Raw genomic sequence first — 72,089 nt, forward strand, 5'->3', positions numbered from 1 at the left:
ACAGCTTTATAGTTTGCAATGTCTGCAAACCATTGTACTTCTTGAATGACAAAGAGTTGCTCATCCGGGAAGGTTTCAAAGATCTCAGTAGGAGGGAAGGACGCTCCTGCTAGTGGTTCTATCCGGGACAGGTGATCTGCTACTTGGTTCTCTGTCCCTTTTCTGTCTCTTATTTCTATATCAAACTCTTACAGAAGCTACACCCATCTTATGAGTCTGGGTTCTGAATCCTGCTTTGTGAGGAGATATTTTAGAGCAGCATGGTCAGTGTACACAATCACTTTTGATCCCACTAAATAAGATCTAAACTTGTCAATGGCATAAACCACTACAAGCAACTCCTTTTCTGTGGTTGTGTAATTCTTCTGTGCATCATTCAAAATACGGCTAGCATAATAAATGACTTACAGAAGCTTGTCATGCCTCTGTCCCAATACTGCACCAATGGCATAGTGGTGGACGAAATTGTGATCAATAATAATTCCAGGCACTGTTAGAGAAGCTTTTTTCTTTTCACAACTCCGTTCAACTAACCAGCAAGTGTACTGGGTCGTCCAAGTAATAAACCTTACGTGAGTAAGGGTCGATCCCACAGAGATTGTTGGTATGAAGCAAGCTATGGTCACCTTGCAAATCTCAGTCAGGCAGATTAAAATGGTTTATGGTTTTCGAAAATAGAAATAATAAAATAGAATATAATAAAAAGGGATATAAGACTTATGCAGATTCATTGGTGGGAATTTCAGATAAGCGAATGGAGATGCTGCATGGCTCAAGGACGCCTGCTCTCCTACTGCTTCTACTCAATCCTTCTTACTCCTTTCCATGGCAAGCTTTGTATAGGGGTTCACCATCAGCTGTGGCTACTTTCATCCTCTCGGGAAAATGATCCTATGCGGTTGTCAATCGCACGGCTAATCGTCTGGAGGCATCACCCATGGTTGATGGCTACATCCCATCCTCGCAGTGAAAACTAATGCTCACGCACTCTGTCACAGTACGGCTAATCACCGGTTGGTTCCCGCTCCTACTGGAATAGAATCCCTTGATTCTTTTGCGTCTATCACTAACGCCCAGCAGGTTACAAGTTTGAAGCACGTCACAGTCATTCATTACCGGAATCCTACTCGGAATACCACAGACAAGGTTAGACTTTCCGAATTCCCAGGATCCTACTCGGAATACCACAGACAAGGTGAGACTTTCTGGATCCTCATAAATGCCGCCATCTATCTAGCTTATACCACGAAGATTCTGTTGGGGAATCTAAGAGATACGCATTCAATCTCTGTTTCATGTAGAACGGAAGTGGTTGTCAATCACGCGCGTTCATAAGTGAGAATGATAATGAGGGTAATCTAACTCATTACATTCATCATGTTCTTGGGTACGAATGAATATCTTGGAATAAGAATAAGAGAGATTTGAATAAAAGATAATAGAATTTCATTAATACTTGAGGTACAGCAGAGCTCCACACCCTTAATCTATGGTGTGCAGAAACTCACCGTTGAAAATACATAAGTAAAAGAGGTTCAGGCATGGCCGAATGGCCAGCCCCCCTAACGTGATCAATGATCCCTTAGGATGAAGAATAAAACAAAACTGAGACCGAAGATGAGATCAAAGATGTCTAATACAATAGATAAATGTCCTATATATACTAGACTAGCTCCTAGGGTTTACATGAGTAAGTAATTGATGCATAAATTCACTTCCGGGGCCCACTTGGTGTATGCTTGGGCTGAGCTTGATTAATCCACGAGCTGAGGTATCTCTTGGAGTTGAACTCTGAGTTATGACGTGTTTTGGGCGTTCAACTCCGGATCATGACGTTTTTCTGGCGTTTAACTCCAGACAGCAGCATGTACTTGGCGTTCAACGCCAAGTTACGTCGTCATTCTTCGAATAAAGTATGGACTATTATATATTGCTGGAAAGCCCTGGATGTCTACTTTCCAACGCCGTTGAGATCGCGCCAATTGGAGTTCTGTAGCTCCAGAAAATCCATTTCGAGTGCAGGGAGGTCAGATTCCAACAGCATCAGCAGTCCTTTTGTCAGCCTTCTTCAGAGTTTTGCTCAAATCCCTCAATTTCAGTCAGAATTTACCTGAAATCACAGAAAAACACACAAACTCATAGTAAAGTCCAGAAATGTGAATTTAACATAAAAACTAATGAAAACATCCCTAAAAGTAGCTCAAACTTACTAAAAACTATATAAAAACAATGCCAAAAAGCGTATAAATTATCCGCTCATCACAACACCAAACTTAAATTGTTGCTTGTCCCCAAGCAACTAAAAATCAAATAGGATAAAAGAAGAGAATATACTATAAATTTCAGAATATCAATGAATATTAATTTAATTACATGAGCGGGACTTGTAGCTTTTTGCTTCTGAACAGTTTTGGCATCTCACTTTTTCCTTTGAAGTTTAGAGTGATTGGCTTCTCTAGGAACTTAGAATTTCGGATAGTGTTATTGACTTTCCTAGTTAAGCATGTTGATTCTTGAACACAGCTACTTATGAGTCTTGGCCTTGGCCCTAAGCACTTTGTTTTTCCAGTATTACCACCGGATACACAAATGCCACAGACACATAACTGGGTGAACCTTTTCAGATTGTGACTCAGCTTTGCTAGAGTCCCCAGTTAGTGGTGTCCAGAGCTCTTAAGCACACTCTTTTGCCTTGGATCACGACTTTAACCACTTAGTCTCAAGCTTTTCACTTGGACCTTCATGACACAAGCACATGGTTAGGGACAGCTTGATTAGCCGCTTAGGCCTGGATTTAATTGATTTTGGCCCTCCTATCCATTGATGCTCAAAGCCTTGGATCCTTTTTACCCTTGCCTTTTGGTTTTAAGGGCTATTGGCTTTTTCTACTGCTCCTTCTTTTTCTTTCTATATTTTTTTTTTCCGCAAGCTTCCTTTTTTACTGCTTTTTCTTACTTCAAGAATCAATTTCATGATTTTTCAGATCATCAATAACATTTCTCTTTGTTCATCATTCTTTCAAGAGCCAACAATTTTAACACTTATAAACAACAAGATCAAAAATATGCACTGTTCAATCATTCATTCAGAAAACAAAAAGTATTGTCACCACATCAATATAATTAAATTAAATTCAATAATAATTTCGAAAATTATGTACTTCTTGTTCTTTTGAATTAAAACATTTTTCTTTTAAGAGAGGTGAAGGACTAATGGATTTTATTCATAATCTTTAAGGCATGGTTACACACTAATGATCATGAAGTAGAGACACAAAACATAGATAAACACAACCTTTAAAAACCGAAAACAGAAAGAAATAAAGAACAAGGAATGAATCCACCTGAGTGAGGGTGGCGCCTTCTTGAAGGTCCAATGGTGCTTTTTTTTTTTGAGCTCCTCTATGTCTCTTCCTTGCTTCTGTTGAATGATTCCTAGTGATTTTGGTATTTTTAACATTATTTGCTCCCAATAGTTGTGTGGAGGATAATTTATCCCCTGAGGTATCTCAGGGATCTCTTGATTTGCAGCCACATGTTCTACCACTGAGCTATGACGGCTTATATTAGTCTTTCCATCTCCCATGACTCAGAGGTGGAAGCTTTTGTCTTCCCTTTGAGGTTTCTCTGTCCTTAGGTGCCATTAATAGTAATGGAAAAGCAAAAAAAGCTATGCTTTTACCACACCAAACTTAAAATATTGCTCGCCCTCGAGCAAGAAAGAAAAGAAGAGAAGAAGAAGAAGAAGAAGAGAATGGAGTTGAGTGAGGGGAGATAGATTCGGCTATATGTGTGGGATTGGGTGGGAAAGAGAAGTTGAATTTTATGGAGGTAGGTGGGGTTTATGGGGAAGAGTGGATAGATGTAGGTGGTGAATGAAAAATAGAAGGGATGACCATGAATGGAAAGAGAGAGGGCGAGGTAGGTGGGGATCCTGTGGGGTCCACAGATCCTGAGGTGAAAAGAAATACCATTCCTTCACCATATAGGCATGTAAAATGCCTTCGTGCATCATTCTGGCGTTTAAACGCCCATTGGTGCATGTTCTGGGTGTTAAACGCCCATGTAATGCATGTTTCTGGCGTTGAACGCCAGTTTCATGCTTGTTTCTGGCGTTCAGCGCCAGATTGTCCTCTGTGTGCACGTCCTGGCGTTAAACGCCAGGTTGTTGCTTGTTTTGGGCGTTCAGCGCCAGAAAGATGCTCTGTTCTGGCGTTGAACGCCAGCCAGATGCATCTTACTGGCGTTGAACGCCAGTCTGCGCTACCTCCAGGGTGAAAAATTTTTTCTTCTGTTTTTGACTCTGTTTTTAATTTCTTTGATTTTTTCGTGACTCCTCATGATCATGTACCTAATTCAACACAAAAATAACACTAAAACAAAATAAAATAAAATTAGATAAATAAAATTAGGTTGCCTCCCAACAAGCGCTTCTTTAATGTCAATAGCTTGACAGTGGCTCTCATGGAGCCACAAGATGATCAGATCAATTTAGTGTGTTGTCTCCACACCAAACTTAGAGTTTGGATATGGAATTTGAACACCAAACTTGGAGTTTGGTTGTGGCCTCACAACACCAAACTTAGAGTTTGACTGTGTGGGCTCTTCTTGACCTTGAATTGAGAGAAGCTCTTCATGCTTACTCTCTTCTGTCACAGAGGGATGGCCATGTGCATTAAACACAAGGTAGTCCCCATTCAATTGAAGGACTAACTCTCCTCTGTTGACATCTATCACAGCTTCTGCTGTGGCTAGGAAAGGTCTTCCTAGGATGATGGATTCATCATCTTCCTTCCTAGTGTCTAGGATTATGAAATCAGCAGGGATGTAAAGGCCTTCAACCTTTACTAGCACGTCCTCTACTATTCCATAAGCTTGTCTCACTGACTTGTCTGCCAATTGTAATGAGAACAAGGCAGGTTGTACCTCAATGATCCCTAACTTCTCCATTACAGAGAGTGGCATAAGATTTATCCCTGACCCTAGATCACATAGAGCTTTTTCAAAGATCATGGTGCCTGTGGTACAAGGTATTAAGAACTTGCCAGGATCTTGTTTCTTTTGAGGTAGAGTTTTCTGAATCCAAGTATCTAGTTCACTAATGAGCAAGGGAGGTTCACTTTCCCAAGTCTCATTACCAAGCAACTTGGCATTCAGCTTCATGATAGCTCCTAAGTATTGAGCAACTTGCTCTCCAGTCACATCTTCATTCTCTTCAGAGGATGAATATTCTTCAGAGCTCATGAATGGCAGAAGGAGATTTAGTGGGGTCTCTATGGTCTCTAGATGAGCCTCAGATTCCTCTGGATCCTTAATAGGAAACTCCTTCTTGCTTGAAGGACATCCCAGGAGGTCTTCCTCACTAGGATTTTCGTCCTCCTCCTCCCCTATGCATTCGGCCACTTTGATCAAATCAATGGCCTTGCACTCTCCTTTTGGATTCTCTTCTGTATTGCTTGGGAGAGTACTGGGAGGAGTGTCAATGACTTTCTTACTCAGCTGGCCCACCTGTGCCTCCAAATTTCTAATGGAAGATCTTGTTTCATTCATGAAACTGAAAGTGGCTTTTGACAGATCAGAGACTATATTGGCTAAATTAGAATTGTTTTGTTCAGAGTTCTCTGTCTGTTGCTGAGAAGATGATGGATATGGCTTACTATTACTCAGCCTATTGCGTCCACCATTGTTAAAGCCTTGTTGAGGCTTTTGTTGATCCTTCCAGGAGAAATTTGGATGATTTCTCCATGATGGGTTATAGGTGTTTCCATAAGGTTTACCCATGTAATTAACCTCTGCCATGGCAGGGTTTTCAGGATCATAAGCTTCTTCAGAAGCTGCCTCTCTAGTACTGTTGGATGCATGTTGCAATCCATTCAGATTTTGAGAGATCATGTTGACCTGTTGAGTCAACACTTTGTTCTGAGCCAATATGGCATTCAGAGCATCAATTTCAAGAACTCCTTTCTTCTGAGGTATCCCATTATTCACGGAATTCCTCTCAGAGGTATACATGAACTGGTTGTTTGCAACCATGTCAATGAGTTCTTGAGCCTCTTCAGGCGTTTTCTTCAGGTGAATAGATCCACCTGCAGAATGGTCCAATGACATTTTCGAAAATTCAGAGAGACCATAATAGAATATATCTAATAGGGTCCATTCTGAAAACATGTCAGATGGACATCTTTTGGTCAGCTGCTTGTATCTTTCCCAAGATTCATAGAGGGGTTCACCATCTTTTTGTTTGAAGGTTTGAACATCCACTCTCAGCTTGCTCAGCTTTTGAGGAGGAAAGAATTTATCCAAGAAGGCTGTGACCAGCTTATCCCAGGAGTCCAGGCTATCCTTAGGTTGTGAATCCAACCATATTCTAGCTCTGTCTCTTACAGCAAAAGGGAAAAGCATGAGTCTGTAGACTTCAGGATTAACTCCATTCGTCTTTACAGTCTCACAGATCTGCAAGAACTCAGTTAAAAACTGATAAGGATCTTCAGATGGAAGTCCATAAAACTTGCAGTTTTGTTGCATCAAAGCAACCAGCTGAGGCTTAAGCTCAAAGTTATTGGCTCCAATGGCAGGAATGGAGATGCTTCTTCCATCAAACTTGGACGTTGGCTTTGTGAAGTCACCAAGCATTCTCCTTGCATTATTATTATTATTATTTTCGGCTGCCATCTCCTTCTCTTGTTCGAAAATTTCTGAAAGGTTATTTCTGGGTTGTTGTAATTTAGCTTCTCTCAATTTTCTCTTCAGCGTCCTTTCAGGTTCTGGATCAACTTCAACAAGAGTGCCTTTTTCCCTGTTCCTGCTCATATGAAAGAGAAGAAAACAAGAAAAGAAAGAGGAATCCTCTATGTCACAGTATAGAGATTCCTTTATGTTAGTAGAAGAAGATAGGGGTATAAGGAAGAAGAGGGAAGGATTCGGATTTTTGGATGAAGAAAGGTGAAGAGAAGTGTTAGTAATTAAATAATTAAATAGAAGAAGAAGAGAGAAGAGAAATTTTCGAAAATAATTTTGAAAAAGGGGTTAGTAATTTTCGAAAATTAAAGATAAGATATAATTAAAATTTAAAACAAAAAGAATTTTTGAAAAAGAGAGGGAGAATTTTCGAAAATTAGAGAGGGAAAAGTAGTTAGGTGGTTTTGAAAAAGATAAGAAACAAACAAAAAGTTAGTTAGTTGATTGAAAAAGATTTGAAATCAAATTTTGAAAAAGATAAGAGGATAAGAAGTTAGATAAGATATTTTGAAATCAAATTTTGAAAAAGATAAGATAAAAGATAAAAAGATATATTTGAAAAAGATATTTTGAAAAAGATTTAGTTTTAAAATTGACTTAACTAACAAGAAACTACAAGATAAGATTCTAGAACTTAAAGATTGAACCTTTCTTAACAAGAAAGTAACAAACTTCAAATTTTTGAACCAATCACATTAATTGTTAGCTAATTTTCGAAAATTTGATATAAAGATAAGAAAAAGATTTTGAAAATATTTTGAAAAAGATTTTTTTGAGATTTTCGAAAATTATAAAAAAAATGAAAAAGATATGATTTTTGAAAAAGATTTTGAAAAGATAAGATTTTTAAAATTGAAATTTTGACTTGACTTGTAAGAAACAACTAATTTTGAAAATTTTTGACCAAGTCAACCCAAAATTTTCGAAATTTTGGAGGGAAATAAGGAAAAGATATTTTTTGATTTTTAATTTTTTTAAAGAAAAACACAACAATGACCCAAAACATGAAAATTTTGGATCAAGACACAAGATGCATGCAAGAATGCTATGAATGTCAAGATGAACACCAAGAACACTTTGAAGATCATGATGAACATCAAGAACATAATTTTGAAAAATTTTTGATGCAAAGAAAACATGCAAGACACCAAACTTAGAAATCTTTAATGCATGGAAAATATGAATGCAAAAATGCACATGAAAAACAACAAACAACACTAAACAAGAATTCATCAAGATCAAACAAGAAGACTTGTCAAGAACAACTTGAAGATCATGAAGAACACTATGAATGCATGGGATTTTCGAAAAAAATGCAAGAAAAATTTTAAAAGCATGCAATTGACACCAAACTTAAAAATTAACACAAGACTCAAACAAGAACACAAAATATTTTTGATTTTTATGATTTTCTAATTTTTTTTTGTATTTTTATTAATTTTTTTTCGAAAATATAGTTTGGAAAAACGAAAAATAAAAAGAAAAATTTTTGAAAAAGATTTTTGAAAAGAAAATTACCTAATCTGAGCAACAAGATGAACCGTCAGTTGTCCATACTCGAACAATCCCCGGCAACGGCGCCAAAAACTTGGTGGACGAAATTGTGATCAATAATAATTCCAGGCACTGTTAGAGAAGCTTTTTTCTTTTCACAACTCCGTTCAACTAACCAGCAAGTGTACTGGGTCGTCCAAGTAATAAACCTTACGTGAGTAAGGGTCGATCCCACAGAGATTGTTGGTATGAAGCAAGCTATGGTCACCTTGCAAATCTCAGTCAGGCAGATTAAAATGGTTTATGGTTTTCGAAAATAGAAATAATAAAATAGAATATAATAAAAAGGGATAGAAGACTTATGCAGATTCATTGGTGGGAATTTCAGATAAGCGAATGGAGATGCTGCATGGCTCAAGGACGCCTGCTCTCCTACTGCTTCTACTCAATCCTTCTTACTCCTTTCCATGGCAAGCTTTGTATAGGGGTTCACCATCAGCTGTGGCTACTTTCATCCTCTCGGGAAAATGATCCTATGCGGTTGTCAATCGCACGGCTAATCGTCTGGAGGCATCACCCATGGTTGATGGCTACATCCCATCCTCGCAGTGAAAACTAATGCTCACGCACTCTGTCACAGTACGGCTAATCACCGGTTGGTTCCCGCTCCTACTGGAATAGAATCCCTTGATTCTTTTGCGTCTGTCACTAACGCCCAGCAGGTTACAAGTTTGAAGCACGTCACAGTCATTCATTACCGGAATCCTACTCGGAATACCACAGACAAGGTTAGACTTTCCGAATTCCCAGGATCCTACTCGGAATATCACAGACAAGGTGAGACTTTCCGGATCCTCATAAATGCCGCCATCTATCTAGCTTATACCACGAAGATTCTGTTGGGGAATCTAAGAGATACGCATTCAATCTCTGTTTCATGTAGAACGGAAGTGGTTGTCAATCACGCGCGTTCATAAGTGAGAATGATAATGAGGGTAATCTAACTCATTACATTCATCATGTTCTTGGGTACGAATGAATATCTTGGAATAAGAATAAGAGAGATTTGAATAAAAGATAATAGAATTTCATTAATACTTGAGGTACAGCAGAGCTCCACACCCTTAATCTATGGTGTGCAGAAACTCCACCGTTGAAAATACATAAGTAAAAGAGGTTCAGGCATGGCCGAATGGCCAGCCCCCCTAACGTGATCAATGATCCCTTAGGATGAAGAATAAAACAAAACTGAGACCGAAGATGAGATCAAAGATGTCTAATACAATAGATAAATGTCCTATATATACTAGACTAGCTCCTAGGGTTTACATGAGTAAGTAATTGATGCATAAATTCACTTCCGGGGCCCACTTGGTGTATGCTTGGGCTGAGCTTGATTAATCCACGAGCTGAGGTATCTCTTGGAGTTGAACTCTGAGTTATGACGTGTTTTGGGCGTTCAACTCCGGATCATGACGTTTTTCTGGCGTTTAACTCCAGACAGCAGCGTGTACTTGGCGTTCAACGCCAAGCTACGTCGTCATTCTTCGAATAAAGTATGGACTATTATATATTGCTGGAAAGCCCTGGATGTCTACTTTCCAACGCCGTTGAGAGCACGCCAAATGGAGTTCTGTAGCTCCAGAAAATCCATTTCGAGTGCAGGGAGGTCAGATTCCAACAGCATCAGCAGTCCTTTTGTCAGCCTTCTTCAGAGTTTTGCTCAAATCCCTCAATTTCAGTCAGAATTTACCTGAAATCACATAAAAACACACAAACTCATAGTAAAGTCCAGAAATGTGAATTTAACATAAAAACTAATGAAAACATCCCTAAAAGTAGCTCTAACTTACTAAAAACTATATAAAAACAATGCCAAAAAGCGTATAAATTATCCGCTCATCACATAGTCACTGGCATCACACATTAGTTCGAATGGTAATGTCCAGTCTGGTGCAAAAATGACTCGTGTTGTGACCAGCTTAGCTTTCAGAGTCTCAAACGCCTACAAACACTTTATGTCAAAGACAAATGGTGTGTCAACAGCTAGCAGATTGCTCAGATGTTTTGCAATTTTTGAAAAATCCTTTATAAACCTCCTATAGAATCCTGCATGCACCAGAAAGCTTCTGATTGCCTTAACATTGGCGGGTGGTGGTAATTTTTTAATTACCTCTACCTTAGCTTGATCCACTTCTATTCCCTTGTTCGAAATTCTGTGCCCAAGGACAATTCCTTCAGTCACCATAAAGTGACATTTCTCTCGGTTTAAAACCAGGTTAGTCTCTTGGCACCTTTTCAGAACAAGTGCTAGATAGTCAAGACAGGAGCTGAATGAGTCTCCAAATACTAAGAAGTCATCCATGAAGACTTCCAAAAATTTTTCTACCATATCAGAGAAGATAGAGAGCATGCACCTCTGAAAGGTTGCAGGTGCATTGCACAGACCAAATGACATCCTTCTGTAGGCAAATACTCTAGATGGACATGTGAATGTTGTTTTCTCTTAGTCCTGAGGATCTACTGCAATTTGGTTGTAACCTGAATAGCTATCCAAAAAGCAATAGTATTCATGACCTGCTAGTCTCTCTAGCATCTGGTCTATGAATGGTAAAGGAAAATGATCCTTTCTGTTGGCTGTATTGAGCCTTCTGTAGTCAATACACATACGCCACCCTATAACTGTTCTTATAGGAACCAGTTCATTCTTTTTATTATGAACTACTGTCATTCCTCCCTTCTGGGAAACAACTTGGACAGGGCTCACCCAAGGGCTATTAGAAATAGGATAAATAATCCCAACCTCTAGTAATTTAGTGACCTCTTTCTGCACCACCTTATTCATGGCTAGATTTAGCTGCCTCTGTGGTTGAACCACTGGCTTAGCATTATCCTCCAATAGGATCTTGTGCATGCATCTGGCTGGGCTAATGCCCTTAAGATCACTTATGGACCACCCAAGATCTATCTTATGTGTCCTTAGCACCTGAATTAGTGCTTTCTCTTCCTGTGGCTCTAAAGCAGAGCTTATGATCATGGGAAAAGTGTCATCCTCTCCCAGAAATATGTATTTTAGGGATGATAGTAGTGGTTTGAGCTCGGGTTTAGGAGGGTTCTCCTCTTCCTGAGGCATTTTCAGAGGTTCTTTTGTTTTCTCTGGTTCCTCCAAATTAGGCTGAACATCTTTAAAAATGTCCTCTAGCTCTGATTCGAGACTCTCAGTCACATTGACCTCTTCCACCAGAGAGTTAATAATATCAACGCTCATGCAGTCGTTTGGGGTGTCTGGATGCTGCATAGCTTTGACAGCATTCAACTTAAACTCATCCTCATTGACTCTCAGGGTCACCTCCCCTTTTTGCACATCAATGAGGGTTCGTCTAGTTGCTAGGAAAGGTCTTCCTAGAATGAGAGTTGCACTCTTGCGCTCCTCTATTTCCAGCACTACAAAGTCAGTGGAAAAGGCAAATGGCCCAACCTAGCCATCAGCAAGTTGGAGGCATATCCGGGTTGGTTTGACTTTTTCAGTCAAACCAAGCTTTCTGATAGTAGATACAGGTATCAGGTTGATACTTACCCCAAGATCACATAGAGTTGTCTTGGTACAAGCATCCTATAACGTGCATGGTATCATAAAGCTTCCGAGATCTTTAAACTTCTATGGTAAGCTTTTCAGAATGACTGCACTGTATTCTTCAGTGAGGAAAACATTTTCAGTTTCTCTCCAATCCTTCTTATGACTTAAGATCTCTTTCATGAACTTAGCATAAGAGGGTATTTGCTTAAGTGCCTCTCCGAACGGAATCTTTATTTCAAGAGTCTTGAGATAGTCTGTAAAGTGGGCAAATTGTTTATCCTATTCTGCTTGGCAGAGTTTCTGAGGATAAGGCATCTTGGCTTTATAGTCTTCAACCTTAGTTGATGCAGGTTTACTTTCTACAGAATGGTTGGAGAAGCCTGCCTAGGGGTGTTGTTATCAGCACTTGCAGGATTCTGATTCCCCATTGGGGTTTGAACGCCAGAATTAGGGGCTGCATGGGCATTTAACGCCAGGTTCCTGTCCTTTTCTGGCGTTTGAATGCCAGAATTGGCTGCTGAATGGGCGTTTAACGCCGACTTCTGACCCTTTTCTGGTGTTTGAATGCCAGAATAATTCCTCTCTGGGCTCTTACTGTCCTCAGAGGGATTTTGGATAGTGAATTGGTCATCCTCTATTAGATGTTCCTTTCTTGGCTTCTTGCTACCTTGAGTTGAAATATTCAATGTCTTCCCACTCCTTAAATGAACAGCTTGGCACTATTCTGTTATCTGTTTAGATAATTGCTGTCTTGTCTGATCCAATTGTGCTTCCATAATCTTATTAGCATTTTTAGTGTCTTGTAGCATCTCCTTAAATTATGCTAACTGTTTTGTTATAAAAAGCAATTGCTGATTGAATTCAACAACCTGTTTTGGAGGACTAAGTTCAGTGGATACTGCTTTAGCCTCTTCTTTCATGGAGGACTCACTACTTAAGTACAGATGCTGATTTCTAGCAACTGTATTAATGATCTCTTGAGCCTCTTCAATTGTCTTTCTCATATGTATAGATCCACCAACTGAGTAGTCTAGAGACATCTGGGCCTTTTCTGTAAGCCCATAGTAGAAGATGTCTAACTGCACCCATTTTAAAAACATTTCAGAGGGGTATTTCCTTAGCATCCCTCTGTACCTCTCCCAGGCATTATAAAGAGATTCATGATCCTCTTGTTTAAAGCCTTGGATGTCCAGCCTTAGCTGTGTCATCCTTTTTGGGGGAAAATATTGATTTAGAAATTTGTCTGACAACTATTTCCATGTGCTTATGCTGGCCTTGGATTGGTTGTTTAACCACCTCTTAGCTTGGTCTTTTACAGCAAATGGAAATAGTAATAATCTATAGACATCCTGATCCACTTCCTTATCACGTACTGTGTCAGTAATTTGTAAGAACTGTGCCAAAAACTCAGTAGGTTCTTCTTGTGGAAGACCGAAACACTGGCAATTTTGCTGTACCATGGTAATGAGTTGAGGATTTAACTCAAAATTACTGGCTCTGATGGAGGGTATACAGATACTACTTCCATATGAAATAGTAATGGGGTTAGCATATGACCCCAGAGTCCTTCTGGACTGCTCATTTTCACTTAGGTCCATGATGGAGAAAGGGAGATGATGTAAATTACAAATAAACAATTTTCTCTCTTTTTTTTGAAAACCGAAATTAAAAAAATTAAAATAAAATAAATGAAAAATCGAATATAAGTTTCAAAAATTAAGAAGGGAAAAAGAAATAAAAAAATTAGAAAACTAATTAATTAATTAATTAAAAAGATTTGAAATTTTTTTTGTGTGGATTTTTGAAAAAAATGAGGAGAGAGAAAGTGGTTAGGAAATTTTGAAAAAGATATGTCCTAAAATTAAAGATACTTGAAAATTAATACTTGTAAGAAAAGAAAAGATTTGGAAAAGATATGATTTAAATTTTTAAAGATTGAAACTTTCTGAACAAGAAAACACCAAACTTAAAATTTTTCATTCAAACTAATAAAATGGCACAAGTAATTCGAAAATTTAAAAAGAAAAAAGATTTTGAAAAATTTTATAAAAGATTTTCGAAAAATATAAAAAGAAAATTGAAAAAAATTTTATTTTGAAAAAGATTTAAAAAGATAAAATTTTAAAAATTGAAATCTTGACTTGACTAACAAGAAACTACCAAATTTTAAAAATTTTGACTAAGTCAACCAAATGAGTTCAAAAATGATGAGTAAATAAAGGAAAAGATATATATATATATATATATATATATATATATATATATATATATATATATATATATATATATATATTTTTGAATTTAACAACGGAAGAGAAAAACAGTAAAATGATACCAAACTTAGAATTTTTAGATCAAGACAAAGAAACAACAAGAAAACTTTGAATGTTAAGATGAACATTAAGAACACTTTGAAGATCAAGATGAACACCAAGAACAAATTTTGAAAATTTTTAAGAAAACAAAAACACAAAGGACACCAAACTTAAAATATGAAACTAGACTCAAACAGAAAACTCTATATCAACAAAAATAAATTATTCCTAATCTAAGCAACAAGATGAACCGTCAGTTGTCTAAACTCAAACAATCCGCGACAACGGCGCCAAAAACTTGGAGCACAAAATTGTGATCACACTTTTCACAATTTCGCACAACTAACCAACAAGTGCACTGGGTCGTCCATGTAATCCCTTATGTGAGTAAGGGTCGATCCTACGGAGATTGTCGGCTTGAAGCAAGCTATGGTTATCTTTTAAATCTTAGTCAGGAGATTAATGATAAAAATGATTTTGTTTATGAAAAGTAAATAACATGAAATAAATGATACTTGTGATTCAGTAATGAGGAACAGATTGAGGTTCCGGAGATGATCTATCATCTGAATCTCGGCTTTTCTACTGTCTTCTTCTCCAAACACGTATGGCTTCCTTCTATGGCAGGTTGTATGATCCTCTCAGTGAAAATGGTCCAAGTACGGTTACTACACGGCTAATGAACTGTCAAATTTCTCGTCTCGGATGAAAAATACCAGGCACAGCTACCACACGACTAATCATCTGTCGGTTCTCACTTGTGTTAGAATAGGATCTCTTTATCCTTTTTCACACTGTCACTGTGCCCAACATTCGTGTGTTTGAAGCTCGTCACAGTCATCCCCTTCCAGATCCTACTCGGAATACCACAGACAAGGTTTAGATTTTTCGGATCTCAGGAATGCTGCCAATTGGTTCTAGCCTCTACCACGAAGGTTCTAATCTCACTGACTTGGTCCGTGGATCAAAGACCCATGAGATACGCACTCAAGCTGTCACCCAATGACTACGTTGAGCTCAAATAGAACGGGAGTGGTTGTCAGGCACGCGTTTATAAAGCTGAGGATAATGATGAGTGTCACGGATCATCATATTCTCTATTTTGAAGTACGAGTGAGTATCTTAGAATAGAATCAAGCGTGATTGAATAGAAAACAATAGTAATTGCATTAATCCATTGAGACATAGCAGAGCTCCTCACCCCCACCTAGGGGGTTTAGAGACTCATGTCGTAGAAGATACAATATGAGATGTAAAATGTCATAAGTTACTAAATGAATCTCTAAAAGTAGTTCTTATACTAAACTAGTAACCTAGGTTTACAGAAAATGAGTAACTAAGTGCAGATAGTGCAGAAATCCACCTCCGGGGTCCACTTGGTGAGTGTTTGGGCTGAGCTTTGAAGCTTTCATGTGCATAGGCCATCCTTGGAGTTAAACGCCAGTTTTGGTGCCAGTTTGGGCGTTTAACTCCAGTTTTGGTGCTAGTTCTGGCGTTTTACGCCAGAAAAGGGTTTCTGACTGGCGTTTAATGCCAGTTTAGGCCATCAAATATCGAGCAAAGTATGGACTATTAAAAATTTCTGGAAAGCCCAAGATGTCTACTTTCCATCGCAATTCAGAGCACGCCAATTAGGCTTCTATAGCTCCAGAAAATCCACTTCGAGTGCAGGAGGGTCAGAATCCAATAGCATCTGCAGTCTTTTCTTAGCCTCTGCACCAGATTTTTGCTCAGGTCCCTCAATTTCAGTAAGAAAATACCTGAAATTACAAAAAAATACACAAACTCATAGTGAAGTCCAGAAATGTGATTTTTGAATAAAACTTAATAAAAACATAACAAAAAGTGATGAAATATGCTAAAAACTATATGAAAACACTACCAAAAAGCGTATAAAATATCCGCTCATCATTCAGCAAAGGGAATATTGATATGCAGCCTCTTGATAACTTCCAAGAATCTAGAGAATTGGTTGTCTTTTTCATTCCTCCTTAACCATTGAGGGTAAGGAGCTTTTGGAACATATGGTCTCATGGTTTCTTTTTCTTGAGGAGGGTTGGGGGCAGGTGTTTATGCGTCCACTTTATCTTTTGAACTTTCAGCTGCATTCTTCTCCTCCGTTCCTTTGGGGTTTCCTTTAGTTCCTTCCCACTCCTGAGTGTTATGGCCATGCATTCCTCCTTTGGGGTTGCCCTGGTGACACTACATGGGTTGTGGTTAGGGACTTGTTTGGATAAGTACCCAATCTATGCTTCAAGTTTCTGAATAGCAGCATCCTGGTTTTGCATATTGGATCTCACCTCCTCCTTGAAAGCTTCCATGTCTTTAGACTCCCTACAAAGTTCTCCAAGCATAGCCTCAATCCAAGATAGTCTATCTTCAGGTGGTGATGGTGGGTTGGAATTGGGGGGTTGAGAATGGCCATTTGGTGCTTGATATGAAGGTTGGTAAGAGTTGTTATGTAGGGCTTGGTATGATCTTTGATTGGTTTGTTGGTAGGTGGAGTTGTTGTAATGGTTGGAGTTGTGAGGTTTATGGTCTTGGCTTTGGTTTTGTTGATTTTTCCACCCAAAGTTTGGATGGTTCTTCCAACCAGGGTTATAGGTCTTGGAGTATGGATCATAAGGTTGTCTTGATGAGTTTCCAACATAATTGGCTTGTTCCCAATCACCCCCTTCCCCTGTATTGAGCTCTTCTTGGGCTGGTGGTTGAGTATTGACTACTGCAACTTGATTTCTCTCCATCTGTTTGGTGAGATCTGCCAATTGCTTAGTGATCAGCTTATTTTGAGCCAGTATTGCATCTATGTGGTTCAACTCCATCACCCCTCTATTGGTGCTTCTATCAGTGGCATAGAAGTATTCATTATTAGCCACTGTTGCAATGACATCAATGGCTTCCTCTATGGTTTTCTTCTTGTTGAGAGAGCCTCCGGAAGAGTGATCTAAGGCCTTCTTTGACTCTTGTGACAGACCTTCATAAAAAATGTGCAGCTGTACCCATTCATTGAACATGTCTGGAGGGAACTTCCTTGTTAGCTCCTTATATCTCTCCCATGCTTCATAGAGAGTTTCACCATCTTGTTCCCTGAATGTTTGGGCCCTAGCCCTCAATCTGTTGACTCTTTATGGAGGGTAAAATCTTGCCAAGAACTTGTTCACCACATCCTCCCAAGTTGTCAAACTCTCCTTAGGAAAGGATTCTAGCCACTTTACTGCTTTATCTCTGAGAGAGAAGGGAAATAACAGCAGTTTATAGGTATCTGGTTGGACATCATTGGACTTCACTATATCACAAATTCTCAAGAAAGTGGTGAGATGTTGATTGGGGTCTTCTTGGGCACTTCCTCCAAATGAGCAATTATTTTGGACAAGGGTGATGAGCTGAGGCTTTAGTTTGAAGTTATTGGCATGAATGGTTGGTTTTAGAATGCTTCTTCCACAATTTCCTGAGTTTGGGTTGATGTAAGAGCCTAAAACTCTTCTCTCCTACCCAGCATGATTGGCTGCACCCTCTCTGGCATGATTATGCACCTCTTCCTCATGATGGTTCTCCATATCATTCTCCATATCCATATCTAAGTCCTCCTCTTCTTCCTCTGCACCAACAACCTTCTTTCCTCTTGATTCCCTCCTTAGTCTAAGGAAGGTCCTCTCAGGTTCACTATCAAAAGAGGCTTTTCTCCTCTTCTACCCGTCATACACTCAGCAAACACAGGCAAACAGTAAGTGGAGAGGTCACAAAAATGGTGGTTAGAGTGGTTAGTGCAATTAACAAACAGTTAGTGGAGTTAGTGGAGCTGGAGAGTAAATGAACAAAGAAAAACAACTAAAATTGCCGAAATAACAGTAACAACTGGAATTGAAATTAATTAACAAAAGAAAACAAAAATGCTCAATCTAGTTATCCTCCAATTTAATCATTGTAAATGAAAAATCAATCATCGGCAACGGCGCCATAAACTTGATGCACGAAAACTTGTCTTTCAACAAATTTCCCTCGGCAAGTATACCGAATTATCGTCAAGTAAAAACTCACAATAGAGTGAGGTCGAATCCCACAGCGATTAACAGATTAAAAAAGCAATAGTTGATTAATTATCCTAGTTAGACGATTCATATTGGAGTGATAATCAAACAGGAAATGTAAATTGCATAAAAGTAAAGGAAAGCAGTAAAGTGCAAGAATGTAAATGGAAAAGAATGTAAAGTACAAAAGAAATAAAGTTCCAGAAATGTAAAGTGAAGAAAAGTAAATGACGATAAAGTACTAAAAGATAAAAGAAGCATTGGGATCAAGAGATATTGAAATCCTCCAGATCAAGTTCATTCTCATCTCTTCCTCAATCAATGCATTCATTGATCTTCTTGGCAATCTTAAGTGAATGGATCCGAATGTCTTGGGAATCCAATCTCTCTAAGCTTGAACAATTGCCGAATTCCTTGATTTAATTGCTCATGGAAAGAGATGAAACTTGGTCACTGATTATACCACACACCTTCAAATATCAAAGTATTGGTAGGATTACATGTCACGATATCCATCCAACCCCTAACCCAATCCAGCATGAGAAAGCATTTCTAGCATTTCCTCATTCCTCTGTCAAGGTTCGGAGGAAATCCAAGTATGAGTAGCTTCTCTTCCAAGACAACTGATAAATCCCTATTTCATGGATTATCTTGTGCTCAATTGAGTGGTTTTTATCAAGTCCTTGCCCACTTATTCATATGATTTGCATGGTTTTACATTCTCCTTCTTGATTTTGTGCTATAATTGAAAACATGCTTCTTTGTCTTTTATTTTCTTTTATTTAAATCTTCTCTTATTATCATTCGATACCTTGATATGTGTGTTAAGTGATTTCAGAGACTACAGGGTAGGAATGATTTAGAGGATGGAAAGGAAGCATGCAAAAATGGAAGGAATACAAGAAACTGAAGGAACTGCTAAAGCTGTCCAACCTGACCTCTTGGTACTAAATCGACCATAACTTGAGCTACAAATGTCCAAATGATGTGATTCTAGTTGCGTTGAAAAGCTAACATCCGGGGCTTCGCAATGATATATAATTTGTCATAGCTGCCTCGAATTTAGGTGATGCAGACGCGTGGATGACGCGCACGTGTCGCATCTGTGAATTTCAATCCACACAAACGCGTGGACGACGCCTCCGCGTCACTTTGCCACGGCTTGTACAAACCAGAAGTCACTGGGGGCGATTTCTGGGCTGTTTTGACCCAGTTTTTGGCCCAGAAAACACAAATTAGAGGCTATAAAGTGAGAGAATGCATCCATTCATCAAATACAACATACATTCATACATAGTTTGAGGATTTAGATGTAGTTTTTAGAGAGAGAGGTTCTCTCCTCTCTCTTAGGAATTAGGATTAGGATTTAGGATTTATCTTATTGGAATTATTTCTTCTTCATTACAGGTTCAATGTTCCTTTTATTTATTTTCTCAATTTAACTTATGAATTTTTCCCATGTTGGATGTGATTTCTTTTATTAATAATTGAGGTATTTCAGACATATGATTTTTATTTAGTTTCTTATATTCTTGGCTTTAGTTTATTCATTGGTGACTTTTGAGTTATCAAACTCATCGTGATTGATAATTGTATCTTTGCTGATTGATTTAGATTCCTATAACTCTAGTCTTTCCTCAGGAGTTGACTAGGACTTTAGGTGTTAAATTGATTCATCCACTTGACTTACCTTCATAGTTAGAGGTTGACTTAGTGGGAGGAAAAAAAATAATTCTCATCACCATTGATAAGGATAACTAGGATAGGACTTCCAGTTTTCATACCTTGCCAAGAGATTTATTAGTTATTAATTTATTAATTCCTTCAATTTATTTCTCTTGTTCAAACCTTTTTAAAACTCAAAAATACTATTTTTCATAACCAATAATAAATCATACTTCCCTACAATTCCTTGAGAAGACGACCTGAGGTTTGAATACTTCGATTTATAAATTTTATTGGGTTTGTTACTTGTGACAACCAAACATTTGTACGAAAGGATTTTTTGTTGGTTTAGAAGCTATACTTATAACGCGATTATATTTTTATTTTTCTTTACCGATACGAAATCCGATCGTCAAAATGGCGCCGTTGCCGGGAAATTGCAAACGTGTGCCTTATTATTGGTTATTGTAAATATTTTTCAAAAAAAAATTTCAGATTTTTATTTTAAATTTTTTTTATCTTATATTATCTTAGTTTTAAATTTCAAAAATCTTATCTTATTTTTTTTCAAACATCATATCTTTTTCAAAATCTTATCTTATCTTTTTTCAAAAATCATATCTTTTTCAAAATCTTTTCTTTTTGTTAGTTTTTGTTTTTATTTTCTCCTACTACTATGAACTCTCACCCCTTTGGCTATGAGTCTGGTTACAATTATGTTGCAGGAAGAAGAGATTACAATGAGAACATGCAACAAGGTTGGGACAATCAAAGATGGGAGGAGCCACAAGGATTTGATCAACCCTCATGACAACAACCACCTCCCTATGCCTACGAACCCCCTCCTCAACATCATTTTGGACCACCATACTCACAAGCCCATTACTACCAAACAACCTCATATAATCCTAACCCATATCCCTCATATAATGGGGGCAGAGGTAAGGTTTGCTTTCAGAGTTTCAAAAGCATGCAAACAATCAGAATCAAAGACAAAAGGAACATCAGCAACCAAGAGGTTTCTTAGAGGTTTAGCAATTTTTAAAAAATCCTTTATAAATCTTCTATAAAATCCTGCATGTCCCAATAAACTCCTGACTACCTTAACATTAGTTGGTGGAGGTAATTTTTCAATTACTTCCACCTTTGCTCTATCAACCTCAATCCCCTTACTTGAAATCTGGTGTCCAAGAACAATACCTTCAGTAACCATAAAATGACATTTTTCCCAATTTAAAACAAGGTTTGATTCTTGACACTATTTCAAGACAAGAGATAAATGCTTAAGGTAAGATTCAAAAGAATTACCAAAAACAGAAAAGTCATCCATAAATACCTCAATAAACTTTTCAACCATATCAGAAAAAATTGAAAGCATACACCTCTAAAAAGTTGCTAGAGCATTGCAAAGTCCAAAAGGCATTCTTCTGTAGGCAAATACTCCAAAGGGGCATGTGAATGCTGTCTTCTCCTGATCTTGAGGGTCCACTGCAATTTGATTATATCCAGAATATCCATCTAGAAAATAGTAAAATGCATGACCAGCTAACCTCTCAAGCATCTGATCAATGAAAGGTAAGGGGAAATGATCCTTTCTTGTAGCAGTGTTGAGCCTCCTGTAGTCTATATACATTCTCCATCCTGTGACGGTTCTTGTGGGGATAAGCTCGTTCTTTTCGTTCTTGATCACTGTCATCCCTCCTTTCTTGGGAACTACCTGCACAGGACTTACCCAAGGACTATCAGAAATAGGATAAATAATTCCTGCTTCCTATAGTTTCATTACCTCTTTTTGGACCACCTCTTTCATGGTTGGATTGAGTCTCCTTTGTGGTTGCACGACTGGTTTAGCATCATCTTCAAGGAGGATCTTGTGGATACACTTGGTTGGACTAATCCCTTTCAAGTCACTAATGGTCCACCCAAGAGCTGTTTTATGACTCTTGAGCACTGAAATAAGTGCCTCTTCCTCTTCAGGATAGGATCCAGAATGTCACCAAGCACTTCAGCCTTAAGTACCTCTTGAACAAGTGGTTCAATAACATCTATTTTCATACACCCTTCAGAATCATTAGGGTGCTTGAGAGCTTCAAAAACATGAAGGACCACCTATTCTTTATTGACCCTCAGGGTTAATTCACCGTTTTGTACATCAACCAGTGCTCTACCTGTAGCTAAAAAGGGTTTACCAAGTATAATAGAGGATTTTACCTCCTCTTCCATGTCTAATATAACAAAATCAACAGGAAAATGAATGGTCCTACTTTAACAAGTAAATCCTCAACAACACCCACAGGTAATTTAATAGAAAGATCAACAAGTTGAAGAGAAATACGAGTGGGTTTTACCTCCTCAATTTGAAGCTTTTTATCACTGAAAGTGGCATTAGATTTATGCTAGCTCCAAGGTCACATAAAGCTCTCTGAATGGTGACATCTCCAATGGTGCAAGGAATGACAAAGCTCCCTGGATCTGGCATCTTCTCAGGAAGGTTGTGTTGAATAATGGCACTGCACTCCTTGGTTAACACCACTATTTTTTGTTCCTTCCAATTCCTCTTGTGGGTCAATAATTCTTTCATAAATTTAGTATAGAGAGGCATTTGCTCCAGAGCCTCTGCAAAGGGAATGTTGATCTGTAGCTTCTTGAAGACATCTAAAAATTTAGAGAACTTCTTTTCTTTGGAATCCTTCTGAAGTCTCTAAGGATATGGCATTTTTGGCTTGTATTCAGGAGCCTTTGGCAATGTAGGATACGTGTCTAGAGAGTCAGGGAACGGGTTGTCTGGACACTTAGGAGGGATGTGCTCCACTTCTTCCTTTTTCTCTTCTCGAGCTCTCTTTTCAACTAGCTCTTCATTGGCCCTTATCTCAGAACCAGCTGTCTTACCACTTCTCAGTTGAATAACCTTGTAGTCTTCTCTTGGGTTCACCACTGTATCACTGGGAAATGTGCTTGCAGACCTCTCAGGTATTTGCTTGCTCAGCTGGCCCATTTGCACTTCCAAGTTTCTAATGGAGGCTCTGGTTTCCTGCATAAAACTCCTCATCATTTTCCAATTAGAATCTTCCTTGGATTTAGTGTTAGCCTGCTAAGGCTGAGATTGGTAGTTGTTATAATTATTCTGTTGGAAACCGCCTTGAGAGTTATTGTTGAAGTTCTGAGGTCTCTGGGATTGGTCTCTCCATCCAAAATTTGGGTAATTTCTCTATCCTTGATTGTATGTCTAAGAATAGGGGTCATTATTGGGATTTCTAGAACCGTTCCCCATGTAATTAACCTGTTTAGAAGAGGATTGAGTATAATCATAGTTGTCATTCTGCACTAAATGTCATGCCATGTCATAAGAAATCTCTTGAGGTGGATTTTTGGTGTTGATAGCTGAGACTTGCATGCCACCCATGTGTTGAGTAAGTAGTTTTATTTGCTGAGACATAAGCTTGTTCTGAGCAAGAATAGCATTAAGAGCTTCCACTTCCATGACACCCTTCTTCTGAGGAGCCTCAGAGTTCACAGGATTCCTGTTAGATGAGTATAAATATTGGTTGCTAGCAACCAATTCAATAAGCTCAATAGTCTCCTCTGGTGTCTTCTTCTTGTGCAATGAACCTCCTGTAGAATTATCTAGGCACATCTTGGACATTTCAACCAAGCTTTCATAAAAGATGTCTAGTTGAGTCCATTTGGAGAACATATCCGGAGGGTATTGCCTAGTCAGTAGCTTGTATCTCTCCCAAGCTTCATACAGAGTCTCACCATCCTTCTGCCTGAAGGTCTGAACCTCCATCCTAAGCTTAGTTAGCTTCTTTGGTGGGAAAATTTTTTTGAGAAACTCAGTAACCACCTTGTTCCAAGTATCCAAACTCTCCTTGGGTTGGGAATCTAGCCATAGCTTTGCTCCATCCCTCAGAGCAAACGGGAAGAGCATGAGTTTATACACATCTGGGTTTACTCCATTTGTCTTCACAGTATCACAAATCTGCAGAAAACTAGAAATAAACTGATTTGGGTCTTCATGGAGAAGACCACGATACTGGCAGTTTTGTTGCACCAGAGTGACCAGTTGGGGCTTCAACTCAAAGTTGTTCGCAGTAATAGGAGGCACCACAATGCTCTTTCTATAGAGATCTGTAGTAGGAGAAGAGTAAGAGCCAAGCACTCTCCTTTGTTGCTCATTTTCATTCTAGTTTGCCCTATTGGCATTCTCAGTATTAGTCAGATCCATAGTGGATTCTGCAGCCTTGTAAAGTCTTGCTTGTTGTAAACGCCACCTGAAAGTCCTTTCAGGTTCAGGATCAAAGCCTAAGAGATGTTCTTTGTCTCTGTTCTTGCGCATAAACAAATAGAAAACAAGAAAGAATGGGAATTTCTACGTCAGAGTACAGAGAATTCCCAGTGATGTAACTTGTGTAAAGAGATAAAAATATTGAATAAAATAAATAGAAGAAAAATAATAAATAGTCACAACACCAAACTTAATTTCAGAAATTAAAAAAAATATTGGTGCTATTTATTTATTAAATTTTTTTTAGAAAATATTTAAAAAAAGATTTTAATAAAATTAAAAATAAAACGCCTAATCTAAACAATCAAACAACTAATAGTTGTTAATCACAGTCAATCCCCGGCAACGGCACCAAAAACTTGATGCGGTATTTTACAACCCACACTACTAACCGGCAAGTGCACCGGGTCGTACCAAGTAATACCTTACATGAGTAAGGGTCGATCCCACGAGGATTGATAGATTAAGCAACAGTTATTGAGTGATAAGCTTAGTTAGGCAAGCAGAAAATGGTTTTGAGATATTCAAAAAGCATTAAACAGTACTTTAAAAATTTCAGAAAGCAAGCAGCAATGAATTGGGAATAAAATATTTGAGAAAGCAGTTAAGGTTTCAGAGTTATCTAATTTCTGGATTAACTTTTATTAGTAATTAATTTAATCATGCAATATTTAATTTCATGGCAAACTATATGTGACTAGACCCTAATTCCTTAGACCTTCCTAGTCTCCTCTAAAATTTATTAATCGCCAATTCCTTGGTCAATTAATTCCAATTAGAGGGTGATGATCAATTTCTAGTTTATATGCCAAAAGAATCTTAATTATCCACAAATAAGGGGATTATATGTCACGTATCCTGTTAAATATAAACAATTAAAAATTCAGTATAATATGTTTTCAAGCTGTTGTTCAAGTAAAGAGCTTTTCCAAGTTTTACGAGAACTCAACTAGAACATAGGTCATACTTCAGTTCCACCCAATGTTCATAGAATAAAGAACGAAAACAATTATTGAAATATAAATCAATACATGAATTAAATTAAAAAGATCAAACAAATCAATCCATGAAAATAGACAGAGCTCCTAACCTTAACAATAAAGGGTTAGTTGCTCATGGTTCAGAGAGGAAAAATAATGGTTCTGGTAAAAATTGGGTCTCCTCTCTAAATATACAGAGTTCCTACTTATATCTAATCCTAATTAATTTAAAATCTAATTATCTAAAATTAAAGATAATATCTTTTCCTAAAAAAATAAGATTTGAATTTAAATTCGAATTAATTGACAAGTCTTCAGCTGATGGGTGGGGACCACTTGCTTTGTCCATTCTGCAGCTTCTAATTTGTATTTTCTGAGCTGAAAACTGAGTCAAAATGCGGCCCAAAATCCATGCCAGCGATTCCTGTAAATTCTGCAGATCGCGCACGTCACGCGTACGCGTCGCTGGTGTTCTTCGCAAGTCACGCGGACGCGTCGGTCATGCGGCCGCATCGCTGAGCAACTCCTCAAATCACGCGTACGCGTCACCATGGATACTTCCAGATCACGGGTACGCGTCAGGCACGCGTGCGTGTCACTCTTCGCAGCCATCTCCTTTGAATCTTGTGCTGTAGAAACTCCATCAAATTCCGCCGAATGCTACCTAAGATAAATAAAATTGCCCAAACCTCAAAATAGCATCCATAGTGGCTAAAATATAATTAATTCTTAATTAAACTCAACAATTTAAGTGCAAATTCACTAGGAAAAGATAGACAAGATGCTTACGCATCACCACCTTATGAGCCAAATGAACCATACATAGAACCACCCCCATTTCAACAAAATTACTCTCATAAGCCACCACCTCAATATTCACCATCTCCATGCCATTTTCAAGATGAACCACCTTCCTACCATGAACCCTTTCTCCAAAATCATGCACCCTCCTATCGACCCTAAACCTCCATGGAGAACAAACTTACCTCTCTCATTGGTCTCACCTCTGAACTCCAAAATCTTATATCCCGCATGGACTAACACTCTACCTCGAATACTCAACCCTCAAGCTCCAGTGCACTTCCTTTTCAACCACATAATGATCCACCCATCCCATCACCACCATCTATGGAAGAGCACCCACATCTATCAGTCCAAGAGCAACATGATCCCAATGATGCTATTGATATGGAACAAGAGAGAAGGGATCATCTTTGTGAATCCATACTTCGTAAGGAGTTAGAGGAGGTCCTAAAGGTGAAGGTAGTAGAGACCTTTGAAGTCGAAGGAGTGGTTAAAAAATTAGTGAAGGAAGACATCAAGGAGGAGTCTGATTTTGTCTTAGAGCAAGAGGAGGCCCAAAATATGGAGATAGGAGAAACCCTTGAAGATGAAAGAATAGTTGAAAGGAGTTATCATGGAAAGAAAATCATCAAGGATGAGTACGATTTTATATTAGAACTACTGGACAAAGCAATAATTATTGAAGAGGAAGAAGTGGTTGAAGACTTGGGAGATGTTGATCAAGAGATGGAGATTCAAGAAGAAAAAGCACAACCCCCCATGTCCTTGGTGAGCAATAAAAAAGAGATTGAATTGGAAGAAAGCTACCAAGAGGAAGAGGTTGATATTGAAGAAGCTTGCAAAGAGGTGGTAGTTGTCAATGAAGAACACAAAGGAGTGGAGCTTGCAAGTTCATTAGAAACCCCTCCCTCTAAGTTTCCATCATCCTTCACAACATTCAAGTGGATAAAATTCATATCCCTTAGCTTTCTAATTCCACTTGAATATGGGCTACTGGAGACGGATGGTCAACTTAGAGCTCTTTGTGGCATTAAGAATAAGAGAAAGAAGGTCAGTGGTAAGAATTGTCCTACAAGGTTCATTATGGTTGGAAGCTTTGAGTTTAAACGCAAAGGTTTGTATAGAGCTCAATTGAATGGGTCTAGGAAGTTGTTTAGACACTTCAGTGAGAATTCAAATTGCTTGCCACCCGGATGGAACAATGATGATCAACTTGAAGACGGAGTAGAAATAAGATTTGGGATCCGGGAATATATGAGGATCAATTTTGGGAGCTCAAATCTTGTGAAGAACTCCATCAAAGCTTGAGGAATTCACTTGTTATTGATATGGCTTATTGGAAGTCCAAGCATTGGTGGAAGTTTCAAGACGAGTTCAAGCACAAGCCGCCATGACAAGGAGCTCACCAAATGTCCAACTTAAGGACTTTAACTAAAAGTGCTAGGTGGGAGACAACCCACCATGGTATAATCGTCCCTTTTTTAGTTTTAATTATAGTCTGTTTTGTTTGTTTTTGAGTTTTGATTGGACCTAGAATCATGCATAACATTCATATTGGCATTGCATTCTGCATACTGCATTATTAAAAAAAAAACACGCACGTGACGCGTAAGCGTCGCTGACGCGTCCGCGTCACAAGTGCGTTGGGAAGAAATAAGATTGAACAGAGAGTCACACGAAAGCATGGCTGGAGGCGTGCCTTTGGCACAATTTGACCCACGCGACCGCATCTTTGACGCGTCCGCGTCATGTGGGAAAAATGCCTCCCACGCATCCGCGTCACACATGCGAACGCGTGCCTTAAAAAATCGACGTAAAAATGTTGTATAGCAGAGAGTTGAGCTGGAGTTGGGCTGGACTCGTGCTAGAAGCACAAGCCCTACCACGTGAACGCATGCCCCACGCGTCTGCGTCGCTTTTCTACATATGGCCATTCATGCGATCGCGTCAACCACGCGAACGCGTCACCCTAAAATTTGGCAAAAAGAGTTTGACACAGAGAGTTGCGCGAACGCGAGGCTGCCCTCGCGCCACTAGCATAAATCATGTCACGCGTCCGCGTGTCCGACGCGTCCGCGTCACCTCATTTAAGCGCTATCTGCGCAAACGCGTGACCTACGCGTCCGTGTCGCATGCGCCGTACAACTTATCCAAATTTGCCAAAATATATTATCTTTTTCTTCTCCAAATCCTAATTTTTCTTCTCACTTCTTATTTCTTTCTTTCCCCCTTCTTCCTTCTTCCTTCTTTCTCACTTTCTACTCCCTCTTTCTTACCACCATCATCAAGGTTTTTCTTTTCTTCTTCCCTCCTTACTTTTCTATTCTTCTTCTTATTTTTATGTTTTCGTCTTCTCTTTCTTTCTACTTTCACTATCCATGTTTTCTTTTTTCTTTCTTTTTCTTTTTATTGGTGTTGGAAATTTATTTAGGTCATTATTTCTTACATTTTGCTTGTGGATTGTTAAGGAATTTTTTAACAATTATATATATTATTTTTATATGGTTGCTTGCATGTTCAATTTAATACTTTCTATACCTTATTTCCCATGCATGTTAAGTGTTTGTGAAAAAGCCCGTATGGCATTGTGCACTATTTTCAGATTTCTTTTAATCTACTACTCTAAATGCTTGCTTTTCACAAAACCCTTTTTCTATTTTATTAATTATATATAATTGTTATTACAAACATATTGTTAGTTTGAAAGACTTGGTAATCTAACTTGGACATTTAATGCTTGATCTATGCTACTCATGCCTTTGCCAGCATGCCAATAAACATCTTGGATTTAATTGTCATCACATGCACTTGCTATATTTCCATTGATGACTTTTCACATGTAGTCATGACCATGTGTTAACGTCATTCTTCTTTACTGTACATTGATTACCACCTTTCCCATCCTCTTCCTTACTCTAACCCTTAGCTTTAAAAGTTACTTTCTTTTTCCTTTTCAGGATGGCCACCAAGAATGGTAAAGAGAAAGCTACTCCCAATCCACCGGCAAGGAAAGGAACAAAAAGAGCACCAGCTGAGGAACCACAACCCCAATCCACTTGCACATCTTAGCATGCACCGAAGATGGTGCAATCTTTAAGTGTGGGGAGGTCGATACCGACTTTCAGGGGTTAGTTACCTTCTTTTCAACACCAATACTCTATTTTCTTTGTTTATTCATTGTTGCATTTGCATATTTGATTGCATGTTTGTTTGATTTTATGCATTTAGTTACTACTTAGTTGAAGTAATATTTTCTTTTACAAGAAATTTTTATAGTATTTCACTAATTTAAATTGAAAATTTTGTGTTAAATGGTGCACGAAATTGTGATCATCAATGGCGCCATCAACATGGTACGCTCAATTGTAATCTCAACTCTTTATCACAACTTTGCACAATTAACCAGCAAGTGCACTGGGTCGTCCAAGTAATAAACCTTACGTGAGTAAGGGTCGATCCCACGGAGATTGTTGGTATGAAGCAAGCTATGGTCATCTTGTAAATCTCAGTCAGGCGAATTCAAATGGTTATGGAGGATTAATGATTAAAAGATGAATAAAACATAAAATAAAGATAGAGATACTTATATAATTCATTGGTGAGAATTTCAAATAAGCGTTTGGAGATCCTTTGTCCCTTCTGTCTCTCTGCTTTCCTACTGTCTTCATCCAATCCTTCTTACTCCTTTCCATGGCAAGCTGTATGTTGGGCATCACCGTTGTCAATGGCTACAGTCCCGTCCTCTCAGTGAAAATGTTCAACGCACTCTGTCACAGCACGGCTATTCAGCTGTCGGTTTTTGATCATGTCAGAATAGAATCCAGTGATTCTTTTGTGTCTGTCACTAATGCCCCACAATCGCGAGTTTGAAGCTCGTCACAGTCATTCAATCCTTGAATCCTACTCAGAATACCACAGACAATGTTTAGACCTTCCGGATTCTCAAGAATGCCGCCATCAATTCTAGCTTATACCACAAAGATTCTGATTAAGGAATCCAAGAGATATCCACTCAATCTAAGGTAGAACGGAGGTGGTTGTCAGACACACGTTCATAGGTGAGAATGATGATGAGTGTCACAGATCATCACATTCATCAAGTTGAGGAACAAGTGATATCTTAGAACAAGAATAAGCTGAATTGAATAGAAGAACAATAGTAATTGCATTAATACTCGAGGTATAGCAGAGCTCCACACCTTAATCTATGGTGTGTAGAAACTCCAACGTTGAAAATACATAAGTGATAATGGTGATCATTGGCTTCAGCCCCAGAGAGGGAACCAGAAGAACCAAGATGTCTAATACAATAGCAAAAGGTCCTATTTGTAGAGAACTAGTAGCTTAGGGTTTACAAAGATGAGTAAATGACATAAAAATCCACTTCCGGGCCCACTTGGTGTGTGCTTGGGCTGAGCATTGAAGCTTCTATGTGTAGAGACTTTTCTTGGAGTTAAACGCCAGCTTTTGTGCCAGTTTGGGCGTTTAACTCCCATTCTTGTGCCAGTTCCGGCGTTTAACGCCAGAATTCTTGAGCTGACTTGGAACGCCTGTTTGGGCCATCAAATCTCGGGAAAAGTATGAACTATTATACATTGATGGAAAGCCCAGGATGTCTACTTTCCAACGCAATTAAGAGCGCGCCAATTGGGCTTCTGTAGCTCCCGAAAATCTGCTTCGAGTGTAGGAAGGTCAGAATCCAACAGTATCTGCAGTCCTTTTTAGCCTCTGAATCAGATTTTTGCTCAGGTCCCTCAATTTCAGCCAGAAAATACCTGAAATCACAGAAAAACACACAAACTCATAGTAAAGTCCAGAAAAGTGAATTTTAACTAAAAACTAATAAAAATATAATAAAAACTAACTAAAACATACTAAAAACATACTAAAAATAATGCCAAAAAGCGTACAAATTATCCGCTCATCACAACACCAAACTTAAATTGTTGCTTGTCCCCAAGCAACTGAAAATCAAATAAGATAAAAAGAAGAGAATATGCAATGAATTCCAAAAACATCTATGAAGATCAGTATTAATTAGATGAGAGGGGCTTTTAGCTTTTTGCCTCTGAACAGTTTTGGCATCTCACTCTATCCTTAGAAATTCAGAATGATTGGCTTCTATAGGAACTCAGAATCCAGATAGTGTTATTGATTCTCCTAGTTAAGTATGATGATTCTTGAACACAGCTACTTTATGAGTCTTGGCTGTGGCCCAAAGCACTCTGTTTTCCAGTATTACTACCGGATACATACATGCCACAGACACATAACTGGGTGAACCTTTTCAGATTGTGACTCAGCTTTGCTAGAGTCCCCAATTAGAGGTGTCCAGGGTTCTTAAGCACACTCTTTTTGCTTTGGATCACAACTTTATTTTTACCCTTGCCTTTTGGCTTTTTTTTTATTCACTGCTTTTTCTTGCTTCAAGAATCATTTTTATGATTTTTCAGATCCTCAGTAACATGTCTCCTTTTTCATCATTCTTTCAAGAGCCAACAATTTTAACATTCATGAACAACAAATTCAAAAGACATATGCACTGTTCAAGCATACATTCAGAAGTCAAAAGTATTGCCACCACATCAAAATAATTAATCTGTTATAAAATTCAAAATTCATGCAATTCTTCTCTTTTTCAATTAAGAACATTTTTCATTTAAAAAAGGTGATGGATTCATAGGACATTCATAACTTTAAGGCATAGACACTAAGACACTAATGATCATAAGACACAAACATAGATAGACATAAGCATAAAAAATTTGAAAAACAGAAAAATAAAGAACAAGGAGATTAAAGAACGGGTCCACCTTAGTGATGGCGGCTTGTTCTTCCTCTTGAAGATCTTATAGAGTGCTTGAGCTCCTCAATGTCTCTTCCTTGCCTTTGTTGCTCCTCTCTCATGATTCTTTGATCTTCTCTAATTTCATGGAGGAGAATGGAATGTTCTTGGTGTTCCACCCTTAGTTGTCCCATGTTGGAACGCAATTCTCCTAGGGAGGTGTTGATTTGATCCCAACAGTTTTGTGGAGGAGAGTGCATCCCTTGAGGCATCTCAGGGATTTCATGATGAGTGGGATCTCTTGTTTGCTCCATCTTTTTCTTAGTGATGGGCTTGTCCTCATCAATGAGGATGTCTCCCTCTATGTTAACTCCAACTAAATTATAGAGGTGACAAATGAGATGAGGGAAGGCTAACCTTGCCAAGGTAGAGGACTTGTTCGCCACCTTATAAAGTTCTTGGGATATAACCTCATGAACTTCTACTTCCTCTCCAATCATGATGCTATGAATCATGATAGCCCGGTCCATAGTAACTTCGGACCGGTTGCTAGTGGGAATGATTGACCGTTGGATAAACTCCAACCATCCCCTAGCCACGGGCTTGAGGTCATGCCTTCTCAGTTGAACCGGCTTCCCTCTTGAATCTCTCTTCCATTGAGCGCCCTCTTCACAAATGTTTATGAGGACTTGGTCCAACCTTTGATCAAAGTTGACCCTTCTAGTGTAAGGGTGTTCATCTCCTTGCATCATGGACAAGTTGAATGCCAACCTTACATTTTCCGGACTAAAATCTAAGCATTTCCCCCGAACCATTGTAAGCCAATTCTTTGGGTCCGGGTTCACACTTTGATCATGGTTCTTGGTGATCCATGCATTGCATAGAACTCTTGAATCATTAAGATTCTGACTTGTTGAATGGGGTTGGTAAGAACTTCCCAACCTCTTCTTTGGATCTCATGACGGATCTCCAGATATTCATTCTTTTTGAGTTTGAAAGGGACCTTGGGGATCACCTTCTTCATGGCCACAACTTCATAGAAGTGGTCTTGATGCACCTTTGAGATGAATCTCTCCATCTCCCATGACTCGGAGGTGGAAGCTTTTGCCTTCCCTTTCCTCTTTCTAGAGGTTTCTCCGGCCTTAGGTGCCATAAATGGTTATAGAAAAACAAAAAGCAACGCTTTTACCACACCAAACTTAGAAGAGTTGCTCGTCCTTGAGCAAAAGAAGAAAGAAGAGAGTAGAAGAAGAAGAAAATGGAGGAGATGGAGGGGGATTTGTGGTTCGGCCAAGGGACAGAAGTAGTGTTTAGGTTGTGTGAAAATGAAGGAGCGAAGATGGGTTTATATAGGAGTGGAGAGGGGGTATGGTTCGGCCATTATGGGTAGGTTTGGGAGGGAAAGTGGTTTGAATTTAGATGGTGGGGTAGGTGGGGTTTTATGAAGGACGGATGTGAGTGGTGAAGAGAATGGTGGGATTTGATAGGTGAGGGATTTTTGGGGAAGAGGTGTTGAGGTGATTGGTGAATGGGTGAAGAAGAGAGAGAGTGGTGGGGTAGGTGGGGATCCTGTAGGGTCCACAGATCCTGAGGTGTCAAGGATAATTCATCCCTACACCAAGTGGCGAGCAAAAATGCTCCTTCTGCCAATCCTGGCATTAAACGCCGGGTTGGTGCCCATTTCTGGCGTTTAACGCCAGCTTCTTGCCCATTCCTGGCTTTAAATGCCAGTCTGGTGCCCCTTTCTGGCGTTAAACGCCCAGAATGGTACCAGACTAGGCGTTAAACTCCCATTTGCTGTCTTCACTGGCGTTTAAACGCCAGCAAATTTTCCTCCAGGGTGTGCTGTTTTTCTTTCTATTTTTCATTCTGTTTTTGCTTTTTTCAATTAATTTTGTGACTTCCCGTGATCATCAACCTATAGAAAACATAAAATAACAATGGAAAATAGATAAATATAACATTGGGTTGCCTCCCAACAAGCGCTTCTTTAATGTCATTAACTTGACAGTGGGCCCTCATGGAGCCTCACAGATACTCAGAGCAATGTTGGAACCTCCCAACACCAAACTTAGAGTTTGAATGTGGGGGTTCAACACCAAACTTAGAATTTGGTTGTGGCCTCCCAACACCAAACTTAGAGTTTGACTGTGGGGGCTCTGTTTGACTATGTTTTGAGAGAAGCTCTTCATGCTTCCTCTCCATGGTTACAGAGGGATATCCTTGAGCCTTAAACACAAGGGATTCTTCATTCACTTGAATGATCAATTCTCCTCTGTCAACATCAATCACAGCCTTTGCTGTGGCTAGGAAGGGTCTGCCAAGGATGATGGATTCATCCATGCACTTCCCAGTCTCCAGGACTATGAAATCAGTAGGGATGTAATGGTCTTTAATCTTTACCAGAACATCCTCTACAAGTCCATAAGCTTATTTTCTTGAATTGTCTGCCATCTCTAGTGAGATTTTTGCAGCTTGTACCTCAAAGATCCCTAGCTTCTCCATTACAGAGAGAGGCATGAGGTTTATGCTTGACCCTAGGTCACACAGAGCCTTCTTGAAGGTCATGGTGCCTACTGTACAAGGTATTGAGAACTTCCCAGGGTCCTGTCCCTTTTGAGGTAATATCTGCCTAGTCAAGTCATCCAGTTCTTTGGTGAGCAAAGGGGGTTCATCCTCCCAAGTCTCATTACCAAATAACTTGTCATTTAGCTTCATGATTGCTCCAAGGTACTTAGCAACTTGCTCTTCAGTGACATCTTCGTCCTCTTCAGAGGAAGAATACTCATCAGAGCTCATGAATGGCAGAAGTAAATCCAATGGAATCTCTATGGTCTCAGTGTGAGCCTCAGATTCCCATGGTTCCTCATTAGGGAACTCATTGGAGTCCAGTGGACGTCCATTGAGGTCTTCCTCAGAGGCGCTCACTGCCGCTTTCTCCTCTCTAAATTCGGTCATGTTGATGGCCTTACACTCTCCTTTTGGATTCTCTTATGTATTTCTTGGAAGAGTACTAGGAGGGAGTTCAGTAACTTTCTTACTCAGCTGACCCACTTGTGCCTCCAAGTTTCTAATGGAGGACCTTGTTTCAGTCATGAAACTTTGAGTGGTTTTGATTAGATCAGAGACCATGGTTGCTAAGTCAGAGTGGCTCTGCTTAGAATTCTCTGTCTGTTGCTGAGAAGATGATGGAAAAGGCTTGCCATTGCTAAACCTGTTTCTTCCACCATTATTGTTGTTGAAACCTTGTTGAGGTCTCTGTTGATCCTTCCATGAGAGTTTTGGATGATTTCTCCATGAAGGATTATAGGTGTTTCCATAGGGTTCTCCCATGTAATTCACCTCTTCCATTGATGGATTCTCAGGATCATAAGCTTCTTCTTCAGATGAAACGTCCTTAGTACTGCCTGGTGCAGCTTGCATTGCAGACAGACTTTGAGAAATCATATTGACTTGCTGAGTCAATATTTTGTTCTGAGCTAATATGGCATTCAGAGTATCAATCTCAAGAACTCCTTTCTTCTGATTCGTCCCATTGTTCACAGGATTCCTTTCAGAAGTGTACATGAATTGGTTATTTGCAACCATTTCAATGAGTTCTTGAGCTTCTGCAGGCATCTTCTTCAGATGAAGAGATCCTCCAGCAGAGCTATCCAATGACATCTTGGATAGTTTAGACAGACCATCATAGAAGATACCTATGATGCTCCATTCAGAAAGCATGTCAGAAGGACACTTTCTGATCAATTGTTTGTATCTTTCCCAAGCTTCATAGAGGGATTCACCTTCCTTTTGTCTGAAGGTTTGGACTTCCACTCTAAGCTTACTCAATTTTTGAGGTGGAAAGAACTTTTCCAAGAAGGCATTGACTAGCTTTTCCCAAGAGTTCAGGCTTTCTTTAGGTTGTGAGTCCAACCATATCCTAGCTCTGTCTCTTATAGCAAAAGGGAATAGCATAAGTCTGTAGACCTCAGGGTCAACCCCATTGGTCTTGACAGTGTCACAGATTTGCAAGAATTCAGCTAAAAACTGATGAGGATCTTCCAATGGAAGTCCATGGAACTTGCAATTCTGTTGCATTAGAGAAACTAATTGAGGCTTAAGCCCAAAGTTGTTTGCTCCAATGGTAGGAATAGAGATGCTTCTCCCATAGAAGTCGGGAGTGGATGCAGTAAAGTCACCCAACACCTTCCTTGCATTGTTGGCATTGTTGTTGTTTTCAGCTGCCATGTCTTCTTCTTGTTTAAAGATTTCTGTTAGGTCCTCTACAGAGAGTAGTGCTTTAGCTTCTCTTAGCTTTCGCTTCAAGGTCCTTTCAGGTTCAGGGTCAGCCTCAACAAGAATGCTTTTGTCTTTGCTCCTGCTCATATGAAAGAGAAGAGAACAAGAAAATATGGAATCCTCTATGTCACAGTATAGAGATTCCTTGAAATATCAGAGGAAAAGAAGAATAGAAGGAGGAGGTAGAAGAAGAATTCGAACTTATCAAGAGAGATGGAATTCGAATTGCTGATAGTGGAGGAGTGTTAGTCCATAAATAGAAGGATGTGAGAAGAGGGGAAGAATTTTTTTTTGAAATTAAAGTAAAAGATTTTAAAATAATTAAAAGAAATTTTGAAAATTTGATGAATGATTTTCGAAAATTAAAGTTGGGAAAGAAATAAAGTGATTTTGAAAAAGATTTTGAAATTAGAAATCAAAAAGATATGATTAAGAAGATATGATTGAAAAAGATATGATTAAGAAGATATGATTGAAAAGTTATGGTTTTAAAAAGATATGATTAAGAAGATATGATTGAAAAGTTATGGTTTTAAAAAGATATGATTGAAAAGATATGATTGAAAAATAATTTAAAAAGATTTGATTTTTAAAATTAATGACTTGGCTAACAAGAAATTTAAAAGATATGATTTAGACATTAAACATTTCTCAACAGAAAAGGTAACATACTTGAAATGTTGAATCAAATCATTAATTGTTAGCAAGTATTTTTGAAAATGGAAAGAAATTGATTTTGAAAATATATGATTGAAAAGATATGATTTGAAAAAGATTTGATTTTGAAAAATTATGAAAACTTAAAAAAAATTTGCATTAAAAACAAAATCTTCCTTCTTGTACCATCCTGGCGTTAAACGCCCAGAATGGTATCCATTCTGGCGTTTAACGCCCAAAACTCTACCTTTTTGGGCGTTAAACGCCCAGCCAGGCACCCTGGCTGGCGTTTAAACGCCAATTTTCCTTCCTCACTGGGCGTTTTGAACGCCCAGCTTTTTTTGTGTAATTCCTCTGCTGAATGTTCTGAATCTTCAATTCTCTGTATTATTGACTTGAAAAGACACAATTTAAAATTTTTTTGGATTTTTAATAATGAGGAATAATCAAAATGCAACTAAGATCAAATAGACAATGCATGCAAGACACCAAACTTAGACGTTTGTATACTATTGACACTAACAAATTGAGAATGCATATGAGAAACAACAAAACACTCAAGACAAGAGAATTTAAAGATCAGAGCAAGGAAATCATCAAGAACAACTTGAAGATCAATGAAGACACATGAATGAATTCGAAAAATGCAAGAAGAACAGAAACATACAATTGACACCAAACTTAAAATGAGAGTCTCGACTCAAACAAGAAACATAAAATATTTTTGATTTTTATGACTTTGTAATTATTTTTTGGATTTTTCGAAAATTATATGGAAAAGAAAATAAAGAGATTCAAAATTTTTAATAAGAATTCCAGGAATCATGCAATGTTAGTCTAATCTAAGCAACAAGATGAACCGTCAGTTGTCCAAACTCAAACAATCCCCGGCAACGGCGCCAAAAACTTGGTGCACGAAATTGTGATCAACAATGGCGCCATCAACATGGTACGCTCAATTACAATCTCAAATCTTTATCACAACTTCGCATAACTAACCAGCAAGTGCACTGGGTCGTCCAAGTAATAAACCTTACGTGAGTAAGGGTCGATCCCACGGAGATTGTTGGTATGAAGCAAGCTATGGTCATCCTGTAAATCTCAGTCAGGCAGATTCAAATGGTTATGGAGAATTAATGATTAAAAGATGAATAAAACATAAAATAAAGATAGAGATACTTATGTAATTCATTGGTGAGAATTTCAGATAAGCGTATGGAGATCCTTTGTCCCTTCCGTCTCTCTGCTTTCCTACTGTCTTCATCCAATCCTTCTTACTCCTTTCCATGGCAAGCTGTATGTTGGGCATCACCGTTGTCAATGTCTACAGTCCCGTCCTCTCAGTGAAAATGTTCAACGCGCTCTGTCACAGCACGGCTATTCAGCTGTCGGTTCTCGATCATGTCAGAATAGAATCTAGTGATTCTTTTGCGTCTGTCACTAACGCCCCACAATCGCGAGTTTGAAGCTCGTCACAGTCATTCAATCCTTGAATTCTACTCAGAATACCACAGACAAGGTTTAGACCTTCCGGATTCTCAAGAATGCTGCCATCAATTCTAGCTTATACCACAAAGATTCTGATTAAGGAATCTAAGAGATATCCACTCAATCTAAGGTAGAACGGAGGTGGTTGTCAGGCACACGTTCATAGGTGAGAATGATGATGAGTGTCACGGATCATCACATTCATCAAGTTGAGGAACAAGTGATATCTTAGAACAAGAATAAGCTGAATTGAATAGAAGAACAATAGTAATTGCATTAATACTCGAGGTACAGCAGAGCTCCACACCTTAATCTTTGGTGTGTAGAAACTCCACCGTTGAAAATACATAAGTGATAATGGTGATCATTGGCTTCAGCCCCAGAGAGGGAACCAGAAGAACCAAGATGTCTAATACAATAGCAAAAGGTCCTATTTGTAGAGAACTAGTAGCTTAGGGTTTACATAGATGAGTAAATGACATAAAAATCCACTTCCGGGCCCACTTGGTGTGTGCTTGGGCTGAGCATTGAAGCTTCTATGTGTAGAGACTTTTCTTGGAGTTAAACGCCAGCTTTTGTGCCAGTTTGGGCGTTTAACTCCCATTCTTGTGCCAGTTCTTGCGTTTAACGCCAAAATTCTTGAGCTGACTTGGAACGCCTGTTTGGGCCATCAAATCTCGGGAAAAGTATGAACTATTATACATTGCTGGAAAGCCCAGGATGTCTACTTTCCAACGCAATTAAGAGTGCGCCAATTGGGCTTCTGTAGCTCCAGAAAATCTGCTTCGAGTGTAGGGAGGTCAGAATCTAACAGCATCTGCAGTCCTTTTTAGCCTCTGAATCGGATTTTTGCTCAGGTCCCTCAATTTCAGCCAAAAAATACCTGAAATCACAGAAAAACACACAAACTCATGGTAAAGTCCAGAAAAGTGAATTTTAACTAAAAACTAATAAAAATATAATAAAAGCTAACTAAAACATACTAAAAATATACTAAAAATAATGCCAAAAAGCGTACAAATTATCCGCTCATCATTAAACTTGTTTGGAAGTTGTATTTGGAACATGGTTTTTGAGCCAAAGAACACACAACCTGTGAGATTTTGAGCTTATTTACATGATTATTTTATTTAACCATAAATTTTTATTCTTGTGTGTTTCCTTCTCTATAACTGCAATCTAGATTTTGTTCCAGTCTATATGTCCATTGTTTAGTATATTTACATTATTGCATATGATTGAGGCCATTATTTGTATTTTTGCTCGCTTATCCCAAATAAACCTACCTTTTATGCCATCCTTGTTAGCCCCCTTGAGCCTTTTAACCCCCTTTTATTTCATAACCACATTACTAGCCTTAAGCAGTAAAACAAAATAAAAATCCCAAGTTGAATCCTTGGTTAGCTTAAGATAGATATTGTATATAATTTAAGTGTGGGGAATTTTATGGGAACATGGGATGATAAAAAAAAAGTAGGAAATTAAATTGAATAAGTTATTTGAAAATTTGGAAAGCATGCTCATGTGAAATCAAAATAATTAAATTACCATGTGCATTGATAATAAAAAAATTTATTAAGTAATTAAATAAGGGGATACAAAAAAAAAAATATTACCCCAAATGCAAAATAAAAAGAATCAATGCACATGGGACAAAATTCAAAAATAAGTTTGATACATGAGCATGTAATACAAAAGTGGAAAAAATTTGGGTAGCTAGGTAAAGTATTTTAAATTATATAAAGTATGTATATGTTAGGTGAGATCTTAGACTAATCAAGGATTCACTTTGTTAGCTCACTTAGCCATATATATATATATCCTTACCTTTACCTCAGCCCCATTACAACCTTGAAAAGACCTCATGATGTTTGCATTGGTATGCTAAATATTTGTTGATTGGTTAGATGAAGAACAAGGTTTAGAAAGCATGATTAGAGAAGAGTAAAGTGAATTACCCTATGCACTTGAGAGACTAGAGTGATATACACTACCAGTGAGGGTTCAAGGCTTAATTCTATGTTCCCTGCTTTCATGAGCTATCTTCTTACAAGTTTACTTGTCTTTTATTGTGTAATTTGAATTAGTGGAATTTGATTCTTGTTTGTCTTGGAGAACTTATTCACTTTTAACCAAGTAGGTAGAAACATTTTGCATGTAGTTGCATTCACATAGATAGGTTGCATTGCATACTCTCTATCATTCCTCTTCACTCCTTTATAGCTTCTCTTGAGTTTAGCATGAGGACATGCTAATGTTTAAGTGTGGGAAGGTTGATAAACCCCTATTTCATGGTTTATCTTGTGCTCAATTCAGTGGTTTTTATCAAGTCCTTGCCCACTTATTCATATGATTTGCATGGTTTTACATTCTCCTTCCTGATTTTGTGCTATAATTGAAAACATGCTTCTTTGGCTTTTATTTTCTTTTATTTAAATCCTCTCTTATTATCATTTGATGCCTTGATATGTGTGTTAAGTGATTTTAGAGACTACAGGGCAAGAATGGCTTAGAGGATGAAAACGAAGCATACAAAACTGGAAGGAATACAAGAAACTGAAGGAACTGCTAAAGCTGTCCAGCCTGACCTCTTGGTACTAAATCGATCATAACTTGAGCTACACAAGTCCAAATGACGCAGTTTTAGTTGTGTTGGAAAGCTAACATCCGGAGCTTCGCAACGATATATAATTTACCATAGCTGCCCCGAAGTTAGGTGACGCGGACGTGTGGATGACGCGCACGCGTCGCATCTGCGAATTTCAATCCGTGCAAACGCGTGGACGACGCCTCCGCGTCACTTTGCCGCGGCCTGTACGAACTAGAAGTCATTGGGGGCAATTTTTGGGCTATTTTTGACCTAGTTTTCGGCCCATAAAACACATATTAGAGGCTATAAAGTGAGGGAATGCATCCATTCATCAGATACAACATACATTCATACATAGTTTGAGGATTTAGATGTAGTTTTTAGAGAGAGAGGTTCTCTCCTCTCTCTTAGGAATTAGGATTAGGATTTAGGATTTATTTTATTGGGATTATTTCTTCTTCATTACAGGTTCAATGTTCCTTTTATTTAGTTTCTCAATTTAACTTATGAATTTTTCCCATGTTGGATGGGATTTCTTTTATTAATAATTGAGGTATTTCAGACATATGATTTTTATTTAGTTTTTTATATTCTTGGCTTTAGTTGATTCATTGGTGACTCTTGAGTTATCAAACTCATCGTGATTCATAATTGTATCTTTGCTGATTGATTTAGATTCCTATAACTCTAGTCTTTCCTCAGGAGTTGACTAGGACTTTAGGTGTTAAATTGATTTATCCACTTGACTTACCTTCATAGTTAGAGGTTGACTTAGTGGGAGCAAAAATATAATTCTCATCACTATTGATAAGGATAACTATGATAGGACTTCCAGTTTTCATACCTTGCCAAGAGATTTATTAGTTATTAATTTATTAATTCCTACAATTTATTTCTCTTGTTCAAACCTTTTTAAAACCCAAAAATATTGTTTTTCATAACCAATAATAAATTATACTTCCCTGCAATTCCTTGAGAAGACGACCCGATGTTTGAATACTTTGGTTTATAAGTTTTATTGGGTTTGTTACTTGTGACAACCAAACGTTTGTACGAAAGAATTTTCTGTTGGTTTAGAAGCTATACTTACAACGCGATTATATTTTTATATTTCTTTACCGATACGAAATCTGATCGTCAACAACTACTCAATTTGATGAAGATTGAAAGCTTTCTAGCAAAATCAAGAGAAAAGAAAGAAGAAAAAGAATAAGAACTATTAATGATCCTTTGAATTACTACAGAGCTCTCTAACCCAATGAAAAGAGTTTGTTGTTCATTGCTCTCTTAAAACAGAAAAGAAAGAAAGTGCAGAAAAATAAAAATGAAGATTAAGAATTCAAAAACTTAAATTGAAACTTCGTAGTTCATAAATGAAAATTACAAACTGAAATAAACTACTACTAAGAAAAGAAAAGAAAAAAAAAGGAAGTGAAGAGAGGAGTCCGAAGACCCACTCCCAGTGGTGTATGTCAGGGGATGTGGGTGTGCTTGATTCTGGACTCCCCCTCCCATCCAAAATAATTTCAATGTAGAAACTAAGGCCTTTATATAGGCTTTCCTAAATTACAAATTGAAATGAAATTGAAGGCAAATTACAATCAAATTAACTATTCTAGATGATTCTTGTGGCCTTGATTGGTTGACAATTATGGGCTTGCTTGCTTGAGAGGTGAATGCATGCTTCAGAGGTGTATTGGCATTTATTGGGGCCATTTTTAGTGTCAGAGACGTTGAGAAATGCTCCCAGGATCACTTCAACGGTTAACCCAATGTTTGACACAAAGTTGGACCCAACGTTTGACCCAAAGTTGGACCCATGTTTGACCCAATGTCCGTTTTTGAAGCTGAAACTTATTGTCCACCCCATACTATTATTAATTTCTGGAAAGTTCTGAATGTCTACTTTCTAATGCCGTTGAAAGCACATAATTTGGAGCTCTACATCTTGAGTTATACCCCATGGAAGGTGAAGAGGTCAGCTTGCCTTACTACAGGTTGATACTATGTTCATCTTTGCACTTTCTGCGCATGTTTTCTCCCTCAAATTTAGTGTCTACCATGTAGTGTAATATATGCTTGGAAAGCTCTAGATTCCTCTTTCCAATGCTATTTGAATCACCTCATTTGGAGCTTTGTAGCTCAAGTTATTCTTGTTTGAAGAAGGCACAGTCAGGCTTTCAGGAGCAAAGTTTGAGGCAAGGTTGAAGGCCAACTTTGGCTCCAACTATGCACCTTGAATTCCTCATGGCCAACGTTTGAGGTAGCCTTTGAGGTTCAAACGTTGCCTTCTCTTCTTTACCTTAGCCACGTTTGAAGAAAAGTTGGAGGCCAACTTTGGTTCCAGCATTGGCTTTTCCTCCTCTTTGTCAGCGTTTGAGGCAACGTTCGAGACCAACTTTGGCTCCAACGTTACTTTCTCTCCTTCTTCCTTGGCCCTTCTCTGCTTCTCTTTTAAGCTCCTTTCTTTGTTCATGCTTGTTTTGTGCTTTTTACTTCCTTTTTCCATCAATTTCTGCAAAATAGATAAACTGAAAGAGATGAAAGTAATCTATGATTTAAGCACAAAAATACTCAATAACTAAGCATGATTAGTGAGAATAAAAGGTGAAAAAGTGATGAGCGGATAATTTATACGCTTTTTGGCATTGTTTTTAGGAAGTTTTTAATAGGTTCAAGCTACTTTTAGGGATGTTTTCATTAGTTTTTATGCTAAATTCACATTTCTGAACTTTACTATGAGTTTGTGTGTTTTTCTGTGATTTCAGGTATTTTCTGGCTGAAATTGAGGGACCTGAGCAAAACTCTGATAGGAGGCTTACAAAGGACTGCTGATGCTGTTGGAATCTGACCTCCCTGCACTCGAAATGGATTTTCTGGAGCTACAGAACTCCAAATGGCGCGCTCTTAATGTCTTTGGAAGGTAGACATCTATAGCTTTCCATCAATATATAATAGTCCATATTTATTCGGGATTAGATGACGTAAACTGGCACTCAACGCCAGTTCCATGTTGCTGTCTGGAGTCAAACGCCAGAAACACGTCACGAACCGGAGTTGAACGCCCAAAACACGTTACAACTTGGCGTTCAACTCCAAGAGAAGCCTCAGCTCGTGGATAGATCAAGCTCAGCCCAAACATACACCAAGTGGTCCCTGGAAGTGGATTTATGCATCAATTACTTACTCTTGTAAACCCTAGTAGCTAGCCTAGTATAAATAGGATAGTTTACTATTGTATTAGTAATATTTTTGATCATTCGGTCTTATGACCACATGGGGGATATCCATTCGGCCATGCCTGAACCTTTCACTTATGTATTTTCAACGATGGAGTTTCTACACACCATAGATTAAAGGTGTGGAGCTCTGCTGTACCTCAAGTTTCAATGCAATTACTATTATTTTCTATCCAATTCGATTTATTCCTGTTCTAAGATATTCGTTGCACTTCAACTTGATGAATGTGATGATCCGTGACACTCATCATCATTCTCACCTATGAATGCACGTGACTGACAACCACTTCCGTTCTACCTTAGGCCGGGCACATATCTCTTGGATTCCTTAATCAGAATCTTCGTGGTATAAGCTAGAATTGATGGCGGCATTCATGGGAATCCGAAAAGTCTAACCTTATCTGTGGTATTCCGAGTAGGATTCCGGGATTGAATGACTGTGACGAGCTTCAAACTCTTGAAGGCTGGGCGTTAGTGACAGACGCAAAAGAATCACTGGATTCTACTCCAACCTGATTGAGAACCGACAGATGATTAGTCGTGCTGTGACAGAGCATTTGGACCATTTTCACTGAGAGGATGGGATGTAGCCATTGACAACGATGATGCCCTACATACAGCTTGCCATAGAAGGGAGTGATAAAATTGGATAAAAGCAGTAGGAAAGCAGAGATTCAACAGGGACAAGCATCTCCATGCGCTTATCTGAAATTCCCACCATTAATTTACATAAGTATTTCTATCCTTTATCATCTAAGCAAGTATCTCTTTATATTTCCCATAATCAATTATTATCTGCCTGACTGAGATTTATAAGATGACCATAGCTTGCTTTATACCAACAATCTCTGTGGGATCAACCCTTGCTCACGTAAGGTATTACTTGGACGACCCAATGCACTTGCTGGTTAGTTGTGCGGAATTGTGACATAGTGTGATTCATGTTTGAGAGCACCAAGTCTTTGGAGCCATTGTTGATGATCACAATTTCATCCACCAAGTTTTTGGCGCCGTTGCCGGGGATTGTTCGAGTATGGACAACTGACGGTTCATCTTGTTGCTCAGATCAGGTAATTTTCTTTTCAAGAAGTTTTCAAAAATCTTTCAAAAATTTTTTCGTTATTTTCGTTTTTCAAAAATATAATTTTTGAAAAAAATAATAATAAAAATACAAAAAAATCATAAAATCATAAAAATGAAAAATATTTTATGTTTCTTGTTTGAGTCTTGAGTCAATTTTTAAGTTTGGTGCCAATTGCATGTTTTTTAAAATTTATGCATTATTTTTTTCGAAAATTCCATGCATTCATAGTGTTCTTCATGATCTTCAAGTTGTTCTTGGTAAGTCTTCTTGTTTGATCTTGATGATTTCTTGTTTTGTGTCTTTTATTGTTTTTCATATGCATTTTTCGTTTGTTAGAGTCTATATGTTTCTTGTTTGGTGTCTTGCATGTTTTCTTTGCATCAAAAATTTTTTTCAAAATTATGTTCTTGATGTTCATCATGATCTTCAAGGTGTTCTTGGTGTTCATCTTGACATTCATAGTGTTCTTGCATGCATCATGAGTTTTGATTCATAATTTTCATGTTGTGAGTCATTTTTGTGTTTTTCTCTCTCCTCACCAAAATTTCAAAAATAAAAAAATATATTTTCCTTATTTCTCTCCAAAATTTCGAAAATTTGAGGTGACTTAGTCAAAAAATTTTTAAAATTAGTTATTTCTTGTAAGTCAAGTCAAATTTTCAATTTTAAAAATCTTATCTTTTCAAAAATCATATCTTTTTCATTTTTTTTCTATTTTTTCGAAAATTTTGGAAATTATTTTTCAAAAATCTTTTTCTTAACTTTATTTCAAATTTTCAAAAATTATGCTAACAATTAATATGATTGATTCAAAAATTTGAAGTTTGTTACTTTCTTGTTAAGAAAGGTTCAATCTTTAAATTCTAGAATCTTATCTTTTAATTTCTTGTTAGTTAAGTAATTAATTTTAATTTTAAAAATTAAATCTATCTTATCTTATCTTTTATATCATATCTTTTTCAAAATTTTATCTTTTTCAAAAAAATTTAATTTCAAAATATCTTATCTAACTTCTTATCTTCTTATCTTTTCAAATTTGATTTTAATATCTTTTTCAACTAACTATTTGACTTTTTGTTTGTTTCTTATCTTTTTCAAAACCACCTAACTACTTTTTCCTCTCTAATTTTTGAAAATATCTCATCCCTTTTTCAAAAATTCTTTTTAATTAATTAATTGTTTTAATTTTAATTCTATCTTATCTTTTATTTTCGAAAATCATTTAACTTCTTTTCAAATTTATTTTCGAAATTTCTTCCCTCTCCCCTTCTTCTATTTATTTATTTATTAACACTTCTCTTCACCTCTCTTCATCTCAAATCACTACCCCTACCTATTCATTCGTCTTCACTCCTATTCCCTTTCTTTCTCTACTAACATAAAGGAATCTCTATACTGTGACATAGAGGATTCCTCTTTCTTTTCTTATTCTCTTCTTCCCTATATGAGCAGGAACAAGGAAAAAGGCATTCTTGTTGAAGCTAATCCTGAACCTGAAAGGACTCTGAAGAGGAAATTAAGAGAAGCTAAATTACAACAATCCAGAGACAACCTTTCTGAAAATTTCAAACAAGAAAAAGGAGATGGCAGCCGAACCCAACAACAATAATGCAAGGAGGATGCTTGGTGATTTTACTAAACCAACTTCCAAATTTGATGGAAGAAGCATCTCCATTCCGGCCATTGGTGCAATGGAGTAGATCCTAAAGTCTACAGGCTCATGCTTTTCCCTTTTACTGTAAGAGACAGAGCTAGAACATGGTTGGACTCACAACCTAAAGATAGCTTGGACTCCTGGGATAAGCTGATCACGGCCTTCTTGGATAAATTCTTTCCTCCTCAAAAGTTGAGCAAGCTTAGAGTGGATGTTCAATCCTTCAAGCAAAAAGATGGTGAATCCCTCTATGAAGCTTGGGAAAGATACAAGCAGATGACCAAAAAGTGTCCTTCTGACATATTTTCAGAATGGACCATATTAGATATATTCTATTATGGTCTATCTGAGTTTTTCAAAATGTCATTGGACCATTCTGCAAGTGGATCTATCCACCTAAAGAAAACGCCTGCAGAAGCTCAAGAACTTATTGACATGGTTGTAAATAACTAATTCATGTACACTTCTGAGAGGAATTCCGTGAATAGTGGGACGCCTCAGAGGAATGGAGTTCTTGAAATTGATGCTCTGAATGCCATATTGGCTCAGAACAAAGTGTTGACTCAGCAAGTCAACATGATCTCTCAAAGTCTGAATGGATGGCAAAATGCATCCAACAGTACTAAAGAGGCAGCTTCTGAAGAAACTTATGATCCTGAGAACCCTGCAATGGCAGAGGTAAATTACATGGGTGAACCTTATGGAAACACCTATAATTCATCATGGAGAAATCATCCAAATTTCTCATGGAAGGATCAACAAAAGCCTCAACAAGGCTTTAATAATGGTAGAAGAAACAGGCTAAGTAATAACAAGCCTTTTCCATCATCTTCTCAGCAACAGACAGAGAATTCTGAACAGAGCCCCTCTAACTTATCAAACATAGTCTCTGATCTGTCTAAGGCCACTTTAAGTTTCATAAGTGAAACAAGATCCTCCATTAGAAATTTGGAGGCACAAGTAGGCCAGCTGAGTAAGAAAGTCATTGAAACTCCTCCCAGTATTCTCCCAAGCAATACAGAAGAGAATCCAAAAGGAGAGTGCAAGGCCATTGATGTAATCAATATGGCCGAATGCACAAGGGAGGAGAAGGACGAAAATCCTAGTGAGGAAGACCTCCTGGGATGTCTCTCAAACAAGAAGGAGTTCCCTATTGAGGACCTAAAAGAATCTGAGGCTCATATAGAGACCATAGAGATTCTATTAAATCTCCTTCTGCCATTCATGAGCTCTAAAGATTATTCATCCTCTGAAGAGGATGAAGATGTAACTGGAGAGCAAGTTGCTCAATATCTAGGTGCCATCATGAAGCTGAATGCCAAGTTATTTGGTAATGAGACTTGGGAAGGTGAACCTCCCTTGCTCATTAGTGAACTTGATACATGGGTTCAGCAAACTCTACCTCAAAAGAAACAAGATCCTGGGAAATTCTCAAAACCCTGTACCATAGGCACCATGACCTTTAACAAGGCTCTGTGTGACCTGGGGTCAAGCATAAATCTTATGCCACTCTTTGTAATGGGGAAACTGGGGATCATTGAGGTACAGCCTGCCTTATTCTTATTACAATTGGCAGACAAGTCAGTAAGACAAGCTTATAGATTAGTAGAGGACGTGTTGGTAAAGGTTGAAGGCCTTTACATCCCTGCTGATTTCATAATCTTAGACACTAGGAAGGAAGAAGATGAATGCATCATCCTTTGAAGACCTTTCCTAGCCATAGCAGAAGCTGTGATAGATGTTAACAGAGGAGAATTAGTCCTTCAATTGAATGGGGACTACCTTGTGTTTAAGGCACACGGCTATCCTTCTGTAACAAGGGAGGGTAAGCATGTAGAGCTTCTCTCAATACAGAGTCAGACAAAGCCCCCACAATCAAACTCTAAGTTTGGTGTTGGGAGGCCACAACCAAACTCTAAGTTTGGTGTTGAACCCCCATATCCAAACTCTAAGTTTGGTGTTGGGAGTCCATAACATTGACCTGACCACCTTTGTGGCTCCATGAGAGCCCACTGTCAAGCTATTGACATTAAAGAAGCGCTTGTTGGGAGGCAACCCAATTTTTATTTATCTAACTTTATTTTTATTTAATTGTTATTTTGTGTTTTAGTAGGTTCATGATCATGTAGAGTCACGAAAAAATTATTAAAATTAAAAACAAGAATAAAAAACAGCAGAATAAAAATCACATCCTGGAGGAAGGACTTACTGGCGTTTAAACGCCAGTAAGGTGCATCTGGCTGGCGTTCAACGCCAGAACAGAGCATGGATCTGGTGCTGAATGCCAGAAACAAGCAACATCCTGGCGTTTGAATGCCAGGAATGTGCCCTGAGGAAAGCTGGCGCTGAACGCCAGTAACAAGCATGGAACTGGCATTCAACGCCAGAAACATGCTGCACATGGGCGTTGAACGCCCAGAACATGCATCACTTCGGCGTTTAAATGCCAGAATGGTATGCTAAGCCATTTTACATGCCTAATTGGTGCAGAGATGTAAATCCTTGACACTTCAGGATCTGTGGACCCCACAGGATCATCTCAGGATCTGTGGACCCACAGGATTCGCACCTAACATATTCTCCCCTCTTCTCAACATTCGTTCTCTTTTTCCAATAAACACTCTTTCCTAAAACCCTTCACCAATCACCTCAATCTCTCTTCCCAATTACCCCCATCACCACTCACATCCCTCTACTCTTTCCCATAAACCCCACCTACCTTCAAAATTCAAAAATCTTTCCCACCCAAACCCACCCTAAATGGCCGAACCTACACTCTCCCCCTCCCTATATATACCCATCCATTCTACTTCATTTTTACACAACACAACCCCCTCTTCTATACGTTGGCCGAAACCTACACCTCTCCTTCTCCTCCATATTTTCTTCTTCTTCTTCTTCTCTTCTTTCTTCTCTTGCTCGAGGATGAGCAATATTTTAAGTTCGGTGTGGTAAAAGCATAAGCTTTTTATTTTTCCATAACCATTGATGGCACCCAAGGCCGGAGAATCCTCTAGAAAAGGGAAAGGGAAGACAAAAGCTTCCACCTCCGAGTCATGGGAGATGGAAAGATTCATCTCCAAAGCCCATCAAGACCACTTCTATGATGTTGTGGCCAAGAAGAAGGTGATCCCTGAGGTCCCTTTCAAGCTCGAGAAAAATGAGTATCCGGAGATCCGACATGAGATCCAAAGAAGAGGTTGGGAAGTTCTAACCAACATCATTCAACAAGTCGGGATTTTAATGGTTCAAGAGTTCTATGCCAATGCATGGATCACTAGGAACCATGATCAAAGTATGAACTCGAATCCAAAGAACTATCTTACAATGGTTCGGGGGAAATACTTAGATTTTAGTCCGGAAAATGTGAGGTTGGCGTTCAACTTGCCCATGATGCAAGGAGATGTACGCCCCTACACTAGAAGGGTCAACTTTAATCAAAGGTTGGACCAAGTCCTTATGGACATATGTGTGGAAAGAGTTCAATGGAAAAGAGACTCCAAAGGCAAGCCGGTTCAACTAAGAAGACTGGACCTCAAGCCTGTGGCTAGAGGATGGTTGGAGTTCATTCAACGCTCCATCATCCCCACTAGTAACCGATCTGAAGTTACTGTAGATCGGGCCATCATGATTCATAGCATCATGATTGGAGAGGAAGTAGAAGTTCATGAAGTCATCTCCCATGAATTCTACAAAATAGCCGATAAGTCCTCTACTTTGGCAAGGCTAGCTTTTCCTCATCTTATTTGCCATCTATGTTACTCAGCTGGAGTTATCATAGAAGGAGACATCCTCATTGAGGAGGACAAGCCCATCACTAAGAAAAGGATGGAGCAAACAAGAGAGCCCACTCATGGAGCCCAAGGGACGCATGGGGAAGCTCATCACCAAGAAATCCCAGAGATGCCTCAAGGGATGCACTTTCCTCCCAACAACTATTGGGAACAACTTAACACTTCCTTAGAAGATTTGAGTTACAATGTGGAACAATTAAGAGTGGAACATCAAGAGCACTTCATCATTCTCCGTGAAATAAGAGAAGATCAAAGAGCAATGAGGGAGGAGCAACAAAGGCAAGGAAGGGACATAGAAGAGCTTAAGGACATTGTTGGTCCTTCAAGAAGAAGACGCCACTAAGGTGGACTCATTCCTTGTTCTTATTTCTCTATTTTTTTTTCGATTTTTATGCTTCATGTCTATTTATGTTTTGTGTCTCTACTTCATGATCATTAGTATGTAGTAACTATGTCTTAAAGCTATGAATAAAATTCCATAAATCCTTCACCTCTCTTAAATAAAAAATGTTTTTAATTCAAAAAGAATAAGAAGTACACAAATTTCGAAAATTGTCCTTGAATTTAATTTAATTATATTGATGTGGTGACAATACTTTTTGTTTTCTGAATGAATGCTTGAACAGTGCATATTTTTGATCTTGTTGTTTATGAATGTTAATATTGTTGGCTCTTGAAAGAATGATGAACAAAGAGAAATGTTATTGATGATCTGAAAAAATCATGAAATTGATTCTTGAAGCAAGAAAAAGCAGTGAAAAACAAAAGCTTAAAAAAAAAGAAAAAGCAAGCAGAAAAAGCCAATAGCCCTTAAAACCAAAAGGCAAGGGTAAAAAGGATCCAAGGCTTTGAGCATCAATGGATAGGAGGGCCCAAGGAACCAAAATCCAGGCCCAAGCGGCTAAATCAAGTTGTCCCTAACCATGTGCTTGTGGCATGCAGGTCCAAGTGAAAAGCTTGAGATTGAGTGGTTAAAGTCGTGATCCAAAGAAAAAAGAGTGTGCTTAAGAGCTCTGGACACCTCTAACTGGGGACTCTAGCAAAGCTGAGTCACAATCTAAAAAGGTTCACCCAATCATGTGTCTGTGGCATTTTTGTATCCGGTGGTAATACTGGAAAACAAAGTGCTTAGGGCCACGACCAAGACTCATAAAAGTAGCTATGTTCAATAATCAACATACTTAACTAGGAGAATCAATAATACTATCCGAAATTCTAAGTTCCTAGAGAAGCCAATCATTCTAAACTTCAAAGGAAAAAGTGAAATGCCAAAACTGTTCAGAAGCAAAAAGTTACAAGTCCCGCTCATCTAATTAGAATTAATATTCATTCATATTTTGGAATTTATAGTATATTCTCTTCTTTTTATCCTAATTGATTTTCAGTTGCTTGGGGACAAGCAACAATTTAAGTTTGGTGTTGTGATGAGCGGATAATTTATACGCTTTTTGGCATTGTTTTTAGGAAGTTTTTAATAGGTTCAAGCTACTTTTAGGGATGTTTTCATTAGTTTTTATGCTAAATTCACATTTCTGGGCTTTACTATGAGTTTGTGTATTTTTCTGTGATTTCAGGTATTTTCCGGCTGAAATTGAGGAACCTGAGCAAAACTCTGATAGGAGGCTAACAAAGGACTGCTGATGCTGTCGGAATCTGACCTCACTGCACTCGAAATAGCTTTTCTGGAGCTACAGAACTCCAAATGGCGCGCCTTCAACAGCGTTGGAAAGTAGACATCCAGAGCTTTCCAGAAATATATAATAGTCCATACTTTATTCGGGATTAGATGACGTAAACTGGCACTCAACGCCAGTTCCATGTTGCTGTCTGGAGTCAAAGGCCAGAAACACTTCACGAACCAGAGTTGAACGCCCAAAACACGTTACAACTTGGCGTTCAACTCCAAGATAAGCCTCAGCTCGTGGATAGATCAAGCTCAGCCCAAACATACACCAGGTGGGCCCTGGAAGTGGATTTATGCATCAATTACTTACTCCTGTAAACCCTAGTAGCTAGTCAAGTATAAATAGGATAGTTTACTATTGTATTAATAATCTTTTTGATCATTCAGGGCTGGCCATTCGGCCATGCCGGAACCTTTCACTTATTGATGAGCGGATAATTTATATGCTTTTTGGCATTGTTTTCATATAGTTTTTAGTAAGTTTAAGCTACTTTTAGGGATGTTTTCATTAGTTTTTATGTTAAATTCACATTTCTGGACTTTACTATGAGTTTGTGTGTTTTTCTGTGATTTCAGGTAAATTCTGACTGAAATTGAGGGATTTGAGCAAAACTCTGAAGAAGGCTAACAAAAGGACTGCTGATGCTGTTGGATTCTGACCTCCCTGCACTCGAAATGGATTTTCTAGAGCTACAGAACTCCAATTGGCGCGCTTTCAACGGCGTTGGAAAGTAGACATCCAGGGCTTTCCAGCAATATATAATAGTCCATACTTTATTCGAAGAATGACGACGTAACTTGGCGTTGAACGCCAAGTTCATGCTGCTGTCTGGAGTTAAACGCCAGAAAAACGTCATGATCCGGAGTTGAACGCCCAAAACACGTCATAACCTGAAGTTTGACGCCAAGATATGCCTTAGCACGTGAATTCATCAAGCTCAGCCCAAGCACACACCAAGTGGGCCCCGGAAGTGGATTTATGCATCAATTACTTACTCATGTAAACCCTAGTAGCTAGTCTAGTATATATAGGACATTTATCTATTGTATTAGACATCCTGGATTGTAAATTGAATCCTGTGATCACGTTAGAGAGGGCTGGCCATTCGGCCATGCCTGAACTCTTTGCTTATGTATTTTCAACGGTGGAGTTTCTGCACACCATAGATCAAGGGTGTGGAGCTCTGCTGTACCTCAAGTATTAATGCAATTCTATTATCTTTTATTCAATTCTCTCTTATTCTTATTCCAAGATATTCATTCGTACCCAAGAACATGATGAATGTGATGAGTCAGATTACCCTCATTATCATTCTCACTTATGAATGCGCGTGATTGACAACCATGTCCGTTCTACATGCAACAGAGCTTGAATGCGTATCTCTTAGATTCCCCAACAGAATCTTCGTGGTATAAGTTAGATAGTTGGCGACATTCATCTGGATCCGGAAAGTCCAACCTTGTCTGTGGTGTTCCGAGTAGGATCCTGGGAGTCCGGAAAGTCCAACCTTGTCTGTGGTGTTCCGAGTAGGATTCCGATCATGAATGACCGTGACGTGCTTCAAACTTTAACCTGCTGGGCGTTGGTGACAGACGCAAAAGAGGGATTCTATTCCAGTAGGAGCGGGAACCAACCGGTGATTAGCCGTACTGTGACAGAGTGCGTTGCATAGTTTTCACTGCGAGGATGGGATGTAGCCATCAGCCATGGGTGATGCCTCCAGACTGGTTAGCTGTGCGAGTGACAGCCGCACAGGTTATTTCCCCGTGAGGAATGAAAGTAGCCACAGTTGATGGTGAACCCATATACAAAGCTTGCCATGGAAAGGAGTAAGAAGGATTGAGTAGAAGGAGTAGGAGAGCAGGCGTCCAAGAGCTCTACAGCATCTCCATCCGCTTATCTGAAATTCCCACCAATGAATCTGCATAAGTGTTCTATCCCTCTTTATTATATTCTATTTTATTATTTCTATTTTCGAAAACCCATAAACTATTTTAAATCTGCCTAACTGAGATTTGCAAGGTGACCATAGCTTGCTTCATACCAACAATCTCTGTGGATTCGACCCTTACTCACGTAAGGTTTATTACTTGGACGACCCAGTACACTTGCTGGTTAGTTGAACGGAGTTGTGACTTCAAATAAACAGTGCCCTAAGAGTAAAATCATACAAGACCAAAAAGTCAATATCATTGATCACAATTTCGTCCACCAAGTTTTTGGCGCCGTTGCCGGGGATTGTTCGAGTATGGACAACTGACGGTTCATCTTGTTGCTCAGATTAGGTAATTTTCTTTTCAAAAATCTTTTTCAAAAATTTTTCTTTTATTTTTCGTTTTTTCCAAAAATGTTTTTCGAAAAAAAATTAATAAAAATACAAAAAAATTAGAAAATCATAAAAATCAAAAAATATTTTGTGTTTCTTGTTTGAGTATTGTGTTAATTTTTAAGTTTGGTGTCAACTGCATGCTTTTAAAATTTTTCTTGCATTGTTTTCGAAAATCCATGCATTCATAGTGTTCTTCATGATCTTCAAGTTGTTCTTGACAAGTCCTCTTGTTTGATCTTGATGATTTCTTGTTTTGTGTCTTTTGTTGTTTTTCATGTGCATTTTTGCATTCATAATTTTCATGCATTAAAGATTTCTAAGTTTGGTGTCTTGCATGTTTTCTTTGCATCAAAAATTTTTCAAAATTATGTTCTTGATGTTCATCATGATCTTCATAGTGTTCTTGGTGTTCATCTTGACATTCATAGCATTCTTGCATGCATCTTGTGTCTTGATCCAAAATTTTCATGTTTTGGGTCATTTTTGTGTTTTTCATTCAATATTTAAAAATCAAAAATATCTTTTCCTTATTTTCCTCCAAAATTTCGAAATTTTGGGTTGACTTGGTCAAAAATTTTTAAAAATTAGTTGTTTCTTACAAGTCAAGTCAAAATTTCAATTTTAAAAATCTTATCTTTTCAAAATCTTTTTTCAAAAATCATATCATTTTCATTTTTTTTTAATTTTCGAAAATTTCAAAAATATTTTTCAAAGTATTTTCAAAATCTTTTTCTTATCTTTTTATCCAATTTTCGAAAAATTAGCTAACAATTAATGTGATTGGTTCAAAAATTTGAAGTTTGTTACTTTCTTGTTAAGAAAGGTTCAATCTTTAAATTCTAGAATCTTATCTTGTAGTTTCTTGTTAGTTAAGTAATTTTTAAAATTAAATCTTTTTTTCAAATATCTTTTTCAAATATATCTTTTTATCTTTTATCTTATCTTTTTCAAAAATTTTATCTTTTTCAAAATTTGATTTCAAAATATCTTATCTAACCTCCTATCTTTTTATCTTTTTCAAAATTTGATTTCAAATCTTTTTCAATCAACTAACTAACTCCTTGTTTGTTTCTTATCTTTTTCAAAACCACCTAACTACTTTTCCCTCTCTAAATTTTCGAAAATTCTCCCTCTCTTTTTCAAAAATTCTTTTTGTTTTAAATTTTAATTTTAATTATATTTTGTCTTTGATTTTCGAAAATCACTAACTCTTTTTCAAAAAAAATTATTTTCGAAAATTTCTCTTCCCTTCTCTTATTCTATTTAATTATTTAACTACTAACACTTCTCTTCACCTCTCTTCATCCGAATTCTTCTTCATCCTTCTTCATTCTTCTACCTCTTTCTTCTTCTACTAACCTGAGGGAATCTCTATACTGTGACATAGAGGATTCCTTTTTCTTTTCTTGTTTTCTTCTCTTTCTTATGAGCAGGAACAAGGAAAAGGGCACTCTTGTTGAAGTTGATCCAGAACCTGAAAGGACTCTGAAGAGAAAATTAAGAGAAGCTAAATTACAACAATCCAGAAGCAACCTTTCAGAAATTTTCGAACAAGAGAAGGAGATGGCCGAAAATAATAATAATAATAATGCAAGGAGAATGCTTGGTGACTTCACAAAGCCAACATCCAAATTTGATGGAAGAAGCATCTCCATTCCTGCCATTGGAGCCAATAACTTTGAGCTTAAGCCTCAACTAGTTGCTTTGATGCAACAAAACTGCAAGTTTTATGGACTTCCATCTGAAGATCCTTATCAGTTCTTAACTGAATTCTTGCAAGTCTGTGATACTGTAAAGACGAATGGAGTTGATCCTGAAGTCTACAGACTCATGCTTTTCCCTTTTGCTGTAAGAGACAGAGCTAGAATATGGTTGGATTCACAACCTAAGGATAGCCTGGACTCCTGGGATAAGCTGGTCACTGCCTTCTTAGATAAATTCTTTCCTCCTCAAAAGCTGAGCAAGCTGAGAGTGGATGTTCAAACTTTCAAACAAAAAGATGGTGAATCCCTCTATGAAGCTTGGGAAAGATACAAGCAGCTGACCAAGAGATGTCCATCTGACATGTTTTCAGAGTGGACCCTATTAGATATATTCTATTATGGTCTCTCTGAATTTTCGAAAATGTCACTGGACCATTCTGCAGGTGGATCTATTCACCTGAAGAAAACGCTTGAAGAGGCTCAAGAACTCATTGACATGGTTGCAAACAACCAGTTCATGTATACCTCTGAGAGGAATTCCGTGAATAATGGGGTCCCTCAGAAGAAGGGAGTTCTTGAAATTGATGCTCTGAATGCCATACTGGCTCAGAACAAAGTGTTGACTCAACAGGTCAACATGATCTCTCAAAATCTGAATGGATTGCAACATGCATCCAACAGTACTAGAGAGGTAGCTTCTGAAGAAGCTTATTATCCTGAGAACCCTGCCATGGCAGAGGTTAATTATCTGGGTGAACCATATGGAAATACCTATAACCCATCATGGAGAAATCATCCAAATTTCTCCTGGAAGGATCAACAAAAACCTCAACAAGGTTTTAACAATGGTGGACGCAATAGGCTGAATAATAGTAAGCCATATCCATCATCTTCTCAGCAACAGACAGAGAACTCTGAACAAAATAATTCTAATTTAGCTAATATAGTCTCTGATCTGTCAAAGGCCACCTTCAGTTTCATGAATGAAACAAGATCCTCCATTAGAAATTTGGAGGCACAAGTAGGCCAGCTGAGTAAGAAAGTTATTGAAACTCCTCCCAGTATTCTCCCAAGCAATACAGAAGAAAATCCAAAAGGAGAATGCAAAGCCATTGACTTAGTCAACATGGCCGAATGCACAAAGGAGGAGGAGGACGAAAATCCCAGTGAGGAAGATCTCCTGGGACGTCCTCCAAGCAAGAAGGAGCTTCCTAATAAGGATCCTGAGGAATCTGAGGCTCACACAGAGACCATAGAGATTCCATTAAATCTCCTTCTGCCATTCATGAGCTCTAACTATTATTCATCCTCTGAAGAGGATGAAGATGTGACTGGTGAGCAAGTTGCTCAATATCTAGGAGCTATCATGAAACTGAATGCCAAGCTATTTGGTAATGAGACTTGGGAAAGTGAACCTCCCTTGTTCATTGGTGATTTGGATACTTGGATTCAGGAAACTCTACCTCAAAAGAGACAAGATCCTGGCAAGTTCTTAATACCTTGCACCATTGGCACCATGAGCTTTGAGAAAGCTCTGTGTGATCTTGGGTCAGGAATAAACCTTTTGCCACTCTCTGTAATGGAGAAGCTGGGAATCATTGAGGTACAACCTGCCTTGTTCTCATTACAATTGGCAGATAAATCCATGAGAGAAGCTCATGGGATAGTAGAGGACGTGCTAGTAAAAGTTGAAGACTTTTACATCCCTGCTGATTTCCTAATCCTAGATACTAGGAAGGAAGATGATGAATGCATCATCCTAGGAAGACCTTTCCTAGCCACAGCAGAAGCTGTGATAGATGTCAACAGAGGAGAGTTAGTCCTTCAATTGAATGGAGAATACCTTGTGTTTCAAGCACATGGCAATCCCTCTGTGACAAAAGAGAGTAAGCATGAAGAGCTTCTCTCAGTTCAAAGTCAAGAAGAGCCCACACAGTCAAACTCTAAGTTTGGTGTTGTGAGGCCACAACCAAACTCTAAGTTTGGTGTCCAAACCCCATATCCAAACTCTAAGTTTGGTGTTGGGACTAGACAACATTGACTTGATTGCTCTGTGGCTCCATGAGAGCCACTGTCAAGCTATTGACATTAAAGAAGCGCTTGTTGGGAGGCAACCCAATTTTATTTATCTAATTTTATTTTATTTTGTTTCTTTGTTATTTTTGTGTTTAATTAGGTACATGATCATGAGGAGTCACGAAAAAATCAAAAAAAAAAATTAAAAACAGAGTCAAAAACAGAAGAAAAAAATTTTCACCCTGGAGGACGCACGGGCCGGCGTTCAGCGCCCAGAAGATGCATCTGGCGGGCGTTCAACGCCAGAACAGAGCATCTTTCTGGCGCTGAACGCCCAAAACAAGCAACATCCTGGCGTTTAACGCCAGGATGCACACACAGAGGGCAATCTGGCGCTGAACGCCAGAAACAAGCTTGAAACTGGCGTTCAACGCCAGAAACAAGCATCACATGGGCGTTTAACGCCCAGAACATGCACCAATGGGCGTTTGAACGCCAGAATGGTGCATGAAGGCAATTTACACGCCTATAGGGTGAAGGAATGGTATTTCTTTTCACCTCAGGACCTGTGGACCCCACAGGATTCCCACCTCAGGATCTGTGGACCCCACAGGATCCCCACCTACCTTTTCTTTTAATCCTATTCACACTCTCCTAATCCAAATCTCATTCTCAATGTCACCCTTCCCAAAAACCTTCACCATTCACATCAACCTCCTCTTCCCCATAAACCCCACCTACCCCATTACATTCAAATTCAATTTCCCACCCATTCCCACCCAAAATGGCCGAAACCTAACCCTCCCCCCTCCCTATAAATACCTCCCTTTTCTTCTTCATTTTCACACAACATAACCCCTTCTTCTCTCCATAGCCGAACCCCCCTTCTCCCTCTCTACTCACATTTTCTTCTTCTTCTTCTTCTACTCTTCTTTTCTTTTTTGCTCGAGGACGAGCAAATTTTAAGTTTGGTATGGTAAAAAGCCTAGCTTTTTATTTTTCATTCACCATCAATGGCACCCAAGACCGGAGTTTCCTCAAGAAAAGGAAAAGGGAAGGCAAAAGCTTCCACTTTCGAATCATGGGAAAAGGAGAGATTCATCTCCAAGAGCCACCAAGACCACTTCTATGATGTTGTGGCAAAGAAGAGGGTGATCCCTGAGGTCCCCTTCAAGCTCAAAAAGAATGGGTATCCGGAAATCCGACATGAGATCCAAAGAAGAGGGTGGGAAGTCATAACCAACCCCATGCAACAAGTCGGATTACTGATGGTTCAAGAGTTCTATGCTAATGCATGGATCACAAGGAACCATGATCAAAGTATGAACCCGAATCCAAAGAACTATCTCACAATGGTTCGGGGGAAATACTTAGATTTCAGTCCGGAAAATGTGAGGTTGGCGTTTCATCTACCCATGATGCAAGGTGATGAACGCCCCTACACAAGGAAGGTCAACTTCAATCAAAGGTTGGACCAAGTCCTAATGGACATTTGTGTGGAAGGCGCCCAATGGAGAGTAGACTCCAAAGGCAAACCAGTCCAACTAAGAAGACTGGACCTCAAGCCTGTAGCTAGAGGATGGCTGGAGTTCATCCAAAGATCCATCATCCCTACAAGCAACCGATCTGAAGTTACTGTGGATCGGGCAATCATGATCCATAGCATCATGATTGGAGAGGAGGTAGAGGTTCATGAAGTCATAGCCAATGAACTCTACAAAATAGCTGACAAGCCTTCATACATGGCACGGCTAGCCTTCCCCCACCTCATATGCCATTTATTCATACCAACAATCTCTTTGGGATCGACCCTTACTCACGTAAGGTATTGCTTGGACGACCCAATGCACTTGCTGGTTAGTTGTGCGGAATTGTGACAAAGTGTGATTCATGTTTGAGAGCACCAAGTCTTTGGAGCCATTGTTGATGATCACAATTTCGTCCACCAAAAAGCATAGAAAAATAGGCCATGATGCCCTGGCATCACTACCACATAACCGTAGTTAGCCTTGGGAGTGATGAAAGAAGTCTTTTCTTGGTTTGATTTATACATTAGGATTTGATTATATATCCCAAGTATGTGTCCATGAAAGATGAATACCGATATCCTGAGGCCGAGTCAATCAAGGCATCGATGCTTGGGAGTGGGTATGGATCCTTGGGGCAAGCCTTGTTGAGGTCAGTGTAATCGACACACATCCTCCATTTTCCTTTATACTTTTTTAGCAGAACCATGTTGGCCAGCCACAATGGATACTTTACCTATCTTATGAATTTAGCTTTTAATAGTGGCTGCACCTATTCCTCCACGACGTGTGCCCTTTCAGGACCGAGTTTCTGACGCTTTTGCTGAACATGTCAGGAACTCGAATAGACAGCGAGTTTATGAGACATCATATCGGGATCTATACTTGGCATATCAGAGGCTTTTCAGGTAAAGAGGTTGGAGTTTCCTTGTAAGAGGTAGACGAGCTGTTCCTTGAGTTCTTCTTCTAGGTCGGCCCCTATACTCATTGTCTTTTCAGGATGATCCTCAATTTGCACTTTTTCTATCTTTCCTTCAGGTTGGGACGTAGTTCTTCCCGAGTTTGGATACCGCCAAGTTCAAGTGTTGACTTCTTTCTCACCTGGGCTGCCTTTTAAATTAAGGCTTTCATTGTAACACTTTCTTTCCAACTTTTGATCTTCCTTTATGGTGGCGATTCCATCTATAGTTGGAAATTTTATACACAAATGAGGTGTAGAGACAACTACTACTAGTTGGTTTAAAGTGGCCCGACCTATTAGGGCAATGTATACAGACATGACGTCGACCACAATATAGTCGACGCTTAATGTCCTTGACTTCGTGTCCTTTCCAAAGGTGATGTATAGAGAGATAAATCCAAGAGGTCAGATCGACGTGTCCTGACGAAGGCCAAACATCGGTTTAGTATTTTTGAAAAAGAATTGCTTCATCAACAGTATAGTTCCAAACAAACAAATGACCCTAATCAAGGCTTAAATGATTGTCACAATTCAAATCAATAAAAATTGGGAGTTTTAAGTCCCGAGTCATTCTCCTAAGAAATTATAGTGAGGTGTGCGTATCATTGGCTATGAGGAAAAAGGGGATTGTGATAGCAATTGACAAGAAATTAAATTGCAAAAAAATAAAAAAGCAATAAAGGTAATTAACTAAGAAAATGAAAGGACATTCAAATGCTAAAAAGGGTATTCGCAAGGCTTGAGAGTCAAGGTTTCCTATCCTAGTAATTAACCACAAACATGGCAATTATGAAGAGTTAATCCCACTTACTCAATCCTAACATCAAGGGTAAGTCAAATAGGTATAATTGATATTAATCCATAAATCCTAGCTAACTCACTAATTATCTTAGTGAAAGACTAGCGTTAGTGGAAACAAAATCAACTAACAACCCTAAATCACCAATCAATATTGGATATTAATAACTCAAGGTCACCTAAGTCCTCAATTCCAAGCCAAGAGTGTAAAATCTACTCTATAATTGAAAGAGGCATTTTATCAGCATGAATTATAAAAGCTATAACTACCAAACTCAAGAAAGCAATAACGACAATTCAGTTAAGCATCAATAACATGAAAAATATCAAAATTGCATTAAAGGAAACAAAAATTCAACAAGAATTCATAAACTAAAGAGTAGCAAAATAGAAAAATTAACAAAAAAAACTAGGTAAATTGAACTAAGAAACATCAAATTACATTAATAGAAAATCCAAATCAACAAGAGTTCATAAACATAAAAGTGACCAAATAAAAGAAATAACATGCAAACTAAGAAAGCAAGGATGTAGTGACAAAAAATTGCAAGGAAAACTAAATCAAGACAAGAGATAAAACCTAAATCTAAGAAAGATTAACCTAATTCTACCTTAATTCTAGAGAGAAGAGAGAGCTTCTCTCTCTAGAAATCTAACCTAAAGCATGTTTCTAACTAAACCTAATTGCTCCCCCTTAATCCTTCTTGATTTTGGTCTCTAATAGCTTAAAAAATGAGTTAGATTGGGCTTTTGCAGGTCCAGAAATCGCCCACAGCATCTTCTCATTAATGAGTCACGTGATCGCATTCGTCCGTACGCATGCCTAATCATGCGTACGCATGGTTGTAAAAAATGCAATCGTGCGTATGCATTAATTCCTGTGCGTACGTATGGATGTAAAAACTGTAAATGTACGTACGCATGAGTGCTTGTACGTACGCATGATTCACTACAAGAAAAAGGCCTATGTCCATGTTTTTTCTTGCCATTCTTTCAAAGCGTGGCCAAAAATGGTCTATGGCCACACTTTCATGAGAGTGGCAATTGATTCGAGATTAAGTCACGCTTAAAAAGCATGGCTATAGAGAGAAACCGGCATGCTTTTAAAGCATGGTGAAAGAATTTTGTTATAGTGAGGTTTAAAAAACGTGGCCATTTCTTGTAATTTTTTAGCACGCTTCAAAAGCGTGGCCAAAAGGTTTCAAAAAAATTTTTATTTTGTGTGTATGAGTGAGAACGGACTAACAAAACCCTTGTTCCTCCATTCCCCTAACCTTAATTCACGCAGTAGCAGCGCCTCCCTCTCTCCCTCGTTTTCTTCATTCGAGCACTCCTCTTCCATCCTTCTCACGCAGACACTCAGGATGGCAGCAGCGGTGGTGAGTTTGTCGTCACTCTCATGGCGCTTTTACGAGTCCCAGCTATGGCGTCGCCTTGCTCTTCTCCTGCTTCTTTTTCTTCTCCTTCTCCTTCTTCTCATTCTTCTCCTTCTTTGCCGTTGCATCTTTGTCTTCCCAAGCCGCCTAATCCCGCTTTGCTTTCCGGTGTTGCTGCTGTTTCAGCTTCTGCTACGTCACCAAACGGCAGCATTTTGAAGAGGAAGATGCCTGCTGGGCTTGATATACCTGTTATCTCATTGGCCTTTGGGATTCCACCTACACCCTCTACTGCAGTGCCACGTGATGTTATGGAGGAGGAGTGTGATGCCTTCTCTGTTTATTGCAAGAGAGGGAGGAGGGAGTACATGGAAGATCGCTACTCTGCTGTTGATAACCTACGCGGACAACAAAAATTGGTAACAAAATTTTACTTTTTCTTTTTAATTTGTTTCTAGAGTTTTTTAATTTTTTTCTTTTAATTTTCTAAAGCTGATTAGTTTTTTACGTAATTTAGATTATATATTACGTTATTATCATGCTTTAGGTTGGAAGTATGAAATTTAATTTTTGATGTTCTTCAATCTGGTGTGTTGAAGGATATATGTGCGTTTAATAATTCTTATGAAGTGAAAAATTAGAAAAGGAATTAGTCTTTTGTTGGTTATGTAGATGATAGCATGGCAATTATGATGGCATTTCAATGCTCTGAGGTAGAAGTGCTGGGTTTTACCACCATTTTTGGTAATGTTGCTACCACAGATGCCACCTAGAATGCTTTGCTTTTGGTACGTATTTTCTAGCTTCCAATTTTTCCATGATAATAACACCTTTTTTATATGTTTCTTGAACATGTTGATTTGTGTTTTCACTATGCAAAAAGGATATTGTAAGATCGCAGGCCGTCAAAATCTTCCTGTTGCAGAGGGTTCCCTTGAGCCATTGAAGGTAACTATTTAATATTTAGTTTGACCTTGTTCAATGTTTGGTCAAATTATGTTTTAGAATTGTGCTTTGTTTTCTATTCCTTTGTATCATCTTTGTGGATCACCAGTCAAAGTATTGCTGCCATGCCTCGGGCCCTATCCCCCACCCCCTTTTTATTTTTCCCACCTTTTGGTTGATTCTGTATTTACATTATTTTATTATGCTAAATTTTGTATAAGGGTGGAGAGCCTCATGTTGCTGATTTTATTCATCGTAAAGATCGATTGGGTAACATATTCCTACCCCCGCCTATGACTAAGAAGATTGAGAAGAGTGCTTGCGAGTTTTTGGTAGAGAAGGTGTCTAAATATCTTGGTGAAGTAACTATACTTGCACTTGGACCATAGACGAACTTAGCGTTAGTAAGTTTTCTTGGATTCCTCTTACTTTTGGATCTTAACCTTCTTAATTTAAAGCTTTTGTTGCATATATTTCTTGATCTGATAGCGTGATCTCTATTATTAGGCAATCAAAAGAGATTCATCTTTTGCGAACAAGGTGAATAGAATGGTTATACTTGGAGGTTCATTCTTTGCCTTGGGGAATGTTAATCCTAACAAACAAATTTCCATTCACGGGAAAATATTTATCAGAGTTGGCCTACCACTAACTTTTGTTATTGAATATCAGGAATTAACGTCACACTGGCAAGACTATATTTCATGCAATCATCTAATATTTTAGATTAAACATATTTCAAAAGTCCTCGAAGATTTATTTTTTCACACTTTAAATCTTTTTAGGACAAGCTCGATGATTCAACACACAAGGTATTAACTGATTATCAAGCTGCTGTTGTGACTCTTAGCGCTATTATCAGCTGCACCTTTTGATATGAGTATTATTTTTCATGCTTGCTTGCCTGTTGCAAGTTGTTCATCTATTGGCAAAGCTTGATTTAGACGAAATTATTTATTAGTTATATGCACTTAATGGTAAAATTGTGTTTCTGCCTTTGCTACTATTTGATGTTTATGCTGAACTTATTGGTATTTCCATATAGTAACTTAAATTTGATTCTTTATTTGTTTTTTGATTTTATAGGAACAAAGAAGCCTCCTAAGACAGGTAGGAGAAGAGGCAAAGTGGGATGGGAATGGAAGCGCGAAAGAGATGTGGAGAAAGAATATAGAAGTTATTAGAAGAATAGCAAAAGAAAGCTTTAGTGAATCTAAATGAATAGGACCAAGAGACAAGGAGTCCTGGTGGTGGAATGCGAGTGTAAAAAAAAGGATAAAGATAAAAAGGGAGTGCTTTATAGAGTGGTCTTTATGCCGCAATGCAGATAATTGGAAAAAATATAAGGCGACTAAGAAAGAGACAAAAGTGGCTGTAAGTAAAGCAAGAACAAGAGCATATGAGGGTTTCTACCAGACATTCAGGACAAAAGAAGGAGAGAAAGGTATATATAGAATCGCAAAGAGTCGTGAAAGAAGAATGAGATATTTGGATCAAGTTAAGTGCATAAGGCATAAGGAAGGAGAGGTGCTGGCTCAAGAGGAGAAGATTAATGAAATGTAGAAGAACTACTTCTACGAATTACTTAATGAAGGACAGAAGACTCTTTCGAGCCTTGGTCGGTTATGTACAAGGGAAGAAGATCAAAACTTTGACTACTATCGAAGGATTCGAGACTTCGAGGTAAAAGAGGCTCTAAAGCAGATGAAAAATGGCAGGGCAGTAGAACCTGATATCCTGATTGAAGTTTGGAAGGGCCTTAGAGGAAAAGGCATCAACTGGTTAACCAAGTTTTATAATGAGATTTTAAGGTCAAAGAAGATGCCTGATTAGTGAAGAAAGAGCACATTGGTACCTATCTACAAGAATAAGGGGGATATACAAAGTTGTGGAAACTATAGAGGAATCAAGGTCATGAGCCATACCATGAAGTTATGGAAAAGAGTGATAGAACAAAGGTTGAGAAAAGAGACATAAGTGACAGAGAATCAATTTGGATTTATGCCAGGCAGATCCACCACCGAAGCACTATACCTGTTAAGAAGGATGATGGAGAGGTATCGTAGTAATAAAAGGGATCTACATATGGTGTTTATTGATTTGGAAAAAGCGTACGATAGGGTGCCAAAGAATGTCTTACAGAAGGTTTTAGAAAAGAGGAGAGTAAGGATCATATATATTCATGCAATTAAAGACATGTATGATGGGGCCATAAATAGTGTGAAGACTCAAGGTGGTGTGACAGAAGAATTTCCTATTGGTGTAGGATTACACTGGGGATCATCCTTAAGTCCATACCTTTTCACATTAATCTTGGAAGTACTCACAGAGTACATCCAAAGGCCTGTGCTATGGTGCATGCTTTTTACCGTGATATCGTCCTTATGGAAGAGTCAAAGGAAGACCTAAATAAGAAGTTTGACTTATGGAGAGAAGCTCTAGAAGTGTATGGTCTGCGCATAAGCTGTAGCAAGACGGAACATATGGAATGTAAGTTCAGTCTAAGAAGGAAAAACCCTAATATAGAGGTGAAGATTGGAGACAACATCCTACAAAAAGTTAAAAGTTTTAAGTATCTTGGGTGCATCATATAGGATAATGGAGAGATTGAATAGGATGTAAATCATAGGATCTAAGCAAGTTGGTCAAAATGGCGAAGTGCATTTGGTTTTATATGCGACAAAAAAGTGCCTTTAAAACTTAAAGGTAAATTCTACTGCACTGCTATAAGACCGGCTATGCTTTTTGGTATGGAATGTTGGGCGGCTAAAGAGGAGCACGAACATAAGTTGAGTGTGGCAGATATGAAGAAGTTGAGATGGATAAGTGGTCATATGCAATTGGATAAAATAAGGAACGAAGATATAACGGAGAGAGTTGGAGTAGGACCCATTGTGGAAAAGATGGTTGAATTGCATCTCAGGTGGTTTGGACATGTGAGAAGAAGACTGACAGAACACTCAGTCAGGAGGGTGGATGAGATGGAAGATGGACAAGGGGTGAAAGGCAAAGGAAGACCTAAGAAGACCATCCATAAGGTTATCAAACGAGATCTACATGTAAACAGTCTCTTTGTAGACATGATACATGACAGAGTATAATGGCATCGTTTGATTCATATAGCCGACCCCACCTAGTGGGATAAGGCTTTGTTGTTGTTGTTGTTGTAATTTTTGTTACAATTCTATTTACAGTCAATCATTCATCATTTTAGAAGAGAGATAAATTGAAATCCTTTAAAAATATTTGAGGTAAAATTCAAACTTTCGCCAAATACTGAGCACATTTAATATGGTTTGCTTGTTTCCTTTTCTTTTATTCTTTAATCTTCTTTTAAAGTTTTTTTACAAGATAAACACATGTGTTGGTTTGAGACTTTGAGTGATAAGATAAAAGAAGTTGTGAAATTTGTGATTTTAACCACCTTGTTCAGGTTTTTCTGAAGTTGTGACTTACATTGAGTTTTTCTTCAAATGTTAACACACACTTACATATTATATTGGCTCACTGATTCTTGCTTGATTCACTTGTCAACTCGATTTTATGTATCAAGATAGTTGATTAAATAATAATTTTCATTTGATAATTTTTAGGCTATCTGGTCAAATATTTTTATTTTTATGTTTCGATAGTGTTCATGGTTTTATGAATTTTTAAATTTAATTTTGCACGAGGAATTTTAAATATTATAAGAGCGGGGTACCCCACAGATAGGTTTAGGTGATTTGCACTACCTGCGAATAGTAGCAGGATGGAATTTATATAGCACTTAATGGTAAAATTGTGTTTCTACCTTTGCCACTATTTGATGTTTATGCTGAACTTATTAGTATTGCCATATAGTAACTTAAATTTAATTCTTTATCTATTTTTTTATTGTATAAATTGTAAAATTTGTTGGCTTGGGTGTTGGTGTTTCTTCTGTCAGTGTGACTGTCTACATTGCAGAAGCATCGCATCTGAAATAAGAGGATCTTTGGTAAGCACAAATGTGCTTATGATCACTGCTGGATAGTTTCTTTCCTACCTTGTCAACCTTGCTTTTACAAAGGTATCATAATTTACTTACCCAATTCTAAATGAAATGTAAATGCAATTCAAATGCCAAATTAGGAAGTTTGTTAATTAGTTATTCAGTTCAGTTAGACAGCTGGCAGCTGAGCTGTTAGAGCTGTTAGTTAGTTATTTAATTAACCTGCTGATCATCAATGTAAAGTCTAACATGTAATTAGTCTGATTTGCCGTTATCTTTTAATCAATAAGAACCAATCAGTGATGCTATTTTACAAATGCTATGTTTACTTTTGGCAATTAATTCACTTTTGGCTATGTTTACTGTTGTCTATAATGGAAAGTGAAACTTTAAAATAATTTATCAATTTTGTTTCTATTTTTGTCATCTTTTGCAAGTAAAAAAGTTCACAAATGTTCTAGAAACAATTATGTATGATCTAAGGGAAAGAAGTTTGAAAAGGCTAGAGGAAGGAGGAACAGCAAAGGACTTTGAGTTTTAGTTGTATTGTTTCTGTATTTTTTTCAGTTTTTAGTTTTGAAATTTGAACTCGAGATTTATTTTGTATGAATATTAGGTTTTTAATGTTTGAAAAAATTATAGCAAAAATTATATGTCACTAATTATTGTTTGATTTGTCTAGTAATAAAAATTGCATACTATATTTATAGGTTTGGTAATAAAAAAGGACTGAAAACTTATATTTTGCAGCGATGAAAGTAACAATCAGAAAAAGAATTTTTTTAATTTGATAAGGCTATTGCCAAGCTTTTAAAGTGTGGTCGTATCTCCCGTTATCACCCAGAAAGAATAAGAAGATGATTCCCTGTGCTCTGATTTTTTATTTTTATTACAATCAAAGAGCACTACCAAAGTGTTTCAAAGAAAGGAGACTCGGGTTCTCCCAATAACTAAAATGTGTATCATGCCTGAATCTAACTGGGGTTCACGGTGGTGACCTACGTTGTGTTGAAGGGACATCTACACGATCCGATCGATTGTGTAAAGCGCGCGGTAGCAACGGAACCGGGGTGGCGAAGAGCCGACATCGAGGTGCCAAACCTTCCCGTCGATGTGAGCTCTTGAGGAAGATTGATAAACCCCAATTTCGTGGTTTATTTTGTGCTTAATTTGGAGGATTTTATCACATTTTCCCACATTTATTCAATAAAATAGCATGGTTTTATAATTCTCCCTTGAATTGTGCCTAAGTGTAAAAACATGCTTTTTAGGCCGTTAAATTGGTTATTTTAACTCACTTTAATTCCATTCGATGCCTTGATGTGTTTGTTGAGTGATTTTAGGTTCATAAGGCAAGTATTGGATGGAAGAAATGAAGAGAAAAGCATGCAAAGTGGAGAATGCATAAGGAAACAAGAATTGGGAATGCATCGATGGGCGCGCATGCGTACAAAGCGCGCACGCACAAGAGTGATTTCGCATAGAGACACGCACGCGTACATGACGCGTCCGCGTGGATGAAGAAATATCCAATCGACGCGCACGCGCCGATACTCGCACATGACTCACTTAAAGGCAAAATGCTGGGGGTGATTTCTGAGCAGCCCATGCCCAATTCCAACCTGTTTCTGAGTGTATTTCATGCAGAATTGAAGCCCAAGCAAAGGGGGGAGAAATTGTTTGTAGATTAGCATCATGTAATGTAGTTTCTAGAGAGAGAAGCTCCCTCTTCTCTCTAGAATTAGGTTAGGATTAGGTTAGATTATCTTAGATCTTGAATTAATTACTTGATCTCATCTTGTTCTCTTTACAATTTCATGCTTCTACTCTTTCACTTTCATGATTTGTAGTGTTAATTTCTCATTTTGCTTTCTTTTATGTTTATGAACCATTGTTGGATCTTGATTTCCTCTAATGAAATTCATGTTCCTATGTCTCTTTTATGCTTATCTTCATTGTTAATTGATGATCTATTGCTCCTGTTAGTTGTAGCTTTTATTAATTCTTGCATTTGATGATGTTTACTTCTCTTGCACTCTAAGTGTTTGATGAAATGTTTCCTTTAATTTTTGAGTGGTTTTCTTGACTCTTGGCCTAGGTTTAGGGAATTGGGTAAACTTGAGTCATCGGGTATAATGGATTGGTGATTTGAGAACCCTTGGTGATCAATTTGATACCCATTAACACTAGCCTACTACTAGGTTAATTAGTAGTGAGGTTAGACCTTGTGGGTTGATGTGATCAAATCTATTTGATGTACTTCAATCTTAGGAGTAGATCTTACGTACTTAAGGCTTTTGGAAAGTAGACCTAATGGATTGGTACCTCATAATTATCAATATTTGGGTTGTTGACTAGGATAGTGATCTCAATTTCTCATGTCTTAGCCAGGAGTTGTTTACCCTTTCTTTATTAGTTCTTACCCTTTTACTTTTCTTGCCATTTATTTTATTGCAAAAATATAAAACCAAACCCTCCATGTTCCTTCATAGCCAATAAGCATACACTTTATTACAATCCTCATGAGACGACCCGGAGTCCAAATACTCCGGTTAATTCTTATTTGGGGTTTGTACATGTGACAAAACCATAATTTTAATTTGATGCGAGAGTTTTTTGTTAGTTTGGAGCTATGCTTACAATGAAGTAATTCCTTTCTTTAAGAAGAAAAATCTAGACCGACAACAATTTTTGCTATCAAAGATCAACCTGTTATCCCTAGAGGTAAGGAGGAAAGATTGGACACTTTGGCGGAGCTGGAGTAGGTAAAACAGTATTTATTATGGAATTGATCAATAACATTGCCAAAGCTCATGGCGGTGTATCCGTATTTGGCGAAGTAAGGGAAATACGTTTCAGACGCGGATGATTTTCATAAGAGATTCCTAACATATCATAAGATTCCCTCTCTTGAAAATCCGTAAAAGATCAGATAAGTCTTACTGTGTGAATCCTTGATTCAAATATTGAGATTTTTTTATAGACAAGAAAAATCAGGAATGCTTTAAAAGCGTGGCCATATCTCTATCTATTGCAATGCTTTGAACACTTTGAAGACAATTTCATAAGTACTTGGTATGCACAATATTAAGCATAAAGAATTCAATACCAAGCAACAAAGTATGACCTCAACAAAAGAATCCAACAATGAATATTAGTAACAATAATAAAATAACATCTTGTTGGTAATCAGCAACAATATCTCATCATAATCAACAAATCAAATCAATAATCCAACACTTATCCACAACAAAATAACCTAAACTAATAACCTAATCTACTAAAATAGAAAATAAAACTAACTAACTAACTATCAGGGGTGACGGTGGATGGTGAATGATGATGATGGATGGTGGTGGAATGAGAAAAAGAAGAGAAAAGAAGAGAGAAGAAGAGAAAAATGAGAGTAGAAAAGGTTGTGCATACGCACCAACGTCCGTGCGTACGCACGAGTTGGGATGCGGAGAGCAAGTTCGCGTATGCGAGCAATGGGTACGCGGAGGGTAGCTACTGTTTGGGGCCATTGCGTACACGGACATGGACCGCGCACGCTTCTTGGGCCAAAAATTGAATGATGCGTACACAGCTTTAAGCATGTGTACGCATGGTGGTTTCTTTGTTATATATATATATATATATATAACAAAACTTAAAATTAACCACCACTTCTCAACTTTAAAGCACAAATCTAAACAAGCAACTAACATCTAATGGCAATATATATACCAAAGTGATGTAAAGAAGGAAAGTACCTAATGATGGAAACTCAATTTATTCATTAACTATATACAAAAGAGAGAATAGAAAGAGTTTACCATGGTGGGGTGTCTCCCACCTAGCATTTTTGTTTATTTCCTTAAGTTGGATAATTGGGAAGCTCCTTGTCATGATGACTTATGCTTGTATTCATCCATAAACTTTCACCAATGCTTGGACTTCAAGTATGCTCCAACACTCCAATTGATATCCATCAAGCCTTGATGAAGTTCAAAACAAGCTAGGAGTTCCCAAAGTTAATCCTCATGTGGTAATCCGGGATCTCAAACCTTGTTTTCACACCCGTCTTCAAGTTGATAATGACAATTCCAACTGGGTGACAAGCAATCTGAATTCTCATTTACTATGCCAACCTTTGAATTTCAACTTTGATGATCCAACCAAAATGAACTTAAGATTGTATTTCCAACCACTACACAACTCTCTTTTACTCTTCAATTGACAAAGAGTTCTAAGTTGACCATCCGTTTCAAGCAAACCATATTCAAGTGGAATAATAAAGATAAGAGATATGAATTTTACCTACTGAAATGTTGTGTTGGA

General features: G+C 38.1%; 3 non-coding genes across 3 annotated transcripts; 1 reads left to right on the forward strand and 2 right to left on the reverse strand.

Annotated features, from left to right (window-relative positions):
* Positions 1–35,387: 35,387 nt before the first annotated feature.
* Positions 35,388–35,495, forward strand: LOC112804496 (small nucleolar RNA R71). The gene has a single exon (XR_003203110.1). It is a non-coding gene; the product is annotated as a small nucleolar RNA R71 (small nucleolar RNA).
* Positions 35,496–46,861: 11,366 nt separating this feature from the next.
* LOC112804380 (small nucleolar RNA R71) lies at positions 46,862–46,965 on the reverse strand. The gene has a single exon (XR_003202987.1). It is a non-coding gene; the product is annotated as a small nucleolar RNA R71 (small nucleolar RNA).
* A 9,468-nt stretch (positions 46,966–56,433) lies between these two features.
* Positions 56,434–56,537, reverse strand: LOC112804626 (small nucleolar RNA R71). Its single transcript, XR_003203240.1, has one exon. It is a non-coding gene; the product is annotated as a small nucleolar RNA R71 (small nucleolar RNA).
* Between the last annotated feature and the right edge of the window lie 15,552 nt (positions 56,538–72,089).

Source organism: Arachis hypogaea, chromosome 5, assembly GCF_003086295.3.
Source record: "Arachis hypogaea cultivar Tifrunner chromosome 5, arahy.Tifrunner.gnm2.J5K5, whole genome shotgun sequence".
Classification (NCBI taxonomy): Eukaryota; Viridiplantae; Streptophyta; class Magnoliopsida; order Fabales; family Fabaceae; genus Arachis; species Arachis hypogaea.